Below are 72,089 nucleotides of genomic sequence, written 5' to 3'. Positions count from 1 at the left end.
GATCAATGAAACATAAAGCTGGGTCTTTGAAAAGATCAATAAAATTGATAAACCCTTAGCCAGACTTATCAAGAAAAAAAAGAGAGAGAACTCAAATCAGTAAAATTAGAAATGAAAAGGAGAGGTAACAATGGACATCACAAAATACAAAGGATCATAAGAGACTACCATATGCATCTATACGCCAATAAAACAGAAAACCTAGAAGAAATGAACAAATTCTTAGAAAAGTACACTCTTCCAAGACTAATCCAAGATGAAATAGAAAAGATGAATGGACCCATCACAAGAACTGAAATTGAAACTGTGATTAACAAACTTCACAAGTCCAGGCTTCACAGGTGAATTCTATCAAACAGTTAAAGAAAAGCTAACACCTATCCTTCTGAAACTATTTCAAAAAATTTCAGAGGAAGGGATACTCCCAAACTCATCCTATGAGGCCACCATCACCCTGATACCAAAACCAGACTAAGATAATGCAAAAAAAGAAAACCACAGGCCAGTTTCACTGATGAACGTCAATGCAAAAATCCTCAACAAAATACTAGCAAACCGCATCCAATAATACATTCAAAGGATTGTCCATCATGATCAAGTGGGATTTATCCCAGGGATGCAAGTGTTCTTCATTATCCGCAAATCCATCAGTGTGATACACCACATTAACAAACTGAAGAATAAAACCATGTGATCCTCTCAATAGATGCAGAAAAAGCCTTTGACAAAATCCAACACCCATTTCTGATAAAAACCCTGCAGAAAGTGGGCATAACGGGAACCCACCTCAACATATTAAAGGCTGTGTATGACAAACCCAAAGAGAACATCATTCTCAATAGTGAAAAGCTGAAAGAATTCCCACTGAAGTCAGGAACAAGACAAGGATGTCTGCCCTGGCCACTACTATTCAACATAGTTTTGGAAGTCCTAGCCATGGCAATCAGAGAAGTAAAAGAAATAAAAGGAATCCAAATTGGAAAGGAAGAAGTAAAAGTATCACTATTTGCAGATGACATGATACTATACCTAGAGAATCCTAAAGACTCTACCAGAAAACTGTTAGAGCTCATCCACGAATTTGGCAAAGTCACAAGACATAAAATTAATATACAGAAATCAACAGTATTTTTTATACACTAACAATGAAAGAGCAAAAAGAGAAATTAGGGAAGCAATCCTGTTTACCATCGCATCCAAAAGAATAAAATAACTAGTAGTAAACCTACCTAAAGGGACAAAAGACCTGGACTCTTAAAACTATAAGACACTGATGAAAGAAATCAAAGATGACACAAATAGAGGGAAAGATATACCATGCTCCTAGATTGAAAGAGTTAATACTTTCAAAATGACTATACTACCTAAGGCAATCTACACATTCAATGCAATCCCTAGCAAATTACCAAGGACATTTTTCACAGAACTTAATCAAAATATTTTAAAGTTTGTTTGGAAGCACAAAAGACCCAGAATAGCCAAAGACATGCTGAAAGAAGAAAATGGAGCTGGAGGAATCAGGATCCCTGACTTCAGACTATACTACAAAGCAACAATCATCAAAACCATATGGTACTGGCACAAAGACAGAAATATAGATCAGTGGAACAGGATAGAAAGCCCAGAATTCAACCCATGCACCTACAGTCAACTTATCTATGACAAAGGAGGCAAGAATATACAATGGAGAAAGGACAGCTTGTTCAATAAGTGGTGCTGGGAAAACTTGACGGCCACATGGAAAAGAATGAAATTAGAACACTCCCTAACACCATACACAAAAATAAACTCCAAATGGATTAAAGACCTAGATGTAAGACCAGACACTATCAAACTCTTAGCGGAAAACATAGGCCAAACACTCTCTGATATAAATGATAGCAAAATCTTCTCAAATCCACCTCTTAGAGTATTGACAATAAAAACAAAAATAAACACATGGAACCTAATCAAACCTCAAAGTTTCTGCACAGCAAAGGAAACCCTAAACAAAATGAAAAGACAACCCACAGAATGGGAGAAAATCTCTGCAAATGAATTGACTGACAAGGGATTAATCTCCAAAATTTATAAACACCACCTATAGCTCCATACCAAAAAGCAAACAACCCCATCCAAAAATGCACAGAAGATCTAAACAGACATTTCTCCAAAGAAGAAACACAGATGGCCAAAAAACACATGAAAAGATGTTCAACATCACTCATTATCAGAGAAATGCAAATCAAAACCCCTCTGAGGTACCACCTTACACCAGCCAGAATGGCCATCACCCAAAAGTCTACAACCAATAAGTGCTAGAGAGGGTGTGGAGAAAAAGGAACACTAGTACACTGTTGGTGGGATTGTAAATTGGTGCAACCACTGTGGAAAGCAGTATGGAGATTCCTCAGAAAACTAAAAATAGAACTACCATTTGACCCAGCAATCCCACTCCTGGGCATCTATCCAGAGAAAAGCACGACTCGCAAAGACACATGTACTCCGATGTTCATTGTAGCACTATTTGCAATAGCCAAGACATGGAAACAACCTAAATGTCCATTGACAGAGGAGTGGATCAAGAAGATGTGGTACTTATACACAATGGAATATTACTCAGCCATTAAAAGGAAAGAAATTATGGCATTTTTAGCAACTTGGATGGACCTAGAAATTATCATGCTAAGTGAAGTCAGCCATACAATGAAACACCAACATCAAATGCTTTCACTGACATGTGGAATCTGAAAAAAGGACAGACTGAACGTTGTAGAACAGAAATTGAAAAACTTATGGTCTTGGGAGGACACAGTTTGAGGGGTGGGGGGATGTTCTTGGGTTGTGGGATGGAAATCCTGTGAAATTGGATTGTTATGATCATTATACAACCACAGATGTGATAAATTCATTTGAGCAATAAAAATTAATTAATTAATTATTTAAAGTAAAAGATAAAAAAAAATTAAAACTGCTGAGTAGGCACTCAAATCCTGTAGGTCTGAGACCAACATAGCAGCACTGAAAAGCAGTGTGCCTAAGTAAAAGTTTAGGTACTAGGGCAGTGTTACAGAACACTGATGCAACTACAGAGAGAAGGACAGATGTGTCTTTTCCACTGGAATAATAGGAAGTTCAATGGTTACTTGTACATTTCAAAAAGTCTTTTTTATAGGATTCTTGAGGCAAAGAGCACAGAAGAAAGGCATGATCTTATATCAAAAAAGAAACAAAATCTGTTTCAACCATCGTGGCCTTTGAAAAATCATTCCTTCTGTATAAGCTGATTTCCTCTTCTGATGACATTATGCATTATCTGCATAAAGTTCTGTTTTGAAGACTAGATTAAGAGGTATGTAGAGTTGTGTATGTGTGCCTGTGTCACTATCCTTATGACTGCTATTGAGTCCCCTCCCCCACGATGCATTCTCATGTTCCCTCTCCTTGATGATCCCAATCCCAGAGGGACTGAAAACTTTATGTCAATGAGATAATGGTTAAAAGGAGGGTAAGGGAGTTCCCTTTGTTGCTCAGCAGAAAGGAAAACAACTAGTATCTATGTTGATGCAGGTTGGATCCCTGGCTTCACTCAGTGGGTTAAGGATCTGGTATTGCTGTAAGCTGTGGTGTAGTTCATAGAGGCGGCTCTGATCTTGCGTTGCTATGGCTGTGGTATAGGCCAGAAACTGTAACTCCGATTCGATCTCTAGTCTGGGAACTTCCATATGCTGCACCTGCGGCCCTAGAGAAAAAATAAAACAAATTTTAAAAAATAAATAAAAATATAAAAGGAGGGCAATAGTTACCCCTCCCAGTGACATTTATAATCACCTAGGGACATGAGAAAGACATAAATAAAGTATTTATCCAATAGTAGAATTTCAGCTATAGGTCAAACACTGGAGAAGTTATTGAGAGAAACATGATGGCCCTTGAAATTGCTATACCAAAAAAAAAAAAAAAAAAAAACAAAACCCTCTTTATTAGATGTGTAAGAAGTACACCAAAATCTTATGGTAAATATATCTATTTCAGATGTCAGCTCTAATGTGGGAGACTCCTTGATGGGCCCTCGTAATGACAAATTTCCTAGAACTTTATTGGGCGGAAGTTATAGGCAGGTTCTGGGTAAGTCATTTAATTTTTTCCCATTTTTAAAGTTGTATTGAAGTATAATTGATTTACAATATTGTGATAATTTCTGCTGTACAACAAAGTGATTCAGTTATACATGTATACATATCCATTATTTTTCCAGTTCTTTTGGGTAAATCATTTAACTTTGTTTATTCAGTTTCTCTGCCTGTCAAAGTGGTTTAACTGGCTCTTTCCCCAAATAAGTGGGGCTGTATAACTCTCTGTTAAATTCATAGTATCGGATGCCAGGGCTGGGTCAAAGGATAGGGTTTACGGGCTACAGAATATGGAGAAAAAGGAGAATGGAAAGATACCCAGGGGTGAAGTTGGCATCAAGGAAAATAGACAATGTTACCAAGGAAAGGTGGAGAAATTCTCTAAGGCTGGACCTGCATTCGATAGGCTGAAATACTTCCTGTTGTAAGATATCAACTGCTGGGGACACTAAGCTGTCACAAGAACTCTATCCTGCCTGCTCATCTCAAAGGTTGTTCTGTAATTCAAATGAGATGATCTGTGTGAAGACAGCTTGAATGTCAGCACTATTATTATTGCAACTTTATGAGAAATTTTTCTTTGTACACCAGAGGAAAAAAGTGTTCTCACCATGGAAGGATAAACCAGATTTCATAGTTATTTGATGCATTCATAATTTAAAGTTAATATGAAGGCAAATCAACTGGTTATTATATGGTTACTGGCCAGCAAATTTGGAAATATGGAAAGAACGCTGTGTTAAGAGGTAAGAGTCTTATGTTGGAGGCATGGCTATACCACTTAGCAACTATGACTATGTGATCACAGGCAAATATTGTCACCTGGAAAAAACAGAGGTAATTATGCCTGTCTTAGTAATAGTATTGGATTCTTGTTCAGAAGAAATTAAAGACTGCAATGTGAAAGCACTTTGCAAATGGAAATATGTTGTCTAAAGAATAGGTAAAATTTAAAGTGTAATTTTTTCTGAATTCACCAGCTTCAAAGTCACCAGAGATTTTTGGCCTGGTATTACATATTGCAGCCTTCTCATAAATGCGCCCATGTCCACTCCCAAACACACATTCATGCATACATGCACACATGCACACATACTTCAATCTGTCTATAAAGCCAGATCAGTCCCCACATGAGTGGGCTGGACCTAACCCATTTGAGCCATTGGTATGAAGTACACACAAGGGGCTTTGTCTTTCTCCTAGAATTTAATAAGTTCCTGTGAGCAGACTGGGGTGGGGTGCTCTGTCCTTCAAATGGCAACAGTCTGGATGACTTCACCCCCTGAAGCTGTGACGGTGCTGAGAGCATCAAGGCAATTTCAGAAGGATTGCTTCCTTCTCTAATCTCTCCTCCCTCTTTTCTTCTTAAGAACAGGCTCTCCTCAGCTAACATTCTGCAGTAGGAGGAAGACAAGTGACATCCAGAGGCTCACAGCCAAGTATTTGATTGGAGCACTGATACTGAGTATGTCTTCTGGGAGCTGCTATGCCCGAATTACTCACACCCCCACCCATGTTGCAGTGAAAACCAAGCTTGGCTCATCCTTAATGATCTTATAGCAAAATTTAGAGCTGTATTTAAGTATCCTGGATATATTAATAATAAATAAATTGCAGTATAATTTTCCCCAAGTTTATCGGGTTTTAAATATTCTGTTTTAATTGGTTTTATTAACGTGGACAAATTTTGAACCAGGCAGAAAATACAGGGACTTGGTCATTTAGTAGATTAGGGCTTAATTTCATTTTAATTTTCTTTGTGTGATTTTTGCACAATTAATACAGGCAAGGGTATAAACTCAGATAATATAAAAAGGCAGAGGAAAAAGAGGAAGTTTTCCCCATGATACTACTATTTAAGCTATTAGAAGGATTTTTTAAAAAATAAGAAACAAGGATAAACTTAAGTTAAAAAAATACAATTAAAGTTAGAAGTAAATATAAAACATAATTGGAATTAGAACCTGACAGAGAAAGAATAGTCCTTAGTAGACCAGGTCAGTTTTAGTAAGAAAGTACACTCTGACCAATTAGTGTAAAAAGAGCTTTCAACCAAATTACTAATTAGATTTTATGAATAACTAATAATAGTGGAAATGTGCAGAAAGTATAATAGAATAGAGTTAAAGAGATGTCTATTATTTCCTGTTAGGCATCTACAGCAAATTCCTAAACAAAAGTAAATTATGACATTTCTTACTAAATCTATTTAGAGTTCATTGTATCATTAATAAAGTTTACATAAATAATAGTATCTATATATTTTATCTTTGGTTTAAATATTAGAAATGTGGTCCTTTTCTTGCAACATCACAGTGTTCAACAGGATACAGAAAGAATGTCCCTTCTTTTCTCATTTTTGACAGTGAACAGGCAAGGGTTATCAATCAGCTTTTCAAACCTGGTCTCAAAATCCATGGTCAAGGAGAACACTCTATGTGTCATTTAACCTTTATGAAATAATTGACCTGTAATAAATCAATTTCTTTCCCTATATGGGACTGATCAGATAATAGATTTTTTCTTGGGTGTCATGTCAGATTTAGGCTTATTCTTCCTTGTCTCCATTTACATCCTGAAACAAGGATGACAATTAATAGGATTTCTTTGATTTATCCTAAATTGAGTAAATTTGGCATATAGCATTAAATAAATTTGATGTGTACAATGTGTTATTTCTACAACATGTATTTATATAACATATATTTATATATCATAATATCTATGGATGCCATCATAGTGATATTTATCACATTACATAATTATAGTACAATAGTATGGTCTACATTCACTATCTGTGCATAAGAAGTTTGTGGCTTATTTATTACTCATTGCAAGTTTGTACCCTTAAATATCATTCATCATTTACCCCAACTTCCTATTCCCTGGTAACTACAATTCTTCTGTTTTATATGATTTTGACTTTTTAGATTTCACATACAAATTATATCATACAATATTTTTCTTTCTCTGACTTATCTAGTGTCGTGTACCTAAGATCCATCAAAGTCATCAAAAACAGGAGGATACTGTCCTTTCTCACAGCTAGATATACTGCATTGTGTATATATGCCATATCTTTCTTATCGTTTCACCCATTGTTGGGCATTTGGATTGTTTCTATATCTTGGCTATTTTAAATAAGGCTGCAGCAAACATAAAAGTACATATATTTCTTCAAAATCCTGTTTTTATTTTCTTTGGTAATGTACCCACAAATGGAACTGCTGGATCATATGGCAGAACTGTTTTTAGCTGTTTGAGGAAACTCTATATTGTTTTCCATAGTAGATGGAAAAACCCCATGCCCATTAAGAGTGTATAGGGGCTCCCTTTTCTTCACATCCTTACTAGCATCTGTCGTCTTCTTGATGACAGCCATTCTAACAGACGTGAGGTGATACTGCATCACGGTTTTTATTGCATTTCCTGGATAATTAGTGACGCTGAGCATCTGCTCATGTGCCTGTTGCTACGTGAATTTAAACTGTAGTACAATGCCATAGTAATAAAAACAGAAAGGCACAAAAATAGACACAGACCAATGAGCCAGAATAAAAAGTCCACAATTAAATCCCTACATATATGATCAACTAATACTCAACAAGGAAGCCAAGAATACCCCGTGGGGAAAGAATGGTCTATTCATCAGGAAGTGCTAGAAAAACTGGAACACAATAGCCAAGACATGGAAACAACCCAAATGTCCATCGACAGATGATTGGATTCGGAAGAGGTGGTATATATACACAATGGAATACTACTCAGCCATAAAAGAGAATGACATAATGCCATTTGCAGCAACATGGATGGAACTAGAGAATCTCATACTGAGTGAAATGAGCCAGAAAGACAAAGACAAATACCATATGATATCACCTATAACTGGAATCTAATATCCAGCACAAATGAACATCTCCTCAGAAAAGAAAATCATGGACTTGGAGAAGAGACTTGTGGCTGCCTGATGGGAGGGGGAGGGAGTGGGAGGGATCGGGAACTTGGGCTTATCAGACACAACTTGGAATAGATTTACAAGGAGATCCTGCTGAATAGCATTGAGAACTATGTCTAGATACTCATGTTGCAACAGAAGAAAGGGTGGGGAAAAAATGTAATTGTAATGTATACATGTAAGGATAACTTGACCCCCTTGCTGTACAGTGGGAAAATAAAAAAAAAAGAAAAAGAAAAAGAAAAACGGGAACACATTCAGAACAATGAAATTGGAACCCTATCTCACGCCACTCAAAAGAAATGAACTCAAAATGCAATAACAGCTTAAATATAAAACCTGATACCATAAAAATATTAAAATAAAATGTTGAGAAAAACTCAATATTGGTCTTGGCAATAATTTTTTGAAAATGATGCCAGATGCACAAACAACAAAAGGAAAAAAAAAAAGTCAACAAATGGGACTACATCAAACTTAAAAGCTTTCACATAGTGAAAGAAACTACTAATAAAATGAAAAGACAACCTACAGAATGGGAAAAATTTTGCAAACCATGTATCACATAAGGGATTAATCTTAAAAAGGGGATGAGAAAGATTTCCTTGCTTTTATTTGTATCCACCAAGCTTAGCCTTCAAGGCAGAAATGTTGTACCACGGATAGTGTCCTCCCAAACAAGGGATGTTGTTAATTCTTTAAAACAAGAATATGCCCTGATCTACACTCTCAGGAAGCTTACAATATTTAGAAGTCATATTAATTTATAAAAACACAAGAATGAAAGAGGAAAGAAAAAGAAAGGGAGGAAGGGGTAGAGAGAGAGAGGAAGGAAGGAAAGAAGGAGAAAAAAGGAAAAAATGAAAATAAATAATCAGCCTATAATTATAATTCTATAAAATATAATGGCTCATAGGGGAGCAGATAATAATCCAGTTATTAGGGTTTTAGACAAGTTATTTCCCATTCCTGGACAGCAATTCCCCTATTTTAACATTAGGAAGCAGAATGCACCAGTAATTTCCAGGTTATTACACTCTCAACTCAGTGAAATCTTTAAAAAATGAAATTTAGACGGCCAAGATAGAATTCTTAGCTTTCAGATTTGCCAAGTATGGGCGTTAGAAATAATTTATAGCCATTTACCATTATTTCCTTTTAAAAATGTATTTTAACCCCCCAAAAGGGACAAAATCACCAAAGAAAGCTCTTCCCATAAGAGACCACTGCATTCATTCATTCATTCAAAGGAAAGGTACTGAATGCCTATGGTGCACCACACTGTACCTGGCAATGGAAATACTGTGGTGAGGAACCAGACACTTTGCAGCAGAAATTCCAAGAGGAGATCTGGGAGTGATAATTCATTCCACAGCGCACCAATAAAAACATCATGCAAACACCTATTCTTGTATCAGAATTTGGAAACCATTACTCCGGAGGATCAAGGGTTATGGTTAATAAGGCCTAGAGTCTCTATAACAAATAATAAGGGAGAGGAGTTCCCACCATGGCTCAGCTGAAATGAATCTGACTGGTATCCATATGATCTTGGAGAGACAGCAGTGAGGGATGGCTTGGAGCGAGATCTTAATTTTCTGCTCAGGAATTGAAGCTGGGCAGCCTGGATGAAAACCAGGAGTCCCTACCACTAGATTAGCTAAAGGCTAAAAGTAGAATTGCCCTGATTCTTGCCCTTTGTTGAAAGCAAGCATGTTTCAAGGAGCAAAGACTGTGAAAACAGGAATAAAGTTTATTGTTAGAGTCACAGTACAACCTGTGGGAGAGCACACAGAGAATTTGTGTATTTAAGTCGGGAGCAAAGAAGTGACACACACCCTAAAGAGAAGTGCGGATGCAGGCGTCTCCCTCAGTGAGGAGCACACGGGAGAGGTGATGTAAATTACTTCTACAGCAGGTTCTTCCAGGTCTTTTTTTACCTTTAGACAATTATCTCGTTTTAATTCTCACACCTGACTGGACATAGGACCCTCCCATTGATGCATGCACATCTTTTGAGAAAGATGGATTCCACAGCAAAGGATGCTGGGATGGTATCAGGACCTATTATGGCCCACCGCCCCCTCCCTTTCTGACTCCTAGGAGTCCTGCTGAGCATGCATAATTGGGGGGGATCTCCTTGACCCAAGGACTGACTGAAGTGTTCATCTTTCTTAGGTGGAAAATGAAACAAGGCCTGAAAGGACACAGACTTCTTCTTATGGAAGAGAACCTTGTAGTGGATGAGTTCCCAAGTCAAAGGCAGCCAGACTACATGGCTCAACAAAATGACCCCATCTATAAAAAACCCAAGCACACCCCTGCAGTGGGGGAGCCCAAATCTCATCTGCTCAGAGCTCGCCACCACTCTGTTGGTCAACAGACTCCACTTGCAAGCTCACTGCTTCAGCCTCTACCTCCCTCTTCCCTGCCGTTCTAACAATTTTATCTCTCTACTCCAGCTGAGCTCAGCTCCTTTAATTTTTTCCTTGAGGTTTCAAAGAGAAACAAGGCCCTGTTTACTTGGCCTACCAAGTCCCAGCTGTTCTCAGCCCAAGGGCCCATCTACCTCCTACCTCACATAAGGACAAAGGTTCCACCCCTGGACTCAGTGGGTTAAGGATCCGGCACTTAGAAAAAGTATGTCAAAAGCCAATCCTTGGCTCAGCAGAAGGGAATGTTCTGACTAGTATCTATGAGAATGCAAGTTCGATCCCTGGCCTCTCGCAATGGGTTAAGGATCCGACGTTGCCATGAGCTGTGGTGTAGGTCACAGACATGGCTTGGATTTGGCATTACTGTGGCTGTGGCATAGTCCAGCGCCTACAGCTCTGATTAGACCCCTTGCCTTGGAAATGCCATATGCTGCAAGTAAGTGCAGCCCTAAAAAGACCATACGAAATAAGAGGGAATAGGGACTATCAGTGTTAGTTGGAATATTTTAAACTCAATAAAAGAATCTACAAGAACATGGAAGGTATTTTATTTTGATTTGTGTTTGGTTGGAAATGAGGTAAATAAAAAGACCTCAACCTTGCCTGAAATTCATTTTATTCTACTCACTGACCACAGCAGTAATACATTCAAGATATCATGGGTTATCAACCTCATAATTACTGTAATACTCACTCTGGTAACAGAAAATGGAGGGCCAGCCTGTCATAGGACACCAGTAGAAAGGGATGACATCATGTTTCCAGGAGGTAAAAGAAAAGCAATTTGTTTTAATTTGGGTAGTTACTTTGCCTTGGAAGATGGGATTATAAAGCCACTGGAGCTAGTTTGTCCAGCTTTTCTCCAGCTCTGAATGAGAAGATGAGTGAGTGTACTGATTGCAATCACTGTCTGACTCATGCTGTCATTTGTTTGTCCACATGATGAGGGCCCCGACAAGTTCATTTTTGTGTTCCTTGATAATTATACAAAATGAAGAAGAATAATCAAAATGATCTTCCATGGCTGTCACGGTATCATTCTCTTAGCAGTGGGATAGGCAAAATGGAGTTGGTGTTCCTTACCCTCAAGTTTCTGCTAAATTAGACCCCACATCCAGGGTTACTGGCTTGTGGAGAATTAAGATGTGTGTAATTGGATAAGATCCTCAGGCTTCTGGGTTAACAGGAATGGGTGGTGGGAGAGAATGAAAATGGAGTGCAGCCTAAGTTCACATAGTTGGGACACAAATCATGTTGGCACTGAGTCATGAGAGGGATGACTAAAAGATACCCAGTTGTCATGGGGAAGCACAAAGAGAAAGAGAGAGTGATAATGATGCTTAAGTATGAGAACATGGTAACTAGGAAAGCCAATGACATTGACTCAGGGGACATGGAGACCTTTGTTCTAGTTCTGATTCTATTGCTCATTCACTGAATAACACTGAGAAAGTCACCTGCCTTCTTTCTGCTCAGTTGTCTCATCACTGTATATACTGGATAAGTTGAGTGATCCAATTCTGTAGGATATTTCTACACACACTCAAGAAGCAATATACATGGTAGTTGACAGTAAAGATCCTGCAGCAAGACAGAACAGGGCTCAAACCATGGGTCTACCACCCAACAGCTACATAGCTAAGCCGTTCTATTCTCTCTCTGCCCAGTTTTCTTAATTGATGACATGGGAAACAGAACCATACCAACAAAATATGTTTTTTGTGATTAATAAACCAAAAAAATGCATATAAAGCCTTTAGCTCAGTGCTAAGCATATTCAGCTCTTATTATCTGTGGCCATTGAAGAGTTGATTTTCCAGGTCATAGCCTCACCAGGCAGCAGCTGCAGGAAAGATTAAATCTCTCCAGGATCTTTTGCTTATCATCTGACTACACAAAATAACAAACCCAACACCCTGATCAAAGGAAGTGAACTCTTAGACTTATCATCAGATGAGAAAACTAGCAACCAGCACAGCTTTCCTTTACTTGTTGTATGCATTAAAGGTAATAAATCTATACATAAATATATATAATATTAAAATAATATATTACATGAAATACATTTAATATATAATATATGTTAAATAACATAGTGATATATAATATAAAAACATACATAATGCATGTGGAAGTTCATGGGCCAAGGATTGAACCTGTGCCACAGCAATGACAATGCCGAATCCTTAACTGCTAGGCCACCAGGGAACTCCTGAAGTAGCTACAGAGGTAGGGAGTTTTCTTGTGGCACAGTGGGTTAAGGATCCAGCATTGTCACTTCAGCAGTCTGGTCTCTGCTGTGGTGTGGGTTCAGTCCCTGGCCAGAGAACTTCCACATGGCTCAGATACAGCCTTTCACTATATTATTTCATAAAATTTTCCCAAAGTAAAAAAAATTCAACTTAAATATTTATTACATACCTATCACAGTTCAGGCAAGTATTTGGGCCCCACAAGGAGAGGGAGTTTATAAGACATTTTTCCGGCTCCCTCTTCTCCTCCTCTAATTACACACACACACACAGAGCACTGAAACACATAAAATATCAAATACAGAGTTTCTTAAAGTTTGTTCCCCTCACTGGCAGTATCATCCTCATTTTGCAATCTGTTAAAAGTGTAGCTTCTACTCTGATCTCTAGAATCAGAAACACTGGGAATGGCCCCAGCGAGCCCTCCAGGGATTATGATGTACGTTCAAGCTTGAGAAAACCTCCAGCAGAACTTTACACTGAGTGTCTCGAGTTTGAAGGAATTCATACCCAGGCATCCTCAGTTTCTATCCCAGAACTGGCATCCAACCTGGAGGAGATCCTCAATATCCCTATATCTCAGTTTCTCAACTATAAAATGGGAACAAAATACCTTTCCTACTTTTGAAGCAAGATCTGATATGTAACTGTGATGGTCCTTCAGATGGGCCTCACTCACTCCTTCTGCAGAGAGTGTGACGGATGATCCAGTGAATGAACTTTGAAACCACCCCCACGTTTGCACTTACTCTGGCTGCCAGCTAGTGACTGGGTCCAGAGGTCCATAGCAGCTGCTAAGACAGAGCCATCTTAGGAGACAGGCTCCTCTGGTGGCTGTGCCAAACCTTCTGTAGACTGCATAGCCGTTTATGATGATTCATCCAGCCTTCCACGTCTCCTTCACTTAGGGCTCACTGCACTGTGACTCTCTCAACCTTCCTGATTGCTTCCCTAGTTCCCTATTATGAAGCCATGTTCCCTATTAAAATCCTTGCACATTTAATCCCGTCTTGGTGCCTACTTCACAGAGGACACAGACTCAGGCACCTGCCTCAGCTGATTATCCATTTCAGAGAATTCTATTCAATGGACATACCTTTTGCCTTGGGAAAAGTGGACTTAAAACTCTCATGTATGGTCGCTCATCATACAGCGTGAACCCCACTTTATGAAACTTATTAGAAGAGGATATAGAGATAACAGGGATTAGGGTATGCTACCCAAAATATGCCACTTTGGTTTAAGGATTACTTTGACCTGAATGCACCTGAGAATCAACAGATGCAGGAAGAGTTCTCCCTCCTTTCTGCCTAAAAGTAGAATATAAATCTCTCTTCATTAAGATGACATACATTTTCCGATGAATGTATGCCCCCCTCTCCCATACCAAGAAACAGTGACACTTATTACTGGAGGCAAAGAATCAGCACTGAGATGAGTGTGCATAAAAAGACCTTACTACTAAAGCAGCCATTGTCTTCTGTTAACGCCCCCCATGTATTTCCTATACTTGTCCACAATGTATCATTTCTGGAAGCCCAAACCCCTTCCTTTGTTAACATGGTATATAAACCCCCAGTCTAGCCACTTTGAGTCATTTCTTTTCTATGAACACCAGTGCACATAAAACATTAATAAAAATGTATATGCCTCTTCTCTTATTAATCTGTCTTCTGCTTAATTCTTAGACCCTCACCCCCAACTCTGCAAAGACAGAGGAAAAGTTTTTCTTCCCTGACAAATACAAGAGGAGCATGGTACATTCTTATATCTTAGATCCCTACTTTAAGAAGTAAACTTCTTCATTTAGAGTCTACATCACAGCTACTTTTTCTGAAAAGTCTGTTTCTGATACCCATGGAACCCGGTTAGGGCTGATTTGTCCTGATCATTACTGTAATTTCCCCTTTCTAGCTCAACCTGAGCCATGGAACCTCCTGAGAGATTTCTCAGGTGCTCACTGATCATTTGTCTGAACTGGCAAACTATCCTTTCTCCCAAGATTTTCATCTCCTGGTTCTGTCTCCTACCTACTATACTCACCATGCCCTTCCCTTGCCCTCAACTTGCATATCTGTAAAAAGAAGGATCTGGAATCAATGCTTTCTAAAACTTCTTCCCATGCCAACAGGTTACGACCCCACAATCTTACCACACAAATTTTATGCTAAGTCATTCTAGCATATTAAGCTAGAAGGATGACAATTCTTCAGCAAATCTGTGCTCCATTATTCAGTTACATCACTGTAACCCTCAAACAGATTAAATGGTATAGTAATACTTCTTCTAATGATTTTCTGAGTTACCAGAATCATCTAGAGAAATCATCCTACAACCAGCCTTAACAATTTCCTTTTTGCTGTTGCCCTCATTATTTTTTACAAGTCCTTCTTCTGAAAATGGAGGAGGAAGAAGATGTTGGCTTTCTCATTTTTAAATAAGTTATATTTAAAACCCTCAATCACTTTGTCAAAAAAGGGCTTTCTTGAATATTGCTTCTTGCAGATGCACTTAAAAAGCCACATAAAAAAGCACATAAAGAAAGAAAATTGGTATCATTTTGTATTTGTTTTTAAAACAGAGGAAAATAATTATTCCTATTCAGTTGCTCAATGCAATGCATCATTCTTAATTTTTCATTGTTTCTTCTCTGACATAACACAGCAAAATATTTTAGATTTTTTTTCCTCTCTCTGCCTAATAGTTTCATAAGCTCTATTTGTTTCTGAAGCATAATGACTCACCTTAGGTTGGTGCTTGCTGAATCCTTTCTCTCTGAAATGGAGCATTATACCACAATCACCTCAGCCCAAACCTTTAAGATAAAAGAGGGACTTTAATGAAACAGAAATAATCGTGACTCCCCATTTTTCCAGAAGTGAGGTCTCATATCTCACCATGTTTGAATGAAGCAATAAGTTAGATGTCAAGAGCAATTACAGCCTTGAAGGTCAAAGCTTGCTTAATTAAAAAATTGGAAGGTCCTCTCCTTGTTCAAGTCTTTTGAAAGCACTGGAGACCTTTAACATCTACCTGGGGAGTCAAAGGAAATGAAGTCATGGTCAAACAGGCTAATACTGTGCCTTGGAATTCAGACTCATGCTCCCTCCTGCACTGGCTTCTGCAAAAGCCCATAAATTTGATACATAAATTGAATGGATGGCATTATGACCCAAGGCAGCAAAAAGGTAATGTGCTGAAAGTGCTATTAAATGGCAGAGAATTTCTGCCAGGTTTTGGGGTTTAGCTGGTGGGAAGCGAATGTTAAAAATGTTAAATTTTTGATAGGTCCGCTTTCCCAGTACATTTTCATTGTTTCAGGCTTGGTCCTAGAAGCACCTTCATTAGAATCTTCTTAGGAGGATGGACGCAGACTCCACAGTCCTCCTCCAAATCAATGAATCTGGAAATGGGACACTGGAATCTGCATTCTATTAAGTTTCCTTAAGCAATTCTTAAATACAATAAAATTTGAGAAAGTACAGATCTAGTTTATTTTTCTCATTTTAGCAATGAGAGGAAACTACTCTGCTGACCACATTTGGAGTCAGAATTACAATCTGTAGCTTCTCATTCCATATTTATATCCTTTTCCACCAACCAATCAGACTATCTAGGTGAATCTATACGCCAAGTTTTTTCATTTGGGTTAATATGTTTTCAGGAGTATCCTCACCCCAAAGAATATTGTTTGTCACAATGACTAATACTATTCCCATATTCAATGTTTAAAATGTATCAACCATATTCTTACATCATAATCCTCAGTGCTACTCCTCCAAACCCATTCTTATTTATTTTCTGTCTTCTTGCGATTGCATTTTTATCAACAGTTTCTGCTTCTTTGAACTTTAACAGTCTGAAATATTCGTGAATTGAGAGACATTCCAACAATCATGGTATTTTTATAATTGCAACCCCTATTGTCCAAATAACACAAGCACCAAGATATAAGCAGTCTTATAAATTCATGCCACATCAACTTGCAGAAAGAATCAAGACCTAAGAGTTGCAAAGTTTGGTTTCTATTCTTTCTCAGTCACTAACTCACTTTATGCAGGGCATTTCCCTTTTGAGCCCCTATTTCCTCTCTGGAGAAAGAAGGCATAATTCTTAAAAATAGGTATCTTTGCAGTTATTTTATTCTCAAATGGAAAGCAGAAAAACCAGGACCCTATGCTGTCATTAACTCACATTGTTCTTCAGGAGTGTGAATAATCAGGAAATGCAAATATCTCTAATTATGTCAAGCTGCCAAAGGAACAACTGTCAATGCATTCTATTATTTGGCTGGAGAGGAGCTCCAGGAATTGTAGAGTTCCCTGTGGTTAGAGGGGAAGAAATGAATGAGCTCCTGTAGGAGGTGTTAATGAGGCCCCAGCATCTGTGTGGGAGGGCAGAAGAGACTACTGGGAGAAAATATCTCCAGAGGATGTGGTCCACGCTGTGCTCTTTCTGCAAAAGGCTAAGGAAGTGAGGGAAGAACAGGATCCTCATAGAAGCAGAGTAGGAATTTGATTTGCAGTGCAGGAAATTCAGCTTAGAACATGCTGTGGCTAAACAGTTCAACCTAATTAAAGCATTCCCAAGTGACTCAGGAAGACATGCATATGTGAGGTTGATTTCTCCTCAATAATTCCACAGTGTTTGTTTTTTTTTTTTAAAGTAGTGGAAATGTGCCCAGGGTGCCTAGTTACCAATGGCACCTCTGGACACAACAAGAAAATCTGAAGACCTGAAGACAAGAAAGCTGGATTTGAATTTCACTTGTCACATTTTTATACAGTTTTTACAGTGTCCTTGTATCGATGGCTTGATGTTTCTAGGACTCCCTTTCTAATAGAACTGGGATTAATACTGTCTTCTCTTCCTCTCTCAAGTGACAGAAAAGGAATAATGAGATGGTATGTCAGAGTCATATTAGACTTTATTATCCAAATGTAAGGTAGAGACTAAGAAACAGATTCTGGAGATCGATTAGATTTTAATCACTGCCTTTTCATTTCTTAAATGGGTGACCTTGTGTGATTCATTTGAAATTTCCAATCCTCTCTTACACTGAGAATCAGGGAGAAAATTACTACCTACTTTATATGCTTACACAGAAGACTAAATGAGTCGAGCTATACTGTCTGCTTTAGGCTGTGTCTGAACAGATGCTAGCCATCATCATCATCCTCATCACCGTCCTCATCTCCATCACTGTCATCATCGGCACATCATACCTACGCTTTGCTGGATCATAACAAATCTGAAGAACACAAAAGGCAACGAATGCATGCTCATTGCTTTGTCTCAGTCAGTGGTCTTCTCTTAACAAGAAGGGGATAGAAGATTCAACCCCAGTTCAACCAAGAGCCGAAGAGAGCTTTCACATAAGAGCTGACATTGATGAGGAGACCCAGACCCTTCATTCCCAGCAGTACATTTGCGTCTTCATTTGATTGTTTGACAGATTTACCATATGTCTAACCTTATCATCTTTCCAATTCACTCCTTTATATGAATTTTTTATGTTATTGCATTTTTACTATGAAGTATAACACAAATACAGAAGATACTTAAAACCTAAATGGACATTTTAATATGCTAATGTAAAATAAAGGCATTTGTAACCATACCTGGGGAAAGACATAGACATAAACAGAATTCCAGAATCACCTACCTCCTCTCCCGGCTATCTGCCTAATCTAATCTCTTTTCTTTCCCATAGGAAAAAACCACTATCCTGAGGTTTATAGAATCCATTTCCTTGATTTTCTTTATAATTTTACTACCTAAGCATGCATTTGTAAACACTATAATTTTGTGGGTTATTAATATAACAATATTACGGAAATTCATTTCACACACTATACAATTTGCTCATTTAAAATGTGCAATTCAATGGTTTTAATGCATTTACAGAGTCGTGCAACCATCGCTAAAATCAATGTTAAAATATTTTCGTCGTGCCAAAGGAAAGTCTGTATTCATTGGCAGTTACTGTCTATTTCCAATCAAATACCCTAGCCTTAGACAAAATCACCTTTTTTTTTTTCTATGTACATATTTACCTATTCTAAACATGTCATGTAAGTGGAATCATACAATATATAGTCTTTGTGTCTGGTGTCTGACTTCTTTCACTTAGCAAAATATCTTCAAGATTCATCCATGTTGTAGACACATCAGTGGTTTATTCCACTATATTTCTCAATAATATTCATTAGTATTTCTATATATGTATTTTATAATAATCTTGTCAAGTTATTCATATATATATAGGTACATCAAAAACTACTAGGATTCTGATTGGAATTTCACTGAATCTATAAAATTGTTTGGTGGTAATTCATATTTTCTGACATAGTGAGTTTTCTAATCCATGCTTCTAGCATATCCCTCTATTTATTTAGCTCTCTATTAAATTTTCTTGATAATAATCTCTATAGTGATTTTGCACATCTCTTGTTAGATTCAACCCTAGGTGCTTGATTTTTTTCAAAACTATTCTAAATGGTGTCTTTTTAAATTTGTATATTCATAATGTTTAATGTTGACATATAGAATGACGATCAGTTTGTGTACATTGATTTTTGTATTCATCAAAATTAGATAAAAATTATGATTTCTGGGAGTTCCCATTTTGGTTCAGCAGAACCAAACCTGACTAGTATCCATGAGGACATGGGTTGGATCCCTGGCCTCACTCAATGGGTTAAGGATCTGGTGTTGCCATGAGTTGTGGTGTAGGTCACAGACATGGCTTGGATCTGGCGTTGCTGTGGCTGTGGTGTAGGCCAGCAGCTGCAGCTCTGATTTGACCTGGGAACTTCCATATGCCTATGGTGTGGCCATAAAAAACCAAAAAGACAAAAAAAAAAAATCTGAATTCTTTTTATTTCTAATAATTTATATACAAATTATTTTGGATTGTCTACATATGTAATTCAATAATCCATAACTTATAGATGTTGTTTATCGCTTTCTTTTTTTATTTAAAAAATTTAATGTACATATTTATTAAATGATTACGTATGCATCTCACAGCTAATTGAGCAGTGTAATTTTTTTAGTCTAGAAAATCTTATAAAATAAAAAGCCAATTTTTATTCTATTAAGTGTATGAAAATTTATTTTTTTATATAATGATGGAGCATGATAATGTGAGAAAAAAGAATGTATACATATATGTGTAACTAGGTCACCATGCTGTACAGTAGAAAATTGACAGAACACTGTAAACCAGCTATAATGGAAAAAATAATCATTATATAAAATAAGTTATTTATTTCTAATCCTTGCATCTTTAATTTTCTCTCCTGCCTTAAAGAACTGATTAGAATATCAGGTGTAATGTTAGGTAGAAGTGGTAAGATTGGGAATGTTTGCATTGTTCCTAATGCCAACGAAAAAACTCAAGATTTCACCATGAAGTGTGACATTTGTTGTGGGTTTTGTAAATTCATCAGATTAAGAAGATAACTTCTGTTCCTAGTTTACTAGGAATTTTATCCTGATTTGATCAAATATTTTCTCATCTATTGGCATAATTTTCTCCTATATTGCTAAATGTGACGAATTTCACTGATTCCTGGGATAAATAATACGGCATAAGATAAACCCAACGTGATCATGACTGCATTATAACTTTTAAAAATAGTGCTGGATTCCATTTGGTAATAGCATTTAATTTAGAATTTATTTAATTATAAATAAATATATTTAAATATATATATATAGCATTGGATATTAGAACAAAAGTGGTATTATGTTTACATGAGTCTTAGTTTTGTGTGTTTTACGTATCTTTTTTTTTTTTTATCAGTTTCACCAGTGGTTTATCAACTTAAAAAGTAATTCAGGAGTTCCCGTCACAGCTCAGTGGTTAACAAATCTGACTAGGAACCATGAGGTTGCAGATTCCATCCCTGGCCTTACTCAGTGGGTTAAGGATCCAGCCTTGCCACGAGCTGTGGTATAGGTCGCAGACGCAGCTTGGATCCCGCATTGCTGTGGCTGTGGCATAGGCTGGGCAGCTACAGCTCCAATTAGACCCCTAGCCTGGGAACCTCCATATGCTGCAGGAGCAGCCCTAGAAAAGACAAAAAAAGTAATTCAAAGAAACAATTTTTGGCTTCAATGATTATGTCTAATACACATTTACAGTCTTCTTTATTAATTTCTACTGTTATCTTCTCCACTTTCTTTGTGTCTATTTTGCTATTCTTTTTTCTACCTTTGTTATGTGGATGCTTAGCTTATTAATTTTATGATTTTGTGTGTTTGTGTGTATCTTTTTAGGGCCATGCCTGGAAGTTCCTAGGCTAGGGGTTGAATCAGAGCTGCAGCTGCCAGCCAACACCACAGCTGCAGCAACATTGGATCTGAGCTGCATCTGCAACCTACACCACAGCTCACAGCAACACCAGATCCTTAACCCACTGAGCAAGGCCAGGGATCCAACCCATGTCCTCATGGATACTAGTCAGTTTTGGTACCACTGAACTATGATGGTAACTGCCTTAGCTTATTAAATTTCAGACTTTTTACCTTCCACTATATACGTTTATAAAAATGTTTCCCTCTAATCTCTATTTTAGCTGTATCTCACAATTTTATTTATTTATTTATTTATTTATTTATTTATTTATTTATTTTATTTTTTGTCTTTTTGCCTTTTCTAGGGTCGCTCCCGGGCATGTGGAGGTTCCCAGGCTAGGGGTCTCATTGGAGCTCTAGCCACTGGTCTACACCAGAGCCACAGCAATGCAGGATCTGAGCTGCATCTGAGACCTACACCACAGCTCAAGGCAATGCCAGATCCTTAACCCACTGAGTGAGTCCAGGAATGGAACCTGCAACCTCATGGTTCCTACTCAGATTCGTTAACCACTGAGCCATGACGGGAACTCCAGTATCTCACAATTTTAATGTGCAGTGAGTTCCTTGTGATTTAGCTAAAAATATTTCAATACTCATTACAATCTTTTATTTCACCAAAAGGCTGTTTAGAAGTATATCTCTGTGTACCCAAGTTTGATTATTTGAATAGTTATTATTTATTTGATTATTAGGTTTATTGACAAATATTTTAAATTTATTCAAACTTTCTCTTTGACCACTTTTTATAAATATTTTACATGTGCTTGAAAAGAATACATAGTCTGCAGTTATTGAATTTAAGGTTCTATTTATATCAGCTAGGTCAACTTATTTAATAATACTATTCACATTTTCTAGATCCTAACTGATGTTTTATTTGATTGTTCTATCAAATAAAACAGAAATATATGTATTAAAATTGTCCTATTAGTTTTATAAAATTGTCTATACCTCCTTGTATTTCTATTTTTGCTTTACATATTTTGAGACTGTGTTATTATATGCACAGTAGTTTAGAGTTGCTATGTCTTCCTGATGAATTACACCTCTTAATATTGTGAAATGACCTTCTTTATCGCTAGTAAATCTTTTTGCCTGAAGGTCTATTATTTCTGTTATTAATATAACCACTCTAGCATCCCTCCGATGAGTGTTTGCAAGCAATATGTTTTCCTTTATTTTCAACTTTTCTGTACATGTTAAGTTTTTGGAGAAATCCCAAATGAGTTTTTTTTTTGGTTTGTTGTTTCTTTTTTCCTTTTTTTTTTTAATATAATGATTTTTATCTTTTGCATTATAGCTAGTTTACAGTATTCTGTAAATTTTCTACTGTATAGCATGGAAACCCACTTACACACACCTGTACAGGTTCTTTTTTCTAACATTATCATCCTCCATCATAAGTGACTAGATATAGTTCCCAGTGGTACACAGCAGGACCTCATTGCTTATCCATTCCAAAGTAATGATCTGCATCTATTAACCCCAAGTTCCCAATCCATCCTGCTCCCTCCTCCTCCCCCTAGGCAACCACAAGTCTACTGTCCAAATGAGTTTTTGATTTCGTTGTGCTTTTTAAATGCTTTTTTAAAACTTTACAAGCAGCATTTGGATCCATTAAATTTAATATATATTTTTGTGTGTTTTACCTTTTTCTTGCTTTCCATTTTTGCTTTATTTTGAGATTCATTGAGGATTTTTTTTTTTTTTCCCACTGTACAGCAAGGGGGTCAGGTTATCCTTAGATGTATACATTGCAGTTACAGTTTTTCCCCCACCCTTTGTTCTGTTGCAACATGAGTATCTAGACAAAGTTCTCAATGCTATTCAGCAGGATCTCCTTGTAAATCTATTCTAAGTTGTGTCTGATAAGCCCAAATTCCCGATCCCTCCCACTCCCTCCCCCTCCCATCAGGCAACCACAAGTCTCTTCTCCAAGTCCATGATTTTCTTTTCTGAGAAGATGTTCATTTGTGCTGGATATTAGATTCCAGTTATAAGTGATATCCTATGGTATTTGTCTTTGTCTTTCTGGCTCATTTCACTCAGTATGAGATTCTCTAGTTCCAGCCATGTTGCTGCAAATGGCATTATGTCACCCTTTTTTTATGGCTGAGTAGTATTCCATTGTGTCTATATACCACATTTTCCGAATCCAATCATCTGTCGATGGACATTTGGGTTGTTTCCATGTCCTGGCTATTGTGAATAGTGCTGCAATGAACATGCGGGTGCACGTTTCTCTTTTAAGTAGAGTTTTGTCCGGATAGATGCCCAAGAGTGGGATTGCAGGGTCATATGGAAGTTCTATGTATAGATTTCTAAGGTATCTCCAAACTGTTCTCCATAGTGGCTGTACCAGTTTACATTCCCACCAGCAGTGCAGGAGGGTTCCCTTTTCTCCACAGCCCCTCCAGCACTTGTTATTTGTGGATTTATTAATGATGGCCATTCTGACTGGTGTGAGGTAGTATCTCATGGTAGTTTTGATTTGCATTTCTCTTATAATCAGTGATGTTGAGCATTGTTTCATGTGTTTGTTGGCCATCTGTATATCTTCTTTGGAGAACAGTCTATTCAGGTCTTTTGCCCATTTTTCCATTGATTGATTGGTTTTTTTGCTGTTGGGTTGTATAAGTTGTTTATATATTCTAGAGATTAAGCCCTTGTCAGTTGCATCATTTGAAACTATTTTCTCCCATTCTGTAAGTTGTCTTTTTGTTTTCTTTTGGGTTTCCTTTGCTGTGCAAAAGCTTTTCAGTTTGATGAAGATTTTTTTATATTTAATTTTTATTTCTGTTAGTTTGAAATTCATTCTCATTTTCTATTCTTTGTTTATTACCCCAGAAATTACCCTTGCTTTTTTTCTATTTTGTTTTTTGGGGTTTTTTTGTTTTGTTTTTTAGTTTATATGATTTTTATTTTTCCACTATAGCTGATTTACAGCGTTCTGTCAGTTTCTACTGTATAGCAAAGTGACCCAGTCACACATATTTTTCTCACATTATCCTCCATCACGTTGCATCACAGGTGATTAGATATAATTCCCTGTGCTATATAGCATGATCTCATTGCTTATTCACTCCAAATGCAATAGTTTGCATCTATTAACCCCAAACTCCCAGTCCAACCCATTCCCCCCCGCCCTTGGCAAGCACAAGTCTGTTTTCCAAGTCTGTGAGTTTCTTTTCTGTGAAAAGTTTAATTTGTACCATGTATGAGATTCCAGATATGTGATATCATATGGTATTTTTCTTTCTCTTTCTGATTGACTTCACTTAGCATGAGAGTCTCTAGTTCCATCCATGTTGCTGCAAATGGCATTATCTTATTATTTTTATGGCTGAGTAGTATTTCTTTGTGTGTATATACCACTTCTTCTTCATCCATTCATCTGTTGATGGACATTTTGATTGTTTCCATGTCTTGGCTATTGTGAATAGCGCTGCAATGAACATGCAAGTGCATGTGTCTTTTACAAGGAAAGTTTTGCCTGGATATATGCCCAAGAGTGGGGTTGCTGGGTTATACGGTGGCTCTCTATTTAGGTTTCTGAGGTACCTCCATACTATTTTCCACAGTGTTTGTACCAATGTACATTCCCACCAACAGTGTAGGAGGGTACCCTTTCCTCCACACCCTCTCCAGCAATTTGTTATTTGTTGACTTGTTAATGATGGTGATTCTGACAGGTGTGAGATGGTACCTCATAGTAGTACCAATTGATTTGCATTTCTCTGATAATTAGTGATGTTGAGCATTTTTTCATGTGCTTATTGGCCATCTGTGTATCTTTTTTGGAGAAATGTCTATTCAGGTCCTTTTCCCATTTATTAATTGGGTTGTTGGTTTTTTTGCTGTTGAGTTGTATAAGTTGTTTGTATATTTTAGAGATTAAGCTCTTGTCAGTTGCATCACTTGAAACTATTTTCTCCCATTACATAGCTTGTCTTTTTGTTTGGTTTTTATGGTTTCCTTTGCTGTGCAAAAGTTTGTCAGTTTAATTAGGATCCATTTGTTTATTTTTTGCTTTTATTCTGTTGCCTTGGGAGACTGACTTAAGAAAATATTTGTATGGCTGATGCCAGAGAATGTTTTGCCTATGTTCTCTTCTAGGTGTTTGATGATATCTTGTCTTACATTTAAGTCTTTAAGCCATTTTGAGGCTATTTTTGTGCATGGTGTGAGGGTGTGTTCCAGTTTCATTGATTTACATGTGGCTGTCCAGTTTTCCCAGTACCACTTTCTGAAAAGACTGTCTTTTTCCCATTTTATATTCTTGCCTCCTTTGTAAAAGATTAATTGACCATAGGTGTCTGGGTTTATTTCTGGGTTCTCTATTCTGTTCCATTGATCTGTATGTCTGTTTTGGTACCAGTACCACACTGTCTTAATGACTATGGCTTTGTAATATTGCCTGAAGTCTGGGAGAGTTATGCCTCCTGCTTGGTTTTTGTTCCTCAGGATTGCTTTGGCAATTCTGGGTCTTTTGTAGTTCCATATAAATTTTTGGATTGTTTGTTCTAGTTCTGTGAAAAATGTCATGGGTAATTTGATAGGGATTGCATTGAATCAGTAGATTGCTTTGGTAGTATGGCCATTTTTACAATGTTAATTCTTCCAAACCAGGAGCATGGAATATCTTTCCATTTCTTTGAATCCTCTTTAGTTTCCTCAATTAATGTTTTATAGTTCTCAGCATATAAACTTTTCATCTCCTTGGTCAGGTTTATTCCTAGGTATTTAATTTTTTGGGGTGTGGTTTTAAAAGGTATTGTATGTTTATATTCCTGTTCTAATATTTCATTGTTAGTATACAGAAATGCCACTAATTTCTCAATGTTAATCTTGTATTCTGCTACTCTGCTGAATTCATTGTTCAGTTCCACTAGTTTTTGTGTGGAGTACCTAGGGTCTTCTATATGTATCTTGTCATCTGCATACAGTTACAATTTTACCTCTTTTCTTCCAATTTGGATACCTCTTTACTGCTTTCATTTGTCTGATTGCTGTGGCTAGGACTTCTAATAATATGTTGAATAAAAGTGGTAAGAGTGAGTATCCTTGTCTTGCTCCAGATTTTAGCAGAAAGGCTTCAGCTTTTATCCATTGAGTATTATATTTGTTATGGGTTTTTTTAATTACTTAATGAATTTTATTACATTTATAGGTGTACAACAATCATCACAACCATGGCTTCTATTATGTTAAGGTATATTCTCTGTATACCCACTTTGGTAAAAGTTTTTATCATTAATGTATGTTGGACTGTGTCAATGCTTTTTCTGCATCTATTGAGATGATCATGTGGTTTTTGAATTTTTTTTTTTTTTTTTTTTTTTTTTTGTTAATGTGGTGTATGACATTGACCGACTTACATATGTTGAACCATCCTTGTGACCTGGTATGAATCCCACTTGGTTGTGGTGTATCATCTTTTTTATGTGTTTTTGGAATTGGTTTGCTAAAATTTTGTTGAGAATTTTCACATCAATATTCATCAAAGATAGTGGCCTATAATTTTCTTTTTTCATTAGTATCCTTGTCTGGTTTTGGTATTAGGGTTATGTCGGCTTCATAGAATGTCTTTGAGAGTGTTCCTTCTTCTTCAATCCTTTGGAAAAGTTTAAGAAGGATGGATATAACTTCTTCTTTGTATGTTTGGTAGAATTCGCCTGTGAAGTGATCTGGTCCTGGACTTTTGTTTATAGGGAGTGTTTTTATTATACCCTTTTTATTTTCCTTGCCTAAGAAAAGAATTTTTCACACCTTAACTCCATTTACCTCCTTTACTACTGATATGATACTATCTGGGGTTTACTTTTCTAATTTACTATTACTTTTTTAATTTTATGGCTACATCTGTAGTATATGGAAGTTCCAGGACCAGGGATTGAATCTGACCTGCATCTGCAAGCTGCACCAGATGCTTTAAGCCACTGGACCTGGCCAGGGAACAAACTCCCACCTCTTCAGTAACCCAATCCACTGAAGTCAGATTCTTAACCCACTGTGCCACATCATGAGCTCCCATTGTTCAGTTCTTTAATTATCTCTATGTTTTTATATTCATGAGATATTGTAATTATTTATCCAGTCAATAGAGTCATATGGATTTACCTATAGGTCCACAAGCTTTTATCCCAAACCTTTGGATTTCAAAATTCCATTTCTTTTTTCAGATTTTGACAGGTATTTTGTCATATAAACCTTATAGTACTTATTTCCTCCAGAAGAATCTGATCAGTACCTCATAATGATGTATGTTACTATCTCTACAGAGAAATATGAAACTATACATTTTTTCTTTGTCTTTTTGTCTTTTCTAGGGCTGCACCCGTAGCATATGGAGGTTCCCAGGCGAGGGGTCTAATCGGAGCTCTAACCACCAGCCTATGCCAGAGCCACAGCAATGCAGGATCTGAGCTGCATCTGCAACCTACACCACAGCTCAAGGCAATGCTAGATCCCTAACCCACTGAACAAGGCCAGGGATCAAACCCACAACCTTATGGTTCCTAATCGGATTCATTAACCACTGAGCCACGATGCAAACTCTGAAACTATACATTTTTAAATGGAATACAGACTATACACAGCTTCAAGTCATTTCCAGTCAGAATTACCACGAAGTAAGTTCAGATCAGATCTTGCTGTTTTTAGAGGGTTTGTAATTTGGAATTGTAGATGAGAGCACGGGCACAGACCTTACACAGTGTTTGGTTTTCAGGAGTTCCACAAATGCTGTTGCACACCTAATTCATCAGCAAGGAGATTTTACATAACGCTTTCTTTCCAGCTGGATGGTGGGATTTGGGGGTACGCTGTCTTTAACACTGCAAGTCTATCAGTCTAGCTGGCACACATTCCTGCACTCAATATGTTTATGCTGGCAAAACTGGAACAATGAGACTTTGGCATGTGGTTGACATTACCGAGAGCAGGTTCAGAGCAGGAGAGGCATCTGAACACAGAGTCCAAGGCTTTGTGTACTCTCATTTTATCCTGACTCTGAGAGTGGGAAGAAAACATGACAGCTGGATTAAAACAGGAGATTCAAACCAAACGAGGGGCAAAAAACAGTCAAGGAACAAAAGAAAATCTTCCTCACAGATGAATGATGTGGATGAAGCTCCTGACAAGACCACCTGAGAGGGAAGGAGGTGGGGGTTTGGGGGTGGGAATCAGTGTCTGCCTCTCCTGAATGGAGACGTAAATCATCTGTTTCAGCTGGAAGGCTTCACAGGTTCAGAGATTTTATGCAGAAATAAATTATTTTCAACATGGACCCACATTTATTACACCAATTATACCATTACTCACATTCCTCTCCTTGAATGAGCCAACACACATGCATTTTAAAATATGGATTTACAGAACTTCTCATAAATCTCTCTTTTAAAAACTGTAAGATACTTTGATGGGAAAAGCCTTATTCTCTTAGTGGCTTAGTTTCCAAAGAGTAAAGGGGAAGGAACTGAAGAGTTAATTCTATCCTTGATAAACTGCCTTTACTCACAACATCAAACAATCCTAGCAGTTAGAAGTGAATACAGTCTTTAGAACAATCTCAAAGAGATCTAAACAAATTGCCGCTGCCTTGCATAGGAGTTCATTAACTGTATATGAATTACTCAAGCTATTTGGAACCATTAGAAGCAGAAAGATTGAAAATGAGAAAGCAAAGCTGAAGCAAAACATCAAAGGATAAAATCACCCAGTGCTTCAACTGATGCAGGGAAACGATGGTTTTCTTACATTGTTGGTGAGAGAATAAATTGTTATAACCTTTTAGGAAATTAATCTGGGAATCCTAGTACAATGAAACATACAATTTGACACAGCAATATCACTTTTGGAAAATCCATAAAAACACATGAGACTCTGCAAACACACAGTACTTAGTTTTAATTCTTTCAGTATGTATTTACTGAGTACCTACTCTGTGCCAATCATGAAAAACAGGCAAAGGCCCTGGTGTTAAAAGCTTATGTTCCAAAGGACGGAGATAAATACCTAAGAAAAAAATATCTGGCAGAGGTACATGTTATGTAGATACTAAACAGAGCACTGTGACAACTTCAAACAATGTGACTAAGGAGGAGCCCTCTAAGCACGTAGTGTTCAAGGTGAGACTTGACTAACAAGAATCTAGACCTAAAAAAATTGCAGTGAGGTTTATACTTGTAAAATTTGATAATAACCTGAATTTCAGCAAAAAAGTTATGGTTAGATTAATTATGTTATGAAATGTTATATACCTACTAACACGTCAATTGACATCTCAAACTTAAACATACCTTAAAATTTAACTTCTGGTCTAGTTCTTGAAATTCCTACTCATTTTACAGTTTGTCTCATCAGAATTTATGACAACTCTCCTTTCTGTCTCTAGGATAAAAGCCTTGGTACTGTCTTTGGCTATGCATTTTGTCTTGCCCTCTATATCTGGTCCCTCAGCTAATCTGGGAACTCAACCTTGAAAATCTATCCATTATGCTTTCACTTCATGCCACACCCACTTCCAGCATCCTGTTCCATCAGCTTCCTCCCAGATGACTGCAGTGTCCTCCCACCTGGGTTCCCTGCTTCGATCCTTGTCACCCTTTGGTCTAGTCTCAGCACAGCAGCCACTGCGAATCTGTTAAATGTCAATCAGGGTGTGCTATTCCTTGGAACAAAACCATTCAGTCTCTTTCAGAGTAAAATCCAAAGTTCTTACAAAGACTTTGAAGGCCTTATACAAGTTGATACCCATCAGTGTTCTAAATTCGCCTCTTTTCACTCTGTCCCTCTGGCACCTTTCCCCAGCAGAGCTGAGCCCCTGGTTATTCCTTTAATTCACAAGGACACTCCCACCCCAGGGATTTCTTCCCTTTCCCCCAAATACAATGTTCTTCACACTAAAGTCCTCACCAGGTATGCTAAAATACAACTCTCCCGAAACTTCTCTTTTAATTATTTTTATCAGGGTAGAGTTGATTTACAGTGTTGAGTCAATTTCTGCTGTACAGCATAACGACCCAGTCATACATATATACATATACTTTTTCTCATCTTACCATGTTCTATCTCAAGAAACTAGATATAGTTCCCTGTGTTATAGAGCAGGTCCTCATTGCCTATCCATTCTAAATGTAATAATTTGCATCTACTAACCCAGAACTCCCAGTCCATCCCACTTCCTCCCTCATCTTCCTTGGCAACCATAAATCTGATCTCAATGTCTTTGAGTCTGTTCCTGTTTTGTAGATAGATTCATTTGTGTCATATTCTTATGGATGGCCAGTAGGCACATGAAATAAATGCTCAACAGCACCAATTATTAGGGAAATGCAAATCAAAACTACAATGAGGTACCACCACACACCAGTCAGAATGGCCATCATTAACAAGACAACAAATAACATATGATGGAGAGGGTGTAGAGAAAAGGGAACACTCCAGCACTGTTGGCAGGAATGTAAATTGGTACAACCACTATGGAAAATGGTATGGAGCTTCCTCAGAAAACTAAAGATAGAACTACCCCATGATCCAGCAATCTCATTTATGGGCATATATTTGGACAAAACTTTCATTCAAAAACATACATGCACCCATATGTTCATTGCAGCACTATTTACAGTACCAACCCCCAATACTTCTAGTCCCCCGTGCGTACTTTACTTTGCTCTTTACTGAGCGTCACTATCTAATAATACCATGTACTTTACCCATTTCACTGGACATTTTCTCTCTCCTCATAATTAGAATATAAGGATCAGGAAGGCCGGGGTTCTGCCTTGTTCACTCTGTATCTGCCATGCTTAAAACAGTATCTGATGCATGGTAAACACACCATAAGCATTTGCTGAATCCATGAATAAACATATTTTAAAGACACTCAGAAAAGTAAATTGATATATATGTACATATGTATGAGCACATAGATCACTGTAGGAAAATACAAATCAAACTGTTCACATTGATTCCCTCAAGGGAGTAAAAATAGAGGCAATGAGGCAGTTTATGACACTTTTTCCTTAAGCATCCATGAATTAATTGACTTATTACAAGAGTTATACTTGTGACTTTTTAGAAAGAAAATTGTAATTGAATTTTACATAAAGCATATTGATGTTTTCAGGAAAATGTACTTAAAATCCATTTCTGTCTTTCATCATTAGTATCAGTAAATATTGGAAATATGTAAACATGCAGGTTTGGTAGCTATTCCTGTAATCAAATATTTGGGAGTTTCTGTGGTTTCTGAGCTTCACAGAGCTAGAAGCTGTTCCAGGTTTCCTCAGGAAAAGCATAGCTCCTGCCTTATGACCAAGGATAATATAAATGAACTTTGAGGAAATAAACCCTCATCCAGAAGGGTAGGTTTCATTCTCCAGTTCATTCTGATGTTATGGAAGAGTTTAAGAAGGTTCAAAACCAAAACAAACAAAAAAAAATTGTCTATTGTTTTTTTGTTTTTTGTTTTTTTTTTTCAGTTTAAGCAGTACATGAAGACAAAAATTTATGATGGAGCATGATAATGTGAGAAAAAAAGAATGTATACATGTATGTGTAACTGGGTCATCATGCTGTACAGTAGAAAATTGACAGAACACTGAAAACCAGCTATAATGGAAAAAAATTAGAATCATTATATAAAGTAAAATAAAATAATAAAATAAAATAAAATAGCTAATGAGGGTGTGGGGCTGAATTACAAACTCTTTAGCCTTCCCTAGGTAGCTTCTGAGACAGAGGAATAGAAGATTTAGGGGTCTATGAAGTCAGAATATTTCCAAAACATGATGTCAGCAGGGTGAAGATTAGAGAGGTATGTTAATTTTCAAATAAAATTGATGGAATGTTTGAAAGAAATGAGGCAAGATAACTGACTTCAATTATTTTAAGAAGGAGGTTGAATTTTTGTGAAGCTCCCAAGAATATCAGTAAGATTAGTGAAGGGAAATTTTGAGAAGGCAATTTGTTTGATATTAAGAAAAACAAAGTGTCTGGAATGTAGAGTTGGCTAAAGGTAGAATGAACTGCTAAGTATAATAATACAGTTCCTGTCACCAGAGGAATTCAAGCAGAGACAGAACCTAGGGAACCACAGACAGATGGGCAACAGATGACATTACTTACCAGGTGGGAGATTATAGCATTAAGGTCCCTTCTGACCTCCAAGTTCCAGGGGTCTTATGTATTAGGACTCCTTTGGTTATAAGTAACAGAAACTCTCCTTTTGTTTAAGCTTGCACAATTGAAAACCCAAAATTAGACCTAGCTTCAGATGTAGCTCAAATCAGGACTTTAAGGTTTTCTATCTCTTTTCTTTCTTTCTCAATTTTTTTTTTTTTTTTTGCTTAATTCTCAGGCAGACTTATTTCACATGCCAGCAAAGTCTCTCCCAGTTTATATTATCCTTTTACCTGGAAATCTGTAAGAGAGGAAAGATCCTCTTCCTCAATGACACACAATAAATTTAGGGGGAAACACTGACTGTCCCATTTTCGGTCTTGTGCCCATCCCTGAAACAATCTCAGCATCCAAGAAGGTAGGACCCAATGTTGGGCTAACCTGGTCTTGAGCCCACACCTGCCACAGACATGGAAGTGTCATGTGAAGGACAATCCTACCAGGTGAGGGTAGACCATTTCTTCAAAGGAAAAATAGACTGTGCAGAAAAGTAACAGAGGTCCATTATATTCTGAGAAAAGAATATGAAAACAAAAGGTTTGATGTTATATACATCTAATCATTTAGGTGAATTGAAAGCAAGAGAACAAAGATTGCCATCATCTTTTCGTACATTACAACTAAGAAGGCACTGAGCCTCCTCACATGTTTTGCTTTAGAGAGAGCTTTCCAGAATTAACAAAGAAAATCATACTATTTTCACCCTTGCACTGCGGTGGGATGGTACTGGGATAAGGAGATGTGTGCTGTCACTGAATGTTTCTGTAACAGATGGGAATTGCTTTTTCTTGAAATAGCTGCTGATGTGGGGATGTTAAGATTAGCTGGGGCAATGGTTTTCCATTTGTAGCAACTTGTATTATGATAATCAACCTACCAGGAGGACCCGTTAGTCATCCTTTCGCTATTTAGAGGCTGAGCTTTGCAAATAAAAGAGAACAATATCCATGTAGGATATATGTATGTATGGGTGTGTTTTCCTCTCCCCTACACATGCACAGACATTTACAGACTATGAACAAAATGCATCCACATATTTCTGTCGAAAAGGCAGAACAGCATAATAAGTAAGAGCAGAGGCTGGGGGCCATTCTGCCTGAGTTCAGATCTAGACTCCATCACTCAGCAGTTTTGTAACCTCAGGCAAAGTACTTAACCCTTCTGCATCTATTTTCATCTCACCTACTACTATGATCAACAATCCCATAGAGTCACTAAAGGGGTCAAGTGATGAGACAAAGGGAAAGCTTTGTGAGAGGACCTGGAATACCATGAGCACACAGCCAAGTTTGTGATCATTCTCGTTACTGTCACCAATTTTCTGTGCAATTTTTTCTTTTGCAAATCACTTACACTTGCAGAGCCTCAGTTCCGACTCCCAAACAGCCCAGCAGGGGTTCCCAGGAGTGAGCTTCCCATGGATCTAGCATGCCATTTTACTCGGCTCAGCATATTTTTAATCTTGTGATTTTTCATCAGGAACATATCAAACAGCAGCCAACAATATTCTGGGTTTTCACAAACACACAAACAAACAAAAGGCCTAAGGAAAGATAAGTTAACGGACAAGGAAACTGGCCTAGCAATAGATCATTTCTATTTTAAAAATCCATATGCAATAGTTTGGAACCAGAGTATTTGTGTAAATGGGGATTTTTCAAAAAGAGGGAAAAGGTGAAAAAACGGAAATACGACATTTAATTTCTTGAAATGAATTATGTCCTTATAAAGTAGAGCCTGTGACATGAATGGTACAAACATTCAAAGAGAGAAATAGGAGGGAAATGAAAACCAGTTTTATAATGCTAATTCATCACTCATTAATGATTAATTGGAATGTCTGAAAATAGAGAAGCATAAACTTATTCTGGGCTAATTTAAAGAGAAATTATTTTTAAAATGGAAGATGATGGTTCCCAGGAGTTAAATTCCTGTGTATGTCACCAAGTCTACTTCTAACTTTCTTCCCATAAAGACGATTTGCTGGATATGAATGGAAACTTTCCCTTTTGGAATCCCCCATCTGTCACTGTATAAATTGGATTCAGAGAAAGTAATTTGGTTGCTGCAAATAGGATTTCAGCACCACAGGTAGGCTAGGCAGTAGAACAAGGCAATTCTCAGAAAATAAGACCCAGTTTCAGGAAACTAGCCTTTTTAGGGAAGAATGGGGAGAAAAACCTAGCAAATATTTTAGCTCACAGCCAAATTATCCTCAAACAAAATGCATGCACTTCATGGATTGCCAAGAAGTGTCAGTTACTTCAGTGGTTGCTAATGCTTTTCAGCTGTTATGACGTCACTTGACATAGTTCAAAAGCTATAGTTGAGAAAGGAGAACGAAGTAGGAAAAAGAAAAATAGCTAATGAGGGATATACACAATGCAGACATAGTCTAGCTCACTGACAACCTGAGCAAATGACAAAATGTATTCCAGTGAGATTTCTTTCCTACATTTGGATTGAAAGTTACCAGGAAGATAAAGCTCGAAAGAATTTTAGAATACATCCACTTCAATTTTTATCTCTAGCATGAATCTCCATTATGATATTCCTCAAAAGTAGACTTTCGTCTTGACTAGAATACACCCAGTGGTATTTTCCAGAACAATTTACCACAACATTATGCAATGTGGGCTCTGAGAAAGTTCTTTTGTAACTGAGTATTAATTGATCTCTTGGGAACTTCAACACTTTAATCCTAGATTTATTTCTTTAGACTTTCTCCATAATTACTCAACTATGATTATTTAATTATTCAATAATTATTTATTAAGTCTCTGTCACATGTAAAACATGTTTTTAAAAACTGTATAGGGGATACAGTAATTTTAAAATTTTAGTTATTTCCCTCAGCTGCTTACAGAAACAAAAGTGAGGGATGCAATTGGTTTCAGCACAGATTTGTTTTATGGTACAAGCTGCAAGGGAAATATGAGCAACACTTCATTATTTCAGTGGCGAGAGGAATCATTCTACCTAGGGTCTACAGAAAAGGCTTCTCAGAGGCAAGCAAATGGGAGAGTGAAATCACAGAAGATTCAATAGCAAGGGCCAGGGCAAAGGTGAAAAGGATCCTGGGTTTTCAGGTGGGATATTAAAATGGAGAACACTGAAAATGTGCTGTCACTGAATGTGGGCAGTTTTTGACATATGCACATGTCACAAACTGCCACAAACCAGTAATGAATGGACTTCAACTTGGCCACTTCCCTGCCTGTGAGGGATAAAAGATGCTAACCTGGGAATGTAATTCAGTTCTCTACAGTGGTACCGTGTGTGTGCACATGTGCATAATGCATGATGGTGTATATGTGTATAATATACACCTGTGTGTATGTGTAGATATATACGCATATGTTTATGGTGTAAGGTGCTGCTAAATTGACAAAAGGTGACATCTCTCGCCTTGGCAGTCATCTCTGGATGTACTGTAACCTCTCCCGGAGGAGAACCAAGTGGGAAAGCCCCAGAGGGATGGAGATTTGGCCACTGAGGTTTTATCCTTGACTAGTATGGAGACTCTTTGCCCCAAGTCTGATTTCAGGTGTCAGAAATACTGTGGTGCCTGCTTCAGGGGAACTAGGTAAGGCTCCAGCACGGTGCTGAGTTTGCTTCTGATCCCTCAAGGAACCAGGGCTTTAGAAAAGTAGAAGCTTGCATTTTAAACATGACAACTGTTATGCCTTTTGTACTTTCTGTAATTATTGCCTTTTTGTTCTCTGAGTATTAAAGTTCTTTTTGAAAATGTCAGCTTGTCAGCTGAGTAAAGAAAAACAAGAAAAGTTGTTTCAATTCATGCATTTGCAGTTTTTAAGCGGGAACAGGGCTCCCTGGAGCCTGATGTAGTGAAGGCTCAATCTAATGGAGAAGAAGCCCCCAGAGAAAAAGGATACTTAAGGGAAAAAAGTTGGATGGACCCATAACTAGCCACCCTCTTTATACAGATAACTGTCTGAACTTTTTTAACATTATCACATTATGAGAGATTCTATATTTTTTAACAATTGCAAAATTAAACTTTTTATTGACAAAATAAATGCCTGTGCCCTGTAGAAAAGAAAATGCAGTTAAACAGAAAACAGAAAATCAAAAGGAGCCATAATTCTCTCACCTGAAGATTCCTATTATTCTAGAATTTCCTCCTATGTTTTATCTACATTTTATTTTATACATGCATGTACATTTTGGCACAAGAGTGGAATTAAATAGGATTTAGTATTTTGATTTTTCACTTTTATTATAACATTTTTCTATAGTTTATACCTTAATAGCAGCACTTCTGGTGATGGCGCAGCATTCTACAATGTATTTAATCACCTCTCAATTGTTAGGCACTTACCTTGGTTCCATTTTTATACAGGTACTATGTCATTATGATGACTATATTTTCATTACAGTGAAGGGAGAGAAGAAGGCACTTTTATAGCTCAAATCCTTTTCCATACATTTAAACTTTTTATTGCAGCTTCTGAGTCTACCTCAAGTATTCCTTAGAACATGGATGGACAAACTCTTTCCAAAAAGGGCCAGATATGAAATATGTAGGGATTTGTGAGCCATATAGTCTCAGGTATAGCATCTCATCTCTGCTGTTGTAGCACAAACACAAAAGGAGCCATAGACAATATACAAACAAATTGGCATAACTGTGTTTCAATATGTCTTTACATACACAAGTAAGGAGAAGCCTGCATATGGCCCGTGCACCACGATTTGGTAATCTCTGCCTTAGAGAGCACTTCTAATGTTCAGAGCCTTACACCTCCAGCTCTTATACGATTTGTTCTACATCGGCTTGATTTATGCCAGTGCTCTTCTAGGTTTGAGGAATGAAAAGATAAAGTAGCCTTAGATTCTGTTCTTGTGCAATTTAATATTCGGTAACAGTGATCTGAGAGCAAAATTCTAATAGGTATATGTGTGATCAAACTTTGTGATAGAGCATTTAGGATGGTTTCCATTGTTAGGATCACAGAGACTTGATACAAATTCCAGTAATAGTTCCTGATACTTCAAGTCATACAAAGACAATCTGGGAACCCTAAAATGCAAAAAGGAAACCCAGTAATTGAGCAGAAAGCAGAAGTCACAAAACTCTAGTACATTTCTGGAAAATCACTAGTGTGACTTTGAACAATATCTTTAACTTCTCTAAGCCTCGGTTTCTTCATCTGTAAAAGAGGGATAACAATGAGGCTGAATGAGGATTAAGTGAGGTGGTCCATAAGAGGTGTCTGGCCCAGTACATGGGTAAGGTCACAATAAATGTCATCCCCTTTTATGGAGAATGAAAGAGCCATCTCCAGGCCCTTACAAAGATGGATGCCTTTAAATTTAGGCAATATTCCTCATTCATTTGTTCACTAAATACTTTTTAATTATTTTAATTCTTTTTAATTCTTTCAACGCATAGGAAGAACATACTTGTCTAGGACAAGTCACAAAAGATCTGGTGATCTGAAGTCATTTATAATAATGATTTGCTTTCTTCTTTACATGTATAAAGGTATTTCGCACCTTCTGAGCCTGACCAGGTCTGTGTACCTCCTCATAATTTCTCAGTCCCATCTAAATCCTCTCACCAAGCCTCGGCTTTTAGCTCTGTTCCAGGAGCAGCCACAGAGGCAGAGAGGCAGCATACTCCTTTCTCATGGTCATAAAACCCTGGCCACATTTACCATGGCACCATCTCTGAGATCCTCCCTGGGCATGAGAATCACAGGACTTATGAGCCAGGTCATAGCTCCTCTCCTCCCAAACTAGATGAGGACTATCCTCCAGTAGCTGCCAGAAAGGCAGATCACATAACTCACAAGTATGGGGAGCTGACATCCTAAGGGGCAAGCTTTTACTGGTGAGAGACAGGAGACCAATGGGGAGCCAGCAGATAGACTGCTCACTCTTCCTCCACCTCTAACTATTGTGAGTTTTCAACTGAGCCTCCAACAAAGTGTTAATACTTAGGTATGTGTTACATATAAGCTGTACCTCAGATTCCAGGGAACTCAAGCTAAGATATGTGCAGTATATCATTTAATTATGTCAACAACCTGAACAGCAACGTTGTGAGATAGATGATATGTCTCTTTTATAAATGAGGAAACAGAATCTTGCTTCTAGAGAAAAGTGGCTTCATAAGCAAGTAAAAATTGGAACCAACCACTTGACTCAATGAATTTCCATGACATTAAGTTGTTTTTAACATCATATGCTTCCATCTGGCTTTATAAACATTATAAACTTTTAATGTGAAAAAGTAAGCTCATTCATTGTTTAGCCTCATTCCATGCCAAGCAAGGGCTCAGAGCCTGGGTTCATGAGAATTACTCAGTTTTCCACCTATTTTAAGGAAAAAAAAAAAAAAAACTTTACTTCCGTCTACTTATTGTGCCTGTACATGATTTTTTAGTATTATTATTCACAAAAAAAAAAGCACTTTTAACACTTCTGGTCACCAAATGTGGGGACAGCCTTCCCCACAAACAACAAGCAAGTCTCCAATACCAGCTGGGAGTCCTACAATGTAACTCAGTTTTGATTCATTCTACCCAGAAACTGCATCAGACCTCACAGAGAGTCCCACCAGACTGACAGCAAATGGAGAAGCCTCAGCTAAGGAGGGACAGGAATCAGTGGATGACCACCTCAGCTTCCTGGTACCCTCTGAGAGTACTACAGAGTCTCTCAGAGGGTCCCCAGCAGGACCTAGCCCCAACTGCTCCCAGGGGTGGTCCGCTCATTTACAAGACACTTTTCAGCTCACCTCCCCTGTTTATCTCACTTAACCCATCTCCTCACTGTGCTTCCAAGAATGAACTTTCACATCTACACTCCGCACCAAAATGTTTGCCCCAGGCCCAGCTTGGCAGATCCCTATCTTGCCTATCTTAGAGAAAACTTAAAAAATAAAATAAAAGGATAGTCACGGGCTCCACTGTGAAACTCCAGGAGATTCAGGGCTGTTTTGCTCACTACAGAATATCTGGCACTCCGTACAGTATCTGGCAGGTAGTGGATTTTGAGTGAATATTTGCTGAACAAACGAATGAATGAAAGCAACTGACTTAACCCATCAATGATCATGAAGAATTTCCACTAAGGTACCTGACAAATTGAACATGCTCAGTCGACTTCAGGGGTCTATTGCTCACTTCCCTTTGTCCACTCCTCTTTGGGTCTGATCCTGTTGGGTTTGGAGGGACGTAAAGGACCCAGGGTGCCTGTGACCCTTCCTCTGGAGCTTCCACCTTCAATCTCCACCACAACCCTAACCCCTAAGAAGTTTTTTAAATATTCATCATTGTCTGTCATTTTTATGCTTTGAATTATTGTGCTTTATAAACTCACCTTTTAATGTAACAGTATAAATTAGTAGCTACAGCAAAAAAGCTATATTTGTGCCAATGAATGCCTTATGAGGGTTTCCATGATGCTTTAAAAAATCCATAATGGATTCCTGAGCTTTTTCTCCTTTCTTCTCTCAAGATATGTAGCCAAGTTGGTGATTTCTTCCTCTTTTTCTTCTCTTTCTTCTACTTTTCTTCTCTTTCTTCTACTTCTTCTTTTTTTTTTTTTTTTTTTTTTGTCTTTTTGCCTTTTCTAGGGCGGCTCCTGCAGCATATGGAGGTTCCCAGGCTAGGGGTCGAATCAGAGCTGTAGCCGCCGGCCTACGCCAGAGCCACAGCAATGCCAGATCTGAGCCGTGTCTGCAACCTACACCACAGCTCACAGCAACACTGGGTCCTTAACCCACTGAGCAAGGGCAGGGACCGAACCAGCAACCTCATGGTTCCTAGTCAGATTTGTTAACCACTGCGCCATTATGGGAACTCCTTCTTCTTTTTTAATGACTACATGCATGACATATGGAAGTTCTCGGGTCAGGGACTGAATCCAAGTTGTAGCTACAACCTACACCAAGTTGTAGCTACAACCTACACCACAGTGAACCCATGCTTCTGCAGTGACCAGAGCCATTGCATCTGATTCTTACCCACTGTGCCACAGCACGAACTCCAATTGGTGATTTCTTATATGCCCTGGATGGGGGGTTAGTGTACAGGGGAAGAAAGGAAAAAAAAGAAGAACTTGATACTATCAAGCATTTGGTGAATGAAGTTCAATAATGCACTATTTCATTAGATTTGGCTTTCTGGTGAAACCTGAAAGTGGTTACAGTATAGCTAGAATATAAGTACCACGGTTTCCCAAAGGTCAATACCACCTTGCAGACTTCACATCTGCCATCCCACAGTGTCCAGCAGTGCTTCCAAAAAACAAACGACCCTTCCAAGGAAACTGTGGCACTTACAGGTTGCTGTGCTTGAAAGCATCTTTTATCTGAGAAATTGAGAGGAAGCGACTTTTGCATCTGGTTATCTCAGAATATAGATGAGTCACTTAAAACGTAGCGATTGCCTCCTGCTCAAAACACACAAAACATCATCAGCCGAGCTAAACGCCCCAACCTTCTGATTCCTCTAGATGTTTCTGCATCTGCATCCTTAGTACTTGTCAACAGGGAAAATTGGTTATATAGGAAGTATATGTGTAGATATGTATGTAAGTGAATTTTTATGGTGTATTTTTTGGGGTTTATGTCAGTTTATTCCAGGTTTCCAAAATTGTACATTTATGAAATCAGCTGCATATTTTCCCTAAATTAAGAGCCTTCTTAAGCATGTATGCCTCATCCTATTTTCTTTGTCTTACATTTTAGAGACTATGAATCCCCTAAATATGGATCCTCTACTGGTTATGTCCTTTTCTGGGTCCGTTTTTTCTGTCAATATTCCAAGGAAATTGAACAAGTGTACTCACTAGTGTGTATTTTACATGGAAAATCCTGTGCTCCCTGTTTGGTGGCAGTGATCATTTAGTGGCGTTCAGTGTTTCTTGTCCTGCTGTCTAACATCTATCACCACACCGTATATCCTTTATTTAAGATATACCGGATCAGTAAATATACCGGATAAGTAAATATACCGGATCAGTATATTTAAGATATACCGGACCAGTAAATGTTTGCTGGGTAGATGAATGGATAGATGGGAACATAGAAGATTGAAAGAATCTATCTTCAGAACTGGAGTCCTTACACTGAAATTGTGGTTATAAATAGTATTGGTATGGTCCAGCAGAGAATCTCGATAACTGATATATATGAAACCTAGACTCTTAGATCCACAAGTTTTAATTTACTCATTATGTTAATCTACACAACCATTCATTCATCCACAAATTCATTCTCCACACATTTCTCATCCTTCGTGTGTTCACTCCTCACTCATCATTTACTAATTAATCCACTTGGTTAATATTTATTGAATACTAATTATATGACATTCCTTCACTAACCTAGCTTACTACTTAAATGGTTCACATTTTAAATGAGACTAAAAAAAAAGAACAATAAAAGCTTGATTGGTTTAAAAGAAAAAAAAATCAGATTTTGTAATATTGACATAGGTCTTTCTAATATTAGTAAATCAACATGTATCAACTAAGCTACTAATCAATGTCTATTGTTTATAATCAAACATTCAGCAATCATGTATATTCTGGAATAAAGACTATATGGCAGGAAATTTTAGGTCAAGTTTAGCCAAGTCATTTTAATAGTTAGAAAATTTGAATGGCTAAATGAACTCCCCCTGGAGATATTCAGCCTCAGCCCGGATAATCACCCATAAGGATTACTCTAGATTAGCTGTTTTTAAGAATGTTGAGGTCAGTAACTGCTTTAAGAGGCTGGTAAAACATGTTGATTGTTTCCTAATAAAAATCATACACACAAATACATTTTTGCTTATAATTTCAGAGAATCCATGTATGACTTGAATTCCACTTATTAACCCTAGTTTAAGTACACTTGCTCTGGAAAGATTCCAGTATCTGTTGAAAGGCTAGAATAATTGGTCTTTAAGGTCCACAGAGCTGTGAGAGGCCATATGTCCTCTATATAGGATGAACTAATTTATTCCTTCTATCCCCATTTTAATGCTTCTAAAATTGGGATAAGTTTACCAATCAACATGAACATTTAATGCAGCAGGTACTCTGTTGTCTAAAGTATTTTTATTAAATTAGTGGGGGCAATCTGACAGTCAATAGCATCTCTGAAGAAGGAAAACAGTACAGTATTTATGGGATTATGTGTTTGGCATTGTTAAAAATAAAAACACGGTCTTTGTCTTCAAAGATATTGTGATCAAAAATCTAGACCAATGGAAGAAACGTAAGTGTCCATTGACAGAAGAATGGATAAAGAAGATGTGGTATACAACCACTCTGGAAAACAGTGTGAAGTCTCCTCTGAAAACTAAGGAAAGAATTACCATACGGTCTAGCAATCCCACCCCTGGGCATATATCTGGACCAAACTATAATTTAAAAAGATAAATGCAAGTCCATAGAAGCAATATTTACAATAGCCAAGACATGGAAACAAACTAAATGTCCACCAAAAAATGAATGAATTAAGAAGATGTGGTTCACAGATACAAAAGAATACTATTCAGCCATAAAAACCAATGAAGTCATGCCATTTGCAGCAACCAGAATACAACCAGAGATTATTATACTAAGTGAAGTAAGTCAGAAAGAGAAAGACAAATACCATATGATATCACTTATATCTTGAATCTAATGCATGGCACAAATGAAATTTTCCACAGAAAAGAAAATCATGGACTTGTGGTTGCCAAGGGGGATGGAGAGGGAGCAGGATGGATTGGGAACTTTGGGTTAATAGATGCAGACTATTGCCTTAGGAATGGATAAGCAATGAGATCCTGCTGTGTAGTGCTGGGAACTATATCTAGTCATTTATGATGGAGCATGATAATGGGAGAAAAAAGAATCTATACATGTATGTGTAACTGGGTCACCATGCTGTACAGTAGAAAACAGAACACTGTAAACCAGCTATAATGGTAAAAATAAAAATCATTATTTAAAAAAAAGAAGCAATATTCACAATAGCCAAGACATGGAAACAAACTAAACTTTACCAAACAATGAATGAATTAAGAAGATGTAGTTCACAGGCACAAAAGAATACTATTCAGCCATAAAAATGAATGAAGTCATGCCATTTGCAGCAACCAGAATGCAACTAGAGATTATCATACTAAGTGAAGTAAGTCAGAAAGAGAAAGATATATCACTGATATGTGGAATCTAAAATACAGCACAAATGAACCTATCTACAAAATCAAAATAGACATATAGACACAAAAAAACAGACTTTTGGTGGCCAAAGGGGAGGTGGAAAGGGGAGGGATGGACTGGAAGTTTGAAGTTAGCAGATGCAAACTATTACGCTTAGGATGGATATATAGCAAAGTCCTACTGTAAAGCACAGGGAACTATATACAGTTTCCTGAAATGACCATGATGGAAAAATAACATTAAAAATGCATATATATGTATGACTGACTGACTTTGCTGTACAGAAGAAATAGCCAATCAACTATACTTTAATAAAAATATATAAATAAAATATGTGATATATAGATAAAAAACAAGGACTAAAGGTATAGCACAAGGAGCTATATTCAATATCTTGCGATAACCCATAATGGAAAGCAATCCACAACGATTTATATATATCACTTTGCTATCACCTGAAACTAACACAATATTATAAATGAACTGTACTTAAAAAAAAAAACTGGAACAATGTTTATAAAATAGAACATTAATCTAGCAAGTTAATGATTTGTGAGGTGGACATTTTTCAGAAAAAAAAATGGCTATCAGTATAGGTGAGAGAAAATAAAGTTAAAGACATTTGAGATGGAGCAAGCAGCTATGCATTGAATCTACAGAAGGGCTTGGAGGTGTTGAGAGGGTCTAAAACATGGAAAAACTTTCAGCCCAATGGTATGGTTATATGAGAAAGACAAATTGATATTTAAATCTGCCAGCAATTTATTTTAGCTATAGGAGAGGAGTTACTAAAATTATCATTGAACTTATAAAAATGATGGAATGGAGAAAGATGTCAAAAATCTGCTCTGCATTCTAGATGAAGCTGGAATATGCTCTTCAGGCAGGTCTGCCCTTTGTTTTGAGAGACTACTCTGATGAGTCATTTAGTTAGAGATATTTCAGGTAAGTATCTACCACCCACTGGTCTCAAGAAAACCCTAAAACAGTGATATATTTCAAATGTTTTGAGCCAAGCATTTTATCAATATTAAAAAGTTGTCATTCATGGGGGGCACAGTTGTCTCTTGCAAAGTTTATTATATTTTTACTGAGTGCCACATTCTTCAATCCTCATTCCAGGAAGGGACATTGCCAAGACCAGCTCAGCAGGATGGAGCTGAAGAACGGGTGCTATGGAACTTAAGGAAAGAAAGTTAACATAAAACAAGACACAGAGACATTTATCTTAAGTAAAGGTGGGAACCAGGGGACTCAAGGTCTCAGGGACCAAGAGCCCTGCCTCAAGAAACCACACTGCTTTTATTGTGCTCTTGAGGGTTACCTCAAGTGAAAAGGGGGTTGTAGGTGCAGGATATAGGTTTCTTTTATTATTTTAAAAGTCACTTAGTTGGTAAATGATTAAACTTTTTACTCTAAACTATAGGCATTTAAGAATCATTAGCATTTGAGTTAGCTATCTATGCATAGCATTTCAGAGAATCCTTACTGTGCTTCTGCAAAGGGCATGCCTATTTGTGGCAACCCTGTGTGCCTAGGTTTGCACCTTGGTTCTCTTTTCTAATGCATATTCTGTTAACGACCACTCATAAACCACTTGGTCATGAGGTTCCTCCTTCTCTTATTCTTTAGAGGACATATCATGCTTGTGCAAATGGTGTGCCAATCTGCACAGGTCCAGCGCCTAGACCATTGTATTATGTCCTCATTCAGCTGACCCCGCGAATAACCCATGCCCTTAGGTCTTTGTTCTTAAGCTTAAGTCATTTACCATCACCGAGACTGTTTCTCAGGCAGGAAGGTGGGATAAAGTAAGGAAGGAAAAGATGGAGTTTTCAGCAAAGAGGCTAAGAAAATATTAAAAAACATGTCTCGCAACAGGACATCTGAGATTAGATCAGAGTAGAGAAGACTTGAGCTGGGGACAAACTGGCACCTGCAGTGTGACTGCAGATCAGGCTCTCAGGAGAGAGGTGACCTTTGGGAAACCTTCCACAGGGGTCACAGTAATTAAATTTTACATCTGCTATTCTCAATACTCAATTTCATGTCTCTACATCTTTGAACTGTAACACTCTAATCTCAAGCCTTTCATAAAGTTCTATCAATTCTACAATCTGACATTAGCTTTTGCTAACTAAGAGAGGGCACTACATTATGACTGGGTCAAAGAGATCCCAGAGAGTACCATGGGCTGAAGAAATGTTTTTAAGCTGTAAGAGTGGAGTGACAGATACGTCCAGAGCAGGAGGTGATAAGCAGAAATCTGAACATTGTGAAAATTTCCCAGTGAGAACCAGAAATGCATAGGGAAGGATCTGGATTCCCTTCCCTCAAGAAGGACAGGGTTCACTTGATGTTAATGAAGTATTGAGAAGAAACATGAGTCTTTGAGGACCTGTGGGCTGGGAGGCAGTGAAGATATCTGTGGAGGTTTTGGCGCCAGGGTTCTCAGATGCTCTATGTCTTAGAGAAGACATGCTCTCCTCTAAATGTCCTATGACTATCCCCCAAATATTGAAATAGATGTTGAAGGATGGTAAGAATTGGACAATCAAAAAAAAAAAAAAAAAAAAAGAGACAGAGAGAAGGGATTTTACAGGAAAACAAGATTTTTCTCTAAATACACATTTTAAATACACTAAGGAAAACACTTTGGACTGCCAATTACATGTTGGATAATTATTAGATATAATTAGACTTTGAGACATATGATATTTGCTCCTTGAATCACTGGCTTTTGGTTCCAATGTTGTCCTAGCAAGTCAACAGATAATGAAGCTGCCCTTGGGAGCCAATTCTTTGAGGAAGATTTCAAAGCTCTGGGCACCTGGCTAATTAAGAGCCACTTATCATTTTGTACTTCTATGGCATTAAAACACGCCAAGCTTTAAAAGTGGAATTCGGACTTTCCATTGTGGCTCAGTGGTTAACGAATCCAACTAGGAACCATGAGGTTGCAGGTTCGATCCCTGGCCTTGCTCAGTGGGTTAAGAATCTGGCATTGCCGTGAGCTGTGGTGTAGGTCACAGACGTGGCTTGGATCTGGCGTTGCTGTGTCTCTGACATAGGCCGGCAGCTGTAGCTCTGATTAGATCCCCAGCCTGGGAACCTCCACATGCCATGGGTGCAGCCCTAGAAAAGACAAAAAAAAAAATGGAATTCAACCTAAGAAGATAATAAGAGATATATACATTAAGGTGGATGAATATGGATGTTCATCTCAGGTTTATCTATAATAGTAAAAAACTAAAAACAACCTAATGTCTTTTTTTTTTTTTTTGGACTTTTAAAGGGCTGCACCCACACATATGGAAGTTCCCAGGCTAGGGGTCAAATTGGTGCTGTAGCTGCTAGCCTAGACCACAGCCACAGCAGCATAGGATCTGAGCCACATCTGCAACCCACACCACAGCTCACAGCACGCTGGATCCTTAACCCACTGAGTGAGGCCAGGGATCAAACCTGCATCTGGATGCTAGTCAGATTCGCTTCTGCTGAGCCACAACGGAACCTCAAAACCAACCTAATGTCTAATGTGTGGGATTCCTTCACTCAATTATGATATATTCATATGTTAAAAATACAATAGAGCCATTAAAAATTGGAATTCCCTTTGTGGCTAGGTGGTTAAAGGATCCAATCAGGATTAATGAGGATGCGGGTTTGATCCCTGTCCTTGCTAAGTTGGTTAAGGATCCGGCATTGCTGTGAGCTGTGGTGTAGGTCACAGATGCAGCTTGGATCCCACATTGCTGTGGCTGTGGCATAGGCCAGCAGCTGTAGCTCTGATTTGACCCCTAGTCTGGGAATTTCCATATGCTGCAGGTGCAGCCCTAAAAAGCAAAAAAAAAAAAAAAAAAAAAAAACACCCACCACATCAGGAATTTCCACTGTGGCTCAGTGGGTTAAGAACTTGACATAGTATCCATGAGGATGTGAGTTTGATCCTTGGCCTCACTCAGTGGACTAAGAATCCAACATTGCCACAAGCTAGGTTGCAGATGAGGCTCAGCTCCAGCGTTACCATGACTATGGCATAGCTACAGCTCCGACTTTACCCCTAGCCAGTGAACTTCTTTATGCCACAGGTGTAGCCCTAAAAAGAAGAAAGATAGTTACATTGTATCAAAAGATTAATGGGGACTATCATTAATAATAATAATGATGACAGTTGTGGATGATGTGCTTTTTTCGTTGAGTGGTTGTGATTTTGGTTTTTGGCTTAGCAAGCAAAACAACGGAAGTTTTTAAAAATTAAGATAGAGAAGAATGCTTTTGATCATGGTAAAAACTTTCTATACTGATAAAGAAAAAGGAAGTTATAAAAAGGTATTTTTAGGACAAGACCATCTAAAACATAGATATTACAGAAAAAAATTAAATAAGATATAGTAAAATATTGCTAGGTAGTTATATTTATTATACTCTAATTTCTCTTTTGTTGCATTTTTCATGTTTTTTCCACTAACCATAAGTTAATTTCTTAAGTTATTAAAAAACAGAATTGGGGGGTGGTAAATTTCATCATCAGGACATTTCTACCTTTTCAGGGAGTCCTGTATAAAGTTTAGGTATCCATGCTTGGCAGACCCATTTAGCCCTTCACAATGGTTCAGAAATGGACAGCCATCACTGGGGAAACAGTACCCTCTATCACCCACTGAGAGGCCAGTTTTAATTCTGTGAAATGGCCCGTGTGGAGATCTCTCCTCTTGCTAGTAGTATAGTGTGGTGATCTGTGTGAAGGCAGCTACCATCCTGGATCTTCTACCTCCACACCAGGCATTTCCACCCACAACATCATGCTCAACCCTCACCAGCTTGCAGATGAGGAAACTGGCACTCAGATGAGCTAGGTGACTTGAGCCCACCTGGGAACTGTCAGCACAGGGCACTAGATGCTGCTGTGTGTGTGCCTGTGTGTGTGTGTGTGTGTGTGTGTGTGTGTGTGTGTGTGAGAGAGAGAGAGAGAGAGAGGTCATGTGTATATCTTGAGGCTCCCATTAACCCCTAGGTCTTCAGCAATTTATCCAAAATAAGCTTCAAAATCTGTTAATGACATTCATCTCCAAAAGCAACACAAGGTGAGAATAAGAGGCAAGACTACAGACTACAGGCAAAAGCAACAGTTGGCCAAATTTGACTAGTATCGGTTTATGCATATAGATGTTACTAATAAACAGTTTTAATATGCATATGTCTAATCCTTAATGTGAACCCCACTCCTGCTCCAGCACCCCCTCAAGGTCCTTCACATCCCCCCCCCATCCTTTCCTTAGCTCTTGCAACTCTCTTGCCCAGAAAAGTCCACCCCCCTCCTTTTCTACACTATGAGAGTCTAACCATTATTAACGGCCCTCAAGACAACACTGAGGGCACCAGGTGAGGAACCATGAAGAAAAAGATAACACACAGCACTGGGCAATGTAAAGGGATATATTAAACCATGGGGACTGCACTGCAGGCAGAGTCGAAGGAAACGGCAAGATGGCATAGCACTCCTAGCCTAACAGCAGTAGGAAGGCTTATAGGGAGAACCAGGCTTTGTGCACTGAAGTTTGCTCACTCACTTGATTAACTTCAATAAAAAAGAATAAATGAATGTTTTCAAATGTGAAAATTAATTATAATAACTTACAAATCTAAACAGAGCTTAATCAACTGACATAAAAACTGTAAAACCTAGAAAAATAGCATAGTTGCATGAATGGCATGAATTGATTGCCTGATGAAATACTGTAATACTTTTTCCCTAAATTTTTTGGCTACATATTCTTTGATTACTTTGTCAAATAACAAGAATTTACTTCATAGTTATTGGTATGATATATAAATTGTTATGATTTAAATCAAAATTGAGGAAACCTATAAGCAATTTTTTCTTGTTTTCTTTGGTTCCATTACTTATTTTAGGTAATGTCACATAAATATTTAGAATTATTTCAAAATTATTGTGGGAAGATGTTTACCAAGTTTCTTTTAATGTGCCCTGTTAAGATTTGGAAGAATTTCCCACAGACTAGCTTTTGTCTCTCTCTATTTCAAACCTTACTTCTTCTCCAGGACCCACTTTCTTCTGTATCAGGCACTGCCAAGCATGTCACAAATCAGTCTCTGGCAAGGCATTTCCTTACGGTGATGCTGGATGAACCGGTACAGTGGGTTAGAGATATACTCATGGAAGTTATCCCTTTATGGAAGATTACCCATAACTATTCATGGAAGTGACTGTGAACCATGTAAAAATTGTGCCTAACTTGGAGTTCCCGTCATGGCACAGTGGTTAACGAATCTGACTAGTTCCATAACTTATTTTAGGTAATGTCACATAAATATTTAGAATTATTTCAAAATTATTGTGGGAAGATGTTTACCAAGTTTCTTTTAATGTGCCCTGTTAAGATTTGGAAGAATCATGGAAGTGACTGTGAACCATGTAAAAATTGTGCCTAACTTGGAGTTCCCGTCATGGCACAGTGGTTAACGAATCTGACTAGCATCCAGGTTTGATCCCTAGCTTTGCTCAGTGGGTTAAGTATCTGGCTTTGCCATGAGCTGTGGTATAGGTTGCAGATGTGGCTCAGATCCTGTGTTGCTATGGTTCTGGTGTAGGCCAGTGGTTAGAGCTGTGATTCCACCTCCTAGCCTGGGAACATCTGTATGCTGCCAGTGCGGCCCTAAAAGACAAAAAAAGAAAAAGATGCCTCACTCAATCCAAACTAAATGTATACCTAATTCATGCTCCCCTTGATAAGATCCCTCCAATTCCCAGGGCCATCCCACATTACCTAATACAGAGAAGTATCACTTAGTGGAAAAAGAGTAGAGAGAGATGGTTCCCTTATGCAACATGATTTGAAATGTCTGTATTAGTTTTCTATTGGTGCATAATAAATTACCTCAATCCTAGCAGCTTAAAATGAGACACATGTACTACCCAGAGTTGTCTACGTCAGAATTTCTCTGGATTCTCTGCTTGGGATATCACAAGGCACAGGCTGAGTCCTCACCTGAAGTTTCTGCATAGAAATCTACTTCCAAGTTTACCCAGGTTGTTGGCAGAATTTAGTACCTTACAGCTGTAGGACTGAGGTCCTTGTTTCCTTAATGACTAACAACTGGGGGGCTTCCATCACTTCCTTCGAGTTGCCTACATTTCTTCCCATGTGACCCACTCCATCTTCATGCCAGTGATGGTACATCAAATCCTGCCCCTCCTATAAATCTTTCGCCTTCTTCTTCCATCACCACATGTAGAAAGCTCTCCACAGCTAAGGGCTTGTGTAGCTATAACATTGCCACCCAGAAAACCCCCCTACCTTGATGCCAGCTGTGCCATGTAGTATTACATATTCATGGAGCATTACATATTCATGGAGCAATAGCTCATCATATTTACAGGTTCCAGGGATTAATGCATGGAATCCTGGAGGGTCATTTTTAGAATTCGGACAATTACAAGATCTTAGTTGAGCAAGGTATCCAAAAACACGTGACCATGGCGATATCAGTACACTGGTGGGGTTACCTCCCAGGGTATGGAAGGGACCTGTACAAGTCCTTCCATACCCTGGGAAGGGCATTGAAAGGAGTTATTACTGAAACCCAGAGAATATACCTGTATGGATTTGTCCTATAGTAGAGGGATACACCCAATCTACAGCATTAACCAATCCTAAGGAATAAGTACACCAGTCTCACTCTCCTAGGGTCTGCTTATTGATTCCTTCCGTTCACCAAACCCACTGGAAATTAGAAAGCAAATGAGCCCATTGATACAGTCAATGCACATCCGTCTCTCAGGCACAGAGGAAGGTGAAAATATTAGAAAACAGATGTGAAGACAAAATGAAGACATCCATCCTACAGATGGATCTTTTTCTCTAGTATTTTAATGCTTATTGACTGATGCTGTGATGCTGGCACTCGCTTGTACTCTGTCTTCTAGTGCTGAAATCACTGTGTAGGTAGATAAGGACATCCCCACCTCTGAATTTTACAATTTATATTAAATGAGAGAGGACATAACTTTACTTCCACAACTCACAGCAAAATGAACAACACGTAGTTTAGCACCTTAAGGGAAGGGTCTGTATGAGGTATCATTAAATGCTTGATTATCAGGACTGTTTGTGGCACCTAATTAAGGATACAACTTATTGGAGTTCCCATCGTGGCTCAGTGGTTAGCGAATCCAACTAGGAACCATGAGGTTGCAGTTTCAATCTCTGGCCTTGCTCAGTGTGTTAAGGATTTGGAGTTGCCCTGAGCTTTGGTGTAGGTTGCAGATGCAGCTCAGATCCGGAGTTGCTGTGGCTCTGGCATAGGCCAGCGGCTGCAACTCCGATTGGACCCCTAGCCTGGGAACCTCCATTTGTGGCAGGAGCGGCCCTAGAAAAGGCAAAAAGACAAAAAAAAAAAAAATGATACAAATTATCATCCAAGCAGGGACATTCTTAAGGGTCAAAATATCTTCTAATTCAACATGTCTATAACTAAAAGTATTACATTCCACTCAGCTGTACTATCCCCTCTGTCTTTCCTGTATTTGTAAATAACCATCAACTCTTGAGTCCCCAAAGTGAGTGACTTTAGTGATACTGGACACCTCCCCATCTTATCCCAATCAAATCATCCAATCACTTGTCAAGGTCTCTAAATTCTTTCTTGTCTTATGTCATTCTGTCTATTTTACTTTCTCCCTATTATGGTTACTACCCTTTCTAGGTCTCTATCAGATTTCTACTGTGCTACTCACTACTTAATCTGGTAACTGGCCTCCCTCTTCCATGTTCTCACGTTTTCAGTCTAATTGTGACTCTGGCACTGAAGTAATCAACCCACAATACAAATGGGATTATATCACAAAGTTTCTTTTATGGGAGGAGTGGCTTTAAACTAAAATCAAGCTTCCCTGGCTTGTCATTCAAGGACTCCTTTAATCTGACTCAGGTTTACCTCGTCAGCATCATCCACCACTCTTTCTTCCAGGTAGTCTACACCACCAGACTTTACCTAATGTGCATCCACACTTCTGGGCATCAACAACTATAAGAGATTCCTAACTCCCTATTTAATGGTGTACTTGTCCTACTTTGCAGTGTTTGCCAATTTTCATGGTGTAAATGCTCTCACTATAGTTGAGTGTCAGTCAACACAGGTTAGGGGAAGATGTACACATCTCAGGAGCCAGGTCCAGAATATCACCATTCCTCCTATGTGCTTCTAGAACTCCCACACCTCCTTCAAGGGTCAGAACAAGTGGCTGCATCTTCTAGAATATTTCTATCATTCTACCTTCTATTCCACCTTTGGATCATTTAGAATTACCTTAGCCCTCTTAACAAGATTTGCACAGATTTATTGCATACTTTTCATTCTGTCTTAAATCCGAGCAAATAGGTTAGCTAACCACAAATTTCATCTAACATGCACAGTGATTCCCTCCTTGATACATTGCATTTTGCACCGCTCAATTCGATAGTCTTCATAAGCAGAAATTTGGTTTTAGAGTCAGGACTATTTTTCTGTTTACCATGATTGAGCTTTTATTACTTTGTAAAGAAATCTTTAATATTCAAAATAAACAGCATGTGTTATTTATTTATTTGTTTGTTTTTTAGGGCCACAACCATGGCATATGGAGGTTCCCAGGCCAGGGGTCAAATCAGAGCTACAGCTGCTGGCCTCCACCTAAGCCACAGCCACAGCAACGCAGGATCCAAGCCGCATCTGCGACCTACACCACAGCTCACGGCAATGCCAGATCCTTAACCCACTGAGCAAGGTCAGGGATCGAACCCACAACCTCATAATTCCTAGTTGGATTCGTTTCCACTGCATCATAACAGGAACTCTAGCATGTGTTTCTTCCATCCTTCTACTCGGTGCCCAAGTCAAGGGTCCTCTACCTCAAGGACAAAAGAACTTGGCTTTCAGAATCATGGGATCCTACTGACTCAGTAAATAAGGAACAGACAAAATGATCCCCAAACCAGCTCACATGAATAACTTGTGGCACAAGCCACCTCCCTTATGGGTAGCATTTTGTATAATCCAAAGATTGTATGTTTGAAGATCAAAAAATCTGAATTAAAGCCCTTGCTCTACATCTAGCTGTGTGACTTTAGACAAGTTACTCTCTGCGCTTCCATTTCCTCTTGAGTAAAATGGAATCAGTAATTCCTAACTCATAGAACTACTGGAGTATGAAATAAGAGAATGTTTATAAAGAGTGTAATACAGTAACTGGGCCCCTACTCAATTCAGTGGAGGTCATAATAGCAAATAATGGCTTTTTATCCACATCCAATGATTAGCAACTCTAACGTGAAGAGTATCATTCACTTTCCACTCAGATCTATTTACACTATACCTTTCCTGGCATCAAGGGGTTTTGGTGAAACAGCCACGTACATTTGTTTTGTTCCCATGATTCTTGAGTATCATTATATAATTTCTGTGGTTAATGTACAGCAGGTAGCTATAGTCTTTATCATTAGTTTTTCCTTTAATCTCTTTTTTATAATTTGGGTTGCCTTTAGCTGTAGATCAGATAACTTGGCTTTGTCTGCATGACTCTTCCCTCTCGCCTCTTATTAATTCCTTTAAAAATCAACCGTCAAAAACTGAGCTGAGCTATTTTACCTCATCATAAGGCCTCCCTCTGCATTTTATCAGTTACAGGTATATGGGATGGTCGTCTGAATCCCAGTGAGAGAAGTAGGACATGGAGTGGGGTGGGGTATCTCTTGTTGGATCAAATCATGGTTCAAGTGGCTATAAAAAAAGAGATGTATTATTTTAAAGGCAGTATTTTCTTACCTTCAAACCACTCCTGGAAAGCTGGTTGTATGTTCTCCCAATACAGTGAATAAACAGAAGGGCATCGTCCTCTAACTTTCATGATGAGGGTTTATTTTCATGAGCCAGGTGTATCCTCAAGACACCATTAGCTCCGCTATCAAACTTTTGTCCAAAATAAGAGGTTTCATCTTTTTGAATCATGCTTTGTCCAGATATTAAAAAAAAAAAAAAATACATTCACCCCCATCTAGTTCATTGCAGCACTATTAACAATAGCCAAGACATGGAAACAACTTAAATGTTCATCAACAGATGAATGGATTGACAAATGTGGTACATGTATACATTTGAATACTACTCAGCCATAAAAAAAGAACAAAATAATGCCACTTGCAGCAACATGGCTGCAACTACAGATTTTCAGACTATGTGAAGTAAACCAGAAAGAGAAGGACAAATACCAAATGATATCACTTATATCTGGAGTCTAAAATATGGCACACTGAGTCCCATCATGGCTCAGTGGTTAGCGAACCCGACTAGCATCCATGAGGACATGGGTTCAATCCCTGGCCTTGCTCAGTGGGTTAAGGATCTGGTGTTGCCGTGAGCTATGGTGTAGGTCCCAGATGTAGCTCACATTCCTCATTGCTGCGGCTCTGGTGTAGGCCACTGGCTACAGCTTCAAATTGACCCACAGCCTGGGAACCTCCATATGCTGCTGGCGTGGCCCTAAAAGACAAAAAGACCAAAAAAATAAAAATAAAAAATAAAAAATAAAATATGGCACAGGAGTTCCCATCGTGGCTCAGCGGTATCCAACCTGACTAGTATCCATGAGGACGTGGGTTCGATCCCTGGCCTCACTCATTGGGTTAAGGATTTGATGTTGCCATGAGCTGTAGTGTAGGTCAGCGATGTGGCTCAGATTCCACATTGCTGTGGCTGTGGTATAGGCCAGCATTTGCAGCTCCAATTTGACCCCTCGCCTGGGAACCTCCATATGCTGCGAGTGCAGTCCTAAAAAAGACCAAAAAAAAAAGGTAAAAAAAAAAATATGGCACAGATGAACACACCTATGAAACAGAGAACAGACTTTTGGTTGCCAAGGGGGAGGGGTGGAGGGAGTGGGATGGATGGGGGTTTGGGGTTGGAAGATGCAAAGTATTAAATTTAGAAGAGATAAGCAATGAGGTTTTACTGCAGAGCACAGGGAATTATATCCAATATCTTGGGATAAAACATGATGGAAGGCAGTATTAGAAAAAGAATGTATGTATATGTATGACTGGGTCACTCTGCTATACAGCAGAAATTAGCTAGCACAACACTATAAACCAACCATAATTTAATAAAAAAATAAAATTAATTTTTTTCATGGCTCCAAATTTCAACTGGTTTAAAATCAAAATTATCCTTGTTGTGGCTCAGCAAAAACTAATCTAGTATCCATGAGGATGAAGGTTCAATCCCAGGCCTCACTCAATGGGTTAAGGATCCAGTGTTGCCATGAGCTGTGGTGTAGGTTACAGATGAGGCTTGGATCTGGTGATGCTGTGGCTGTGGGGTAGGCCAAAAGCTATGGTTCTGCTAAGATCCCTAGCCTGGGAACCTCCACATACCACAGGTACAGCCCTAAAAAGACAATCAGTCAATCAATAAAATCAAAATCATTTCTGGCAGACACTTTCTAATACCTCACAACACTGCACTGAGCTCGCTAAGTGTTACCAACTCCGTAAGCAGATCAATTCATTTGATTATTTTATTACATTTCACAAGTAATTTACCTCTGGGAGTTCACCAGGCTATCAGAGAATTCAAAGTTTGGTGTTATTAAAATGTGCCACTGAGGTATGTTTAAATAATCATGCTGGGTATGGGAAAGACCTCCTGGGAAAATGTTCTAGGCCAGTGTTTCTCAATCTTGGATATACGTTAGAATTACTTTGGGAGCTCTTTAAAAAATATCAATTCCCAAGCTGTATCACATACCAGTTGCATAAGACTCTCTAGATGTGGGGCTCAGCCAAAAATATTTTTTAAAACAACCCAGGTGATTCCAACATTTAGCCAAGTTTGAGAACCAACATTCTTGCCGAAGATTATCATGGCCAAAACCTATGGAAGTTTCTTGCAAATTTTTTTTTTATTTGTTTGTAGCAGGGACAATTTTTTAACAAATAAAATTCATAAACTGATGTGGCAGACTCTTGTGTATCCCTCTCCTCTGAATATGGGCTGAACTTATGGATTAGCTTCTACTGAATAGAATATCCCAGAAGTAACGGGATATCGTTTCAGAGATTAGCTTAAAAAAAGGCTGTGGTTTCCATTTTTGTTTCTCTCTCTTGCTCCCTCTCGGATCTTTGGCTTCCAAAGAAGGCAGCTGTATCTCTGAGGCAACCCTAAAGAAAGGTCCACATAAGTGACCTTGGGAGTGGGTTTTCTGGGATCTGCCAACAGCTACGTGAATAAGAAGTTTCTTAGAAGCAGGCCCCAAGTCAAACTCTGAAATGATTGCAGCCCCAACCAACACCTCAACAGCAGCCCCTAAACTATCCTGAGTCATAACTACCCATCAAAGATCCTTCCCAGTCCATGACTTGCAGAGTCTCTGTGAGATCATAAATGTCTATTGTTTTCTGCCACTAGGTTTTAGGGGAATTTGACACAGAGTACTAGATAAATAATACACAGTTAAAGAATTGCTTATATGGCTTAAGGGGACAGCCCGAATTCACCTCCAGAGAGCCTCTGATGGTCACCAGTACATGATTTCTGCTCCACAGTGCCAAACCTAGGGCCCTAGTTGTCCATTTGTCTGGGTTTTCGCAGACCGAGGGTTGTTTGCTGAAGAAATCCTAGGTCTTGCCCACAAGTCCATCCTAACCCTAGACTGTGAAACATAAAGCCTCCAACCTCATCAAATGCTTCAAATGTGTTAAGGAGGCATCTTCTTGCTGACTAACAGTGCTTATGTATCTGTCCTTACCTGGTGATAGAAGCATTCTTAGTGGGGCCTAAGAATTAGCTGCTTCTCTTAGTTTATTAAAAGTTCTGTACTGAGCAAGAATGTACATGGAGGATTGCTTGAGGATACATAGAACTGATATTCCTCTTAATTTCCTAATTCCACCCTCAGACCCAGCCAGCTCACCCAAGAGCTGTATATCTGGATCACAATTATTAAGGTTATTCTTATGGAATTGATTTTATTGATATGAGCTGTGGCATTATATAACACTGACAGGCATTTTATAATCTTTGCTCTTGCATTTAAGTAGGAATGTTGCTGAATATGCTGTTTCTTGGAGACACAGTCTCTATGTAAGACCCAAGGATGGAATAGTCCTCCAGTTTCAGGGACTGGAATCAGTTATTTTGTTTGCATACACAAAATACCTTTTAGTGTGTGTGTCTTTTTACGGCCACACCCACAGCATGTGGAGGTTTCCAGGCTAGGGGGTGAATTGGAGTTGCGGTTGCCAGCCTACACCACAGCCACAGCAACACCATATTGGAGCAGCGTCTGCGACATCACAGCTCACAGCAATGCCAGATCCTTAACCCACTGAGCGAGGCCAGGGATTGAACCTGCATCCTCATGGATACTACTCAGATTTGTTTCTGCTGAGCCACTGTGGGAACTCCTAGATACAATATCTTAACTAGCAACTACTCCTTTGGCAATTGAGAAGCTCAGAGATGAATTTATAATGTAAATCAGCAAATACATCTTATTTTATCCCTGCCCTTATTTTCTTCTTTCCATTTTTAAATGGAAACCTTTATCCAGTGTCTTCATGTTTGGCCCTCCTTCTATGTTTTCCTTGCCTGAAATGAAGGAGCATAATAAGGAAGTGAGGAAGGAAAGAAAAGGAAGAGAGGGAGGGAGGAATGGGGGGAGGGAAAAAAATAAAAATAGTAACAAAAAAGAATTTAAAATGACACTATCTGTCTATATGCCTATCTTCTTAGATTTAGAGATGTGTCTCACTCATTATAAGGCTGGACACATAGTAGGTGCTAAATAATGATTGTCAGTATATTCTTTTAACCATTCTTCCCCTCTGGGTCTTTTCTCCCATGTCTCTGACAGAAGGACTAGCCTGAGATTTAAAAATCCATCTGCGAGTCCTCAGAGCTGTGCCACTGGCCTTGCCATTGTTGCTTGGTTCTATCAAAGCACAAAAAGCAATGATCATTTGTCCAATGTCTCCCATGTCCCAGGGTTTCCTCTGTGTCTTTTATATGACATGTTATGTAATCTTCCAACCGCCTCCCAAAGTATCATATTTCTGTCTCACCGAGGAGAAACCCAAGTACCAAAGCAGTTCAGAATGTTTTCAAAGATCACATAGATAAGTCGTGAAATTAGAATTTGAACTCACAATTACTGAAGCCCCACACGCTATTTTTCAGAAAAGACTTAACACTACGTAGTGTTTGACATTTATCCCAAAACACAAATTCTGGAACATTAACTTGCTGATGTCTTGGAGCAAACCTCTGTGTCTGGAAGAGGGAAGATGAGGAAGCTGAGGTCGGGAGAGACTCACAGGACCTCACTTACTGTCACGTGAGAGCACTGAGATCCCCCAGGAACAGGATAATTAGTGCTCAGCAATGCAGGATTCAGCTTCAGACATATCCAGTTTGAAGACCACCACCACCAATATGTATTCAACAAGTATTTATTGAGCAGTTTCTATGTGCTGGTCCTGATTCAAGTGCTGGACACTGTAAACAAACCGAGAATGATGTTCTCTGCTTTAATGGAGGTTACATTCTATTTTGAAAAGACAAATGAATAGATAAAAGGATGGATGATGGATGGATGGATGATAGATCTGTAGATAAGATTAGATTAGGTCATTTTCAAATAGTGAGAGAAATGATAAAAAAACAAAAATCAAAGTCACATGACAGAGTGAAGGGAGAGATGACTTGGAATAATGAGATCAGGGAGGGCCTCTATGAGGAGGTGACAGCTGAGCTGAATTCCACATGATGGAAGCATCTGCCACATGAAGACCTGGAGGAAGAGGAGGTCAAACTGAGGGAACAGTGTGTGCAAAAGATCTTAGGAGAGAGGAATAGCCTACTGATTGGTTTATTTCTTCCTTGAGCAAGTTACTACATTTTTCTGGCCCTCATTCTCATTCCTGGAACCCGCAATCACACTTTCCTCACAGGATCTGGCATGGGGGAAGCACTCAGTAAACATCTGTTGAATAAATGACATTGACTCTAATTTTTTTTTTTTTCATTTCAGTCAATGCTCAGAATTATGTCTAAAGGGGAAATCTGGGCAGTTTTCCATCCCCAGGATTTTCTCTCCCTTCGACAAATCAAAAGTAAAATAAAATTCAAGTTGCATTTACTTGGGGGCCTTAGCCAAAGCAGTTGTCGAGGTGCAAAGTCAAGCTCAGCCAGGGCATTTGGGTTTGCCTCTCTGTCCTTGATCTGACAGTCTGGATTTGCTCCCTGAATATTTGCTGTCTTAACATGCCTCTCTCCAGATGCAGGGCATTAATTCCAAATCAGCTCCCCTCACTTTCCTGTCAGAGGTTGTCATTTGCAGAGCGGGTGATGGAAAGACTGAGTGATGGATGGCAGTCCCTTTAGAGCCCGTCAGCTTCATTCTCAAAGCAGACACAGAAAAATGGGAGGCTGGTGCTAAGCTACTGGGCTCATGGAGAGAGAGATCTCCCAAAGGCTGAGACAGTGAGAATCCTCTTGTCAGTATCACACTGCAGTCTAAGGAGGACACAAAAAACTCGATTACAATGTTAATCACAAGAGGCTGTACCCATTGAGCACTTGCTCAACAAGCCTACAAATCAATAAAATATTTCCCTTTCCATCCATTTAATACATATTTATTAAGAACCAAGAATGCTACAAGGTTAAAGAAATGAATAAGACAAAAGTCCCTGCCTTGATGAGACAGCATTTGAAAGATGAACACCAATAATAATCAAGCAATATACTGTGATGTCAGTAACAAAGGCTTAGAAGAAAAAGCAAGCAGGGAACATGATCAGGAAGCACAAAAAAGGGAAGGGCTAGTTTAGTCCAAGAACAGGACTTCTGAGAAGCAACCTGACCACAATGAGGGAACCAGCCACATAAGTGTCTTCAGGAGAATGTTCCAGATGGAGCTGAGAAAAACCAGGGGCTGGGTAGCAGGGGAAAGGATGGATGTGCTTCTCAAACAGTAGAGCCTCATCATTTCCTACCTGGGTCTTCTCCTTGGAGAGCATCCTTGCTCTGTAACAGAGACAGGATAAGCCTTTCCTTGGGGGTCATCTTAGGTGTCATAAGATGTTTAGCAGCATCTCTGAAGTCCACACATTAGATACCCATAGTACCTGCCTACTTACAACAACCAAGGTCCCCTTTTCCCAGCAACTTCCTACCCTCTAATTCTCTGCAGATGCTCTTATCTCTAGGTCAGTTACATGAGATCAATTTGACCAGCCATGCCTAGACTCCTTGATACCCTGATTGCACATACAGAAGAGGAAGATGTGCAAAGAAATTAGAGAAAGTGATTGAGGTTTCAGGGGCCCTTTCTTGCAGGGGTTCCTTCCACAGCTCTAACCCTAATTTTATACTCATAATTTTGTACCCATTTGCTTAAAGTGAATCCCCAGAATATAAAGCTGTAGATCCCACAATACATGGTTCCATCCATCATGAAATTTACAAACTACACCATAAGTGTGATGGGGGCCAGCATTTCACATGCCTCTTTCTCCCCATCATGTTTCTCTGCCCCACTAAATCCTTATTGCCTTGCTTTTAGTTTCTTGAATATGCTTTTTTTTTTTTTTTTAAAGAGGTGGTTGCAGGAGAGTTTTGTCTCCTCCACTAGATTATGTTTTAAAAAGGAGGTGACTTATCTATGTCACCCTTTTTGTAACAAGCAAATTGCCTGGAATGGGGAGGGTGCTTAATAATTCCTTTTTATTGAATACATAAAACAAGGAAACTTAACATGTATGGAGGAATAGCCAACCAGCAGTTTTCAAAGTGCAGTCACTGGATCAACAGCAGCTGCAGCAGCATCCAGGAACTTCTTAGATATACACATTCTCAGACCACACCCCAGACCTACCAAGTTAAAAACTCTGGGAACAAGGCTCAACATTCCGTTTTTACAAGCCCTCCTGGTTAAGTCTGATGCCACTGAAGTTTTAAAACTAATGAGGCAGACAATGGCAGCATCTATCCAACGTTATCTGGTATCATTCCCCAAGATAAATTCTCTGAGCTTAAGCATTATGACTATTCCCACTTCATAGATCTGGAGTTTGGGACTCAGAAGCCTTACTTCACCTCAGATAGCCACAAGTTTAAAGTCTGGGATTTCAGAGTCAGAATGGCTGGCTTCAAAATCCATCTGCTTTCTACTATAACGTGTTTACTCTGGTGGGAGTTTCCAAAATAATTGACGTCAAATTTCCTTGAAGAATAAGTAAAATAATAATAAGCAAAAGTAATAACCATCATCATAAAGAGTGATGTTTGATACATTTCTGTTGAGCCCGGTCCTCAAGACAGGGGAATCCTGACATGGCTTTTTAGAGACCTAAAAAGAATTAATGCTTCTCCCAGAAGCCCTGACTTTCTCCCAGTGAGTCGCTCGGGCACAGAGGAGAGCAGGTACGTGGGTGTAATCTCACACACAGCACAGCAGGCATTCACACATGTGAGCACCCCCACCAGGAGTGAAATGAAAATAGAAATGGAAAGCAAAACCCCTTCCCTCAGTGCCTGTCTCTCCCTGTCACCTGTCATAAATCTCAAGGGTCCGGAGTCTCTGAGCAAATGAGATTCTCCCAATCTGAGGCATGCGGCTTTTTAGAACAATGGCCTCAAGTCTAGCCGCATACTTTCGGTGAATGCCTTGTGTCTTGTGGCTATTAGCATCAGCCACCAAAGTCTATGGCTGAAGAAGGAAAAATACAAAGAAAAGCAGAAAAAGTAAGAAAACTGGCTATTTATATCTGCTCTGTCGGAGTGGTGACAGGCATAATTACTGAGTAGAAATTACAGGGCTGATTCCAGTGGCGTTCCTCCCGCTGTTTTGGGGAAGATAAAAGATTGAAAGTGTTCCTGACATCTCTTCAAAGAGAGGATGCTCTGGCATTCGCTTCCATTTATTTTCAGACTGATTAAAAGCAATTTCCTGTTGTTCATGGTTGAACCAAGGGGGCATTCCTGGCCCCCTAGATTCAGTGAAAGCTGTTTGAGGAGAGAGCCCATTTTTGAGCTTCACTCTCTTCTCATCAGTCCCCACCCCCAGGTCCTGTGTTCAGGGTCCTTCAAGTCAAGAGAAAAACAAGCTATTAAATTAATTGATATAAAGGTGTTACTGACTTAATGGACCATAATCCTGGGTGTATTTGCATTGAAAACAGAAAAAGAACATGAGGTAAAATCCTATGATATTTAAGCTAGAAGGGGCCTAAAACCATCTCACTCAGTGGTTTTCAAACAGTCAATTATCAGGGGTCCCTTTAGACACACATCTTTCTCCAGAACCCACTCAGGCCTAATGAGGCAGACTCTCCAGGTTCAGACATAGGAATTTGTAATTTTATGAAGTCTCCTCAGACATTTTAGTTTAGACAGCTTTTGAAACACTGATCCACCTCGAGCCCCTTAATTTTAGGGGTAGAAAATGAATGTAGGAGAAACTGGCATGAGGTTGAGTGAGGCACTCAGCACTCATCTAAAATTTTAAAACCTCAGTAAATCAAGGTAAATATTTTAGGGGCATAAATTTTTAAAAATAAAAATTAAGGCCAAAACCCCATGGTAAACAAAGCCTCAGGGTTTTTTTGGTTTTTTTTTTGGGGGGGGGTTGTCTTCTTATGGCCACACCCATGGCACAGGTGGGTTCCCAGGCTAGGAGTCAAATCAGAGCTGTAGCTGCTGGCCTACACTACAGCCACAGCAACTCAGAATCTGAGCCGTGTCTGCGACCTACACCAGAGCTCATGGCAATGCCGGATCTTTAACCCACTGAAAGAGGCCAGGGATCAAACCACATCCTCATGGACACTGGTCAGATCTGTTTCCACTGAGCTATGACAGGAACTCCAAAGCCTCAGCTTTATATAAAGACAGGATTAGTATTACCAATTTATCCTTTGTCCTCAGGCGTTAGTATGGCTCTGCATGGCACTGTTTTTCTGATTATTTTGGAAAATATTTCACTGACATATAATTTATTTTGATTACTGAACTTTTTCATGCCATCTTACAGTTTATATCCAAGGGGAATGCCTCACTCGACTTACCTTCTATTTGGGCAAATACTGATACATGGTGGCTATGAGTACATATACAAACTGCAGTAGTCAATTTTTTGGCCAGTGGTGGTTTCTGTGTTTGCATTTTTCTTTGTTTTTGATTGTTTGTTTGTTTTATCAAATTAGCTACCACCATTTAAATAAGGGAGAATTAACACTTTAAAAAATTACATTTAATCTTAAAAACTCAGAATATTGTTTTGTTTTTTTTTCAATAGCCCACAGATCTTCATGACACCAGCTGGCAAGAGGTGAGTGGTTGCTGGTCCCTTTTAGGTGGAGCAAGGATCATTTGCCATTGTCAACAGCACCTGAAAGATACCACTTCATTCCTTTATGTGTCCTGACTGGTCACTGTGGATATTTGCTTTTTGTGATTTCTGACATAGCAGAAGACCACACAAAGAAGCATGGAAAGCTATTGTGTAACTCGATTAATTTACTTAGCAGGTACACACAGTTATACCACATTCTTAATATGGCAGACGCTAGCCAGGCAACATCCCTCTGCTATGGGCCATAGCCTTGCTGGCTCTTTTATCTCCACTCTTGACCCCACTTCCAAGTTCAATCCTGCCTGAGGCTCTGGGACCAATATTTTCAAGTGGGTAAATTAAAGACATAAAGGCAAGGCAGATATTTAGCCAAGTAACGTTAGTTGATTTCTTTCCTTAATTTATGTCTACCTAAAACATTCCCATTCAACTTTTTCATTTTCTGGCCAAGAAGACTGAGTCTTGAGAACATCCTTTCTTCCTGTGCTTGATACCTCAGTACTTCAGGCACTGAGTGTCCTTGTCATTATGGAGCCTGCACATTTAGTCCTGGTCCTACAGTCTGCTGATCAGCATTTAAGGACATCTTGGTGTGAAAGAGGCTAGGGCCACACTAATTTGTAACACAGACAAAGCTGCTGCACATTTGGAGCTTTTAATCTAATAGATACGTAAACAAATATACAGGCCCCACACTATGGTGAGGCCCACCACATTTTTCAGCAAACTCTGTTCTAGTTTCTCCAAAGTTGCAAAGTCAAATATTCATAGGAGCAGGGTATAGCATAAATGAAGGAAGAAGTCTCACTATAAAAAGAAAGAATGTATTAGAGAATGTAAAGAATGTATCAATACTAAATGTACCCTAAAAAAATGTTAAAGGGTCTTTTTTAAGTGGGAAAGAAAAGCCATAATAAGAATAAATAATCCATAGGAAAGGAGAAATTCCACTAGAAGAGGTATATGTAAAGTGAGGACTGAGGATCAAGCATATATGAAGATTAAAAGACAAAAAAATGAAAAAGCAATTATAATTATAATAAACAGTGCAAAGATAAACATGAAGATAAAATATGACGTCAAAAACACAAAATATGGGGGAGAGGAGTGAAAAAATGCAGATCGTTTAGAACATGTTCCAAGTTAAACAACCATCAACTTCAAACAAGCAGATACAGTTTTAGGTTAATATATGTGAACCTCATGGTAACCACACATCTAAAACCTACAGTAGATCCAGAAAACCAGAAAGAGAAGAACATAAACGTGCTATGAAATAAAATCACTAAATGACAAGAAACAAAAACTAGAAGAACTGCAAAAACAGGTAATAAAATGGCAGTAAGTACACAATTTTAAAGGTAATCATTAATTACTTTAAGCTTCAATTGACTAATCGTTCCATACAAAAGACATAGGTGGCTAACTGGATTTAAAAAAAAAAAAAAAGATCCATATACATGCTGTCTACAAGAGACTCACCTCAGGTCGACAAACACACAGAGAATGAAAATGAAGAGATGAAAAAATGTATTCACGGAAACAGAATTGGCAAGGGAGTGGGGTAGCAATATTTATGTCAGATGAAATAGACTTTAAAACAAAAACCTGTTAACAAAAGTAAAAATAAGGAGTTCCCATTGTAGTTCAGTGGCTTAAGCATGTGACTAGTATCCAAGAGGATGTGGGTTTGACCTCTTCTCTGACTCAGTGGGTTAAGGATCCAGCACTGCTGCAAGCTGTGGTGTAGGCCACAGATGCAGCTCAGATCCCATGCTTCTGTTGCTGTGGCATAGGCTGGCAGCCACAGCTCTGATTCAACTCCTAGCCCAGGCACCTCCATATACCACAGGTACAGCCCTAAAAAGAAAAAGAAAAAAGAAAAAAAAAGCATTGCATGAGAAAAGGATCAACATAAGAAGACATTTTACTTATTAACGTATGCACACCCAATACAAGAGTACCAAAATATATAAACTGAATATTAACAGACATAAAGGGAACAATTGACAATAATACAATAAGAGTATGAGAATTTAACACCCCACTGGCATCAATGGACAGATCATTCAGACAGAAAATCAATAAGACAATAGCAGTCTTAAATGATACAATTGACTGACTGGACTTAATAGAAATCTATGGGACACTCCATCGAAAATACACATTCTTTTCAAGTATAAATGAAACATTCTCCAGGATAAATCACGTACTAAGCCACAGAACAAGCCACAACAAATTCAAGAAGATAGGCATTATATGAAGTTTTTTTTTTTTTTTTTTAACCACGTGGTGTGAAACTAGAAATCAATCACAGAGGGGAAAATGAGAAAAGCACAAAGACATGGAAACTAAACAGCATGCTACTAAAAAACCAGTAGATCAATGAAGATATCAAAGAGGAAGTCAGAAAACACCTTGAGACAAATGAAATTGGAAACATACCTTTCCAAAATCTAAAGGATGAGATGCAGCAAAAGAAGTTCTAAGAGGAAAGTTTATAGCAATATAAGACTTCCTTAAGAAATAAGAAAAATGTCAAACAACCTAACTTATCCGCAAAAATAATTAGAAAAAAAAGAAAAAGAAAAAAAGTCCAAAATAAGCAGAAGGAAGGAAATAATAAAGATCAGGGAGGAAATATACATAATAAATACCAATAAATAAATAAGATTAATGAAAACAAGACCTGGTGTTTTTTTTTTGAAAGGACAATCAAAACTGACAAATCTTTAATCAAGTTCACCAAGAAGAAAAGAAGAGGATGCAAATAAACAAAATAAGAAATGAAAGAGCAGAAGTAACAACAAATATCACACCAATATAAAAAAAAAATCCTAGGAGAATACTATGAACAGTTCTATAGCAATAATTGGACAATGTAAAAGAAATGGAAAATTTCTAGAAACATACAGCTTGCCAAGTCTCAATCAGGAAGAAAAAGACAATCTAAGCAGACCAAGAACTAGTAGTGAAATTGAATTTATAGTAAAAAAGGAAATTCACAGCAAACAAAAATCCAGGGCTAGACGGCTTCCCAAGGGAATTGTACTAAACAAATAAACAAAAATGAATATCCATTCTTCTCAAACTATTCTAAAAATTGAAGAGTATTGAACAGTCCTAAATTCATTCTATGGAGCCACCATTAGATACAAAAACCAGACAAATGCATTACACGAAATAGAGAACATTACAGGCCAATGTATTTGATTGATATATATGTAAAAATCCTCAACAAAATATTAGCTAACCAAATATGACAGTCCTATAAAAAGGATCATACAACTTGAACAAGTGGGATTTATTCCAGGGATGCAAGGATGGCTCAATATTTACAAATCAATCAGTGAGATATACCAAATTAATCAAAGGAAATACAGTGGGTTATTGGGTTAAGAATCCAACACAGTGTCCATGAGGATGAGGGCTGGATTCCTGGCCTTGCTCAGTGGCTTAAAGATATAGTGTTGCACAAGCTTCAGCATAGGTCTCAGATGCACCTCAGATCCAGCATTGCTGTGGCAGAGGCATAGGCCAGAAGTTGCACCTCTCATTATATCCCTAGCCTGAGGATTTCAATATGCCATGGGTGTGGCCTTAAGAAGAAAAAAAAGTGGGGGGGGGGAGGAAGGATTAAAAACATCACATAACCAATTCAACAGATGCACAGAAAACATTTGAGAAAATTCAACCTCCTTGATAAAACTCTCATCAAAGTAGGTAGAGAAGGAACACATCTCAACAAAATAAAGGTCATTTATGACAAACCCATAGTTAACATTATACTCAATCATGAAAAGTTGAAAGCCTTTCCTCTAAATTCAGGAATAAGGCAAGAATACCAACTCTCGCCACCTTTATTTAACAGAGTATTGGAAGTCCTAGCAACAGTACTCAGTAAACTGTATTCAGACAAGAAAAAGACATTCAAATTGGAAAGATATCCAAATTGGAAATGAAAAAGTAAAATGGTCACTATTTGCAGATTACACGATACTATATATAGAAAACCCTAAAGTCTCCACCACCAAAATTATTGGAGCTAACAAATGAATTCAGCAAGGTTGCTAGATACAAGCATTAATATATGGAAATCTGTTGCTATGCTAATGATGAACAGCATAAAGAGAAAGCAAAAAAATTCATTTAAAATTGCACCAAAAAGAATAAAACATGTTTTTTATATACAATGGAATACTACTAAGCCATAAAAAAGAACAAAATAATGCTATTTGCAGGAATATGGATGTAACTACAGATTATCATACTAAGTGAAGTCAGAAAGAGAAATATAAATACCAATTGATATCACTTATGTGTATAATCTAAAATATGGCACAAATGAACCTATCTATAAAACAGAAACAAATTCACAGACACAGAGAAGAGATTTGTGGCTTCCAAGGGGGAGGGGGCTGGGGTGGATATGTGAGAGGTTGGGGTTAGCAGATGTAAGCTATTGTATATAGAGTGGATAAACAACAAAGTACTACTGTAAGGCATAGGGAACTATATTCACTATCCTTTGATAAGCCATAATGGAGATGAATATTTTTAAAAAGAATATATATATGTGTGTGTGTGTGTGTGTGTGTGTGTGTGTGTGTGTGAGTGTATGTGTATACATATATATAACTGAATCATTCTACTACAGAGCAGAAATTAACATAACATTGTAAATCAACTATACTCCAAAAAAAAAGAAATAATAAAAAAGAATAAAATATCTAGGAATAAACTTAACCAAAGAGATAGAAGACCTATACTCTGAAAACTCTAAAACAATGATGAAGGAAATTGAAGATGATTAAAAAAATAGAAAGATATTCCTTTCTCTTGTATTGGAAGAATTAATATCATTAAAACGTCCATATTATGCAAAGCAATCTATAGATTTAATACAATCCCTTTCAAAACACACATGACATTTTTAACAGAACTATCTTTTACAGAACATTCTTTGACATAAATTGTAGCAATATTTTTTGCCATTGTCTTCTAAGGCAAAAGAAATAAAGCAAAAACAAACAAATGGGACCCAATTAAACTTAAAAACTTTTTCAGAGAAAAAGAAACCCATCAACAAAATGAAAAGACAAGTGACTAAGTGAAAGAAAATATTTGCAAATGATATTACCAATAATAGGTTAATATTTAAAATATATAAATAGCTTATATAACCCAATATCAAAAAAATGAAGTGATTAAAAAGTGGGAAGGTATGAATAGACATTTTCCAAAGAATTCATACAGATGGCTAACAAGCACGTGAGAAAGTATTTAATATTATTATTACTACAGAAATAAAAACCACAGGAATTCCCGTCGTGGCTCAGGGGTTAACAAATCCAACTAGGAACCATGAGGTTGCGGATTCGATCCCTGGCTTTGCTCAGTGGGTTAAGGATCTGGCATTGCCATGAGCTGTGGTGTAGGTCGCAGACATGGCTTGGATCCCGCATTTCTGTGGCTGTGGTATAGGCTGGCAGCTGCAACTCCAATTAGACCCCTAGCCTGGGAACCTCCATATGCTGCAGGAGCAGCCCTAGAAAAGCCAAAAGATGAAAGAAAAAAAAAAAAAAAAAAAACAATGAGATATTACCTCATCCGTGTCAGAATGGCTATCATCAGAAAGTCTCTAATAGGAGTTCCCACTGTAGCTCAGCAGATTAAGAACCCAAATACTCTCCTTGAGGATGTGTGTTCCAACCCTGACCTTGCTCAGTGGGTTAAAAATCTGGCACTGCTAAAAGCTTCAGCATAGGTCACAGATGCAACACAGGTCTGGTCTTTCTGTGGCTGTGTCATAGGCCAGCAGCTGCAGCTCCAACTTGATCCCTGGCCTGGGAACTTGCATATGCCACAGGGGCAGCTGTAAAAAGAGAAAAAAAAGAGTCTGACAAATATTAGTGGGAATGTAAATTGGTACAGCCACTGTGGAAAACAGTATGGAGGTTCCTCAAAAAATTAAAATAGAACTACCACATAACACAGCAATTGTACTCCTGAGTATATATTCAAAAAAAAAAAAAAAAACTCTACTAATTTGAAAAGAGACAAGCACCCCCATGTTCATAAGAGCATGTCTACAATAAACAAGACATGGAAGAAACTTAGGTCTCCATCAACAGGTGAATGGATAAAGAATTTGTGGTATATTCACACAATAGAATATTACTCATTCTTTAAAAAGAATGAAACCTCGCCATTTGCAACAACGTGATTGGATCTAAAAAGTATCACACTTAGTGAAATAATCCAGAGGAAGACAAATACTGTACGATATAGTTTATATGTGAAATCTAAAAAACATGTATAAAACACAAATCTGACTCACATACATTAAAAACAAACTAGTGGACACCAGTGGGAAAGTGAAGGGGGAGAAGCAAGATAGAAGTAAGAGATTGAGAGATACAAAATACTATGTATAAAATACATAAGCAGCAAGGGTATATCATAAATCACAGGGAAAAATTTGTAATAACTTTAAATGGAGTATAATCAACAAAATTATTGAGTCACTATGCTGTACAGCTAAAACTAATATTGTAAATCAACTATTCTTAAATTTTTAAAAATCAAAGGAGGTACTACACTCTGAAGAAATAGAGTACTTTCCCTACCCAATGGTATGAAAGTTCATATTAAAAATGTGTAGAAGCAAAGGAAAACACATTTTCTGAGAGAACTGTGCTTCTGGATCACCAGTTTCCCCACCCCTGCCTAAAGACTTACCAAAGAAACTTGCTGTAGCTTTGTGGTGCTTCTATGACTCTGATCTGCTGGTTATGCTAAATCTCTGTCACATACTCCCCATAGAGAGAAGCTGGTCTCTCCCCAAATGATCTGCCTATCTTAGTTCTATTTGGGCAGCCCTAGACTTGGCAGTAGACCAAGTCCCCAAGGTAACCAGTGTCGGCCCATTTACCTGTCAGAGTCCTTAAACTGTTCTGCCTTGTGGGTGCCTTTGTCAAGGTTATAAAGCCTATGGACCCATTCTCAGAATATTGTTTATAACACTTAAAATACATATCATTATCATGGAAACCAATACAAGAAGATATAGATTTTAAATATTAAAAATTATTCATTTGAAAACAACAATATATGTCCCTATACTAATGTATTAAATGACAAGATTTAGCTGCATTATATAACCACCATAATTTCAAAGTAGCAGGGAGAAAAAAGAAATTAATATATCTGCAACTAATATAATATGATAAAAAACTGTGATTTCTATTGTTGATCGAGTCACAGTTACTGCCATTATTACTGGTGCTTGATTATAGTCACAACTGAAGGAAATCTCAATTTCAGATAGAGATTAATTAAAAGAAAGCTGTAATATTTTTGCCACCCATGTTCATGAGCCTTCAGAATTCTATGTGAGGACTGTTTGGAGTTTCATGTAAAAGAAATTGAAAGGAACAATACTTTGCAAAGTGCACACAAGGCCCTGCAGACCTTCAGGGTACATCAAATGTTGGGACTACTGAAAATACCAACTTCATTTTCACTGAATTAGACTAGAAGTGACCAATGGAATATTAAATAATGTAGCTACAGTATTTTCATATATTTCTTATAGGAGCATATACTGGTACATCTTGATCATCTGGCTGTGATTCAAAAGGCTTGAAAATGTGCAAATGCCCTTTGACCTAGCAATTCTGCTTCTCGAATTTATACTAAGGAGCTGATATGTACAGAGTTTTAAGCACAAGGATATTCAAACCCAGCTGTGCAAGAAACAACATGTAGACAATAGAAAATAACGAAATCCATGCCTACTGACATGAAAAGATGACAAATACAAAGTAAAAGCAGTATGGGATTTATAAAAGTAAGTACTATGTGTATATTTGCTAAGTAAAAAATTGTGGAAATATATAGATATAGATATAGGCAGATGTAGCTATACTCTTCATGGTAATTCTGATGATTTAACGTTGGTTTTACACACTCATTTTCTCATTTTTTAATAATTAAAATGTATTATTTCTGTATTTTTAATAAGTAAAATGTATTTTTTAATATAGAAAAAGGAGAGGGACAGAAATGTGGCCATATTGAGTACATATTTATTCTGTTTAGGGAGATATTTCCTGGGGAGACATTCTAGAGAGAAATAAGAAATTATGAATTTTTACTCATTCAAAAAGTAGGTACCAGGGAGATGGGGTTAAG

This window comes from Sus scrofa, chromosome 16, assembly GCF_054392235.1.
Source record: "Sus scrofa isolate SSC_HxYL_T2T_F1_AM1 chromosome 16, Sscrofa_HxYL_maternal_Yorkshire_Landrace_v2.0, whole genome shotgun sequence".
Classification (NCBI taxonomy): domain Eukaryota; kingdom Metazoa; phylum Chordata; class Mammalia; order Artiodactyla; family Suidae; genus Sus; species Sus scrofa.
The sequence above is the reverse complement of the archived record's forward strand: the minus strand, read 5'-3'. Positions refer to the sequence as shown.